This window comes from Dermacentor andersoni, chromosome 1 (genome assembly GCF_023375885.2).
Source record: "Dermacentor andersoni chromosome 1, qqDerAnde1_hic_scaffold, whole genome shotgun sequence".
Taxonomy (NCBI): Eukaryota; Metazoa; Arthropoda; class Arachnida; order Ixodida; family Ixodidae; genus Dermacentor; species Dermacentor andersoni.
The window spans coordinates 98261841-98313490 of NC_092814.1; the positions used below are offsets into that span (position 1 = coordinate 98261841).

The window sequence follows — 51650 nt, forward strand, 5'->3', positions numbered from 1 at the left end:
TACCGCGGCGGGGGGTGCAAAACTTTCAACTGCGAATAATCTAACTTGGTGTATGGAGACGGTTAAAGATGTAAATGCACCAGAAATATTTAAAGAACGAGCTTGGTGGCATATGCCGCCGCCCCGTTTCAAATAGGACGCTGATATCATTATCAAGTGTATAGGGGTGCCTCGATAGTACCGCGTCTCTGAGTTTAGGGTAGTCCTGGTGAGAAGGGCACCGCATTAATCAATTTCGACCACTTCGGTTTCTTTAAAGTGCACCCGCTAAAGCATGATGAACTAGTGTTTTTACCAAGGATCGAAACCACGACCTCGTACTCAGCAACAGAACGCCACTGACCCACAGTGGCGTTGTTTATTTAAAGCGAAGCCGTTCAAGTGTCAGCCGCTTCAGCTATTGGCAGCTACAGTGCAGCTAGTAGGAATTTTCCTGTCTTCCTGCTCTATTTTGCCGAATAAGACAACGCCCCATCAACCCAATCTCTCAAAGGACTAATGAAAATTTGCGCTTTGATAATTTTTTTTTCGATAGTGTGATATTTAAGTTGCAGTGTTTACACCTATAAATAAAACAAAAAAACTGTTGCAGAAACCATCGAAAATGATTGTCGAAGTACAAGCGAAGAGCTTATGCAGACCGCAAATCAAATAACGCACTAGCGATACTTCCGAAGTGTACACTGCTGACGTCGATAACGGTGTTTGATGATGACGGCAAAAATTATTGTCGGCATGTTTTCGTAGACGGCATGATAGCGTGACACTGACGATGGCGGCACGACGACGGCATAACGACGATGGCATGACCAACGCTACTAGGGCATGACAGCGGCTGCGCACCTGCGCTTTCTTCTTCACTCGTTTACTCCACGGAGGCTACGTACACCTCCGGCCGTTTGCTTTAAAATCATGCAGATCCCATGAACTGTGGGATTGTCTGTCCAAGCGACGCTTTGGTGATCTCGCAAGACGAAACGGCTCATCTCGACAAGGCAGGCACAGCGGACTACGGTGGGGTGCATCGATATCCTCCTCGCCCGCCGCCGGAGCGGGGAGGAGGTGCGCATTGAGGCACCCTAGACTTCGGCCACGCACGGGCCCCGAACCTTCAGGCGGCGGGGAAATAAAGTACGTACCTCGATAGTATCACGTCTCCTCTACCGAGACACCCTATGAATGATGATGCTTTCTATTGACACCCCATTTAAAACTGGGCGCCCACGAACAGTCACCTAACCTACTTGAGCTATACAGGCTTTACTACATCTATTGCCCATCTCTCCTTGATATATATATTCATTAAAACTTGTATCTCTACAATGTACAGCTACGTGAGCCTGTAACGACCCCGGCTTCGTTGATCTCTTCCCTGCATTTTTTTTTTTCTTTTGACCATAACTCAGAACGACTCCTGCTTATCTCGACCGCTTCCCAGTTCAACGCTCCCATCAGCTTTTGAATCACAGCGCTTCTGGAAGGTGGACGTTCCTTACGATCCTTGCGGGGGGAATACCTTGGCATTTCATTACAATGCGCCGAGTCGTCTCCAGGCTTTTGCCCCAGCAAACACATGCCTCATTCTGTTGCGACAATTGGCTCATGTATGTTTTTGTCCTCAGTTCTCATAGAGCAAGGCCTTGCGCTTTGTGTTACCGTGCAGATTTTCTCTCCTGATCCCTCGCTTATTGTATTTGCAATCCTCCATGGACGCTATTGTTTCCATCCTTTGCACACAATTTTCCGTCTCTGTTTCTCTCACTTTCTTTTTAATGACCTCAGGTTGTCTAGTTTCATTACCTTGTACTTGGTTGCCTACTTTCTTGACATTTTCTTCCATTCCAGTGTCCACGCTTCTGTGATACTCAGAAGGTATTTGCGATATTCCTGAGGTATTTGCACATTCTAGCTGTCCATTTCTTCATTCCTTGTTGCTGAGTCTGTCCTCAAGACTAATTTTGCTCTGTATACTTAAGTCGACTTCAGGCCCAATCCATGTCACCATGCGCTACTTCATTTGTGGTTTTACCGTGGGCCCACCGATATTTGGTTAACTTCAGAATGGCATTTGCAAACATTTGCGCTGAGATTATTATCATTGCTGCCCAAGTTCCTCGCACCACGTCGTACTTATTGTAGCCCCGAAGTTATCCATGTTTCATTATAGACGGTTTCGCTCGCGCAATAACAGCAGCGAGAGTGCGGCTCTCGCTGCTGTTAAACTTTCGTTCACGGGCCTTATCAGCCCACTACGCGGGAACACAAAGCGCCTGTTTACAGGAGGAATTCAGAGACCTGGATTGGGAAGAATTGGGGATAAGAGTTAATGGAGAATACCTTAGTAACTTGCGATTCGCTGATGATATTGCCTTGCTTAGTAACTCAGGGGACCAACTGCAATGCATGCTCACTGACCTGGAGAGGCAAAGCCGAAGGGTGGGTCTAAAAATTAATCTGCAGAAAACTAAAGTAATGTTTAACAGTCTCGGAAGAGAACAGCAGTTTACGATAGGTAGCGAGGCACTGGAAGTGGTAAGAGAATACATCTACTTAGGACAGGTAGTGACTGCGGATCCGGATCATGAGATTGAAATAATCAGAAGAATAAGAATGGGCTGGGGTGCGTTTGGCAGGCATTCTCAGATCATGAACAGCAGGTTGCCATTATCCCTCAAGAGAAAAGTGTATAATAGCTGTGTCTTACCATGCAGTACTCACGTACGGGGCAGAAACCTGGAGGCTTACGAAAAGGGTTCTACTTAAATTGAGAACGACGCAACGAGCTATGGAAAGAAGAATGATAGGTGTAACGTCAAGGGATAAGAAAAGAGCAGATTGGGTGAGGGAACAAACGCGAGTTAATGATATCTTAGTTGAAATCAAGAAAAAGAAATGGGCATGAGCAGGACATGTAATGAGGAGGGAAGATAACCGATGGTCATTAAGGGTTACGGACTGGATTCCAAGGGAAGGGAAGCGTAGCAGAGGGTGGCAGAAAGTTAGGTGGGCGGATAAGATTAAGAAGTTTGCAGGGACAACATGGCCACAATTAGTACATTACCGGGGTAGTTGGAGAAGTATGGGAGAGGCCTTTACCCTGCAGTGGACGTAACCAGGCTGATGATGATGATGATGACAGAGGAAAAGTGTTGAAAATCTGCGGGCTTAGATTTTAAAGCACTCCTGCTACTCGGTATCGCCGCCAATGCCTTTCTTACTCGCTAGATTTAGCAGGCTCACTTCAAAATTACGTAACGCACATCATCATTGTACATAACCATTGTGTATACTGTATATATTGAACATATTTTTTTATAATGTGACAATTTATGTGTAACTGAGCGTTTCCGCGGGTCTCTGTGGTTATATGTTAGTGAGTGTGGACTCGGATAATTCTTTCAAAACGTGCCATGTATACAATGCTTCGTACTTTGCATACGTTCGTCCTGGTGGAATTGTGCCGTCATTGTGACTCAGTGTTTGTATCGTATTTTGTTGAAATAAGCTTTTTCTAAAACGTCAGTGAGCAAAACCGGAAGCCATCCAGGTGAGCGGGGCGTGGCACTTGCGGAGACGCCGGACGTTTGCGCGCATGCGTGAGTAAGAGCGGGTGCGAGAGAGGAAGTGCGGGGAGTTTTGCTATTTGAATATATCACTCTGCCTAGGCACTACTGCAGTGTAGTAGAACCTAGTACACTTTAGCACTACGGAGGAGTTTCTGAGCGCGAGTTGTACGCGTTTGTCCCTAGGCGTGCCGGCAGAAGTCGTGGGGCGTGGTAGTGCAGAACTTAGTGTCGCAAGTTGGCGGCTGGACGTATATTATATTTATTCAAACGTGTTTTTTTTACTAATTGAAACATCGTGCCATTATTTCGCATTATTGGCGGCGCCTCCAGGTCACCAAAGCTAGAACCCGGACTGGTCCGTGGGTTGGGGCTGCTTCCAGCTTTGATCCCCCCGCTACCCCTTGGGTATCCCGGAGATCCTGCGCCGCCTGCTTTATGACAACCTCAGGCGCTCTCCTGAGGCCTCTGTTTGCCGGTTACATGTGCCCTCCCTAAGCAGTGCTTGTAAAAAATTCAATCTATCGTCGCGACTAAGAAAGCGACCGGCGACTTATAAAACACCAGTCAGAACCTGCTCCTTCAGACACAGCGATCACCAAATGGGGCGTCCGTGCCCACTGCTTCACCGCGCGGTCAACCAGCGGCGGAACAAACTCGACCGCACTCCGCAATGCCGGCATGTCTAGGGAACAAACGCATACAACTAAGAAACCGCCTCCGTAGTGCCTAGGCAGAATCAGATATTCAAGGAGCAAAGGCCCCCAGATTTTCTCTCTCGCACCCGCTCTTACTCGCGCCTGCGCAGAAACGTCGAGCGTCGTGAGAAACGCTACGCCCCACTGTACCTACTAGCAATTGTAAACGTGCATCCAGGGCCTACGTGTATGCATTACGCTTCTCCTTCATTCTCAGACAATATTTATGTTTGTTTGAGTAGGTATTTCCTTCGTTTATGTATACACCTAGGCGTGCATATTATATATTGCTTGTCTGTAGTTATGACTTACTGTCGAATTGATACGACGTCATTATTCATATTTTCATTAAAGATCATAATTCCTCATTGTCACACGTATTAGTAAATCTGTAAATGCCCTGCATTGTCCACTAGTAGCACGTCCGCATACATCAGCTCCGGGCCCTCTGTTGCAAATGCCTAAAGTTCACTATTTTCCAGTCGTCTTTCTATTTACTTAACATGGAGTTAACAACAATGAAGACAGAGGGCATCCTTACTTCAGCCCTCGGTGAATTTCTGCTAATTCTTTGCATATCCGGCCTTCCCAGACGATTTGTACTTGGCTCCACAATATCGGCATCTATTCCTCCGTGCACGGAGAAACGCGACAAAGTCTGCGAAAACTGCGAACTGCGACACAGAAACGCGACAACTTACCATAGCATCTAAACCATGGCCGCTGTGTGTGATGCTTCAGAGGCCATAAACTCTCGCCCGGTAGCACATGCGTCTCAAAGTGCTAGTTGACGCCCGGCGACGAACGCGCCCTATAGTGGCGCGAAAGCATGTCCCCTAAGCGGGGAAATTCCGGCTGGCGACCACGAAGGGCGAAAGAGCCAAGGAAAGCTATTCGCTTTAAAAGAAGCACCCGCGTGCATCAAAATTGCGCACTACAGCGTGCACGATCAAGAACATCCTCTTCTTTAAGGATATTGCCACGCATCTAGATCTATTTCCACGGGGATAGAAAGTGATCGATCGTAGCGAAGAACGAGTAAACGAAATAATAGTACTTTTATTCAAATGAAACTTCATCCGCGTTACTGCTCATCTCACCACCTTTTCTTTTAATGGTTGTATCATTTCAGTTATCCTTACAAGCACCGGTTTTTATGCCTGAGGGAGCGGAGCCTTTTAGAACGTCGAACAAACGTTGTTGCAAGTTAGCTTGGCGCCTCAGAGCTGTAGCTGCTAACTTTGGCTAGCCGTCCGACCGAAGCGAGCGAGGGCACTAGAAGGAACTATCATAGAGAAAGGGCAGAACCTAGAAGTAGCCTATCTTGCCTTGGAATAAAAACGTTCAGGAAACTCTGTCTCTTCGATACATATGACCGCTTGTACCAAAACACAGAAGACAAGCGCGATGGATACAGCCGTAGTGAATTATGATTACCTCCATCTCCATCTGTTATAACTTAATCGAAATAAAAATTGCGTCACGACCTCAATTCACAATAAATATTGAACTCGACAAAATAGGGAATCGCTAAACCAAATCGACAAATAAAAGCGTTGGCATTTGGTTGACGAAAAGTGGACTGAAATGACAAGCTTCCGCTACGGCCTAGCGTCGGTTACGCGGGGTAATCCAAATTTTGCGCCAGGGAAACCGAAACAGGAAGTGCAGGCCAGTTGCTCTCACCAACCGTCAGGCGCGCTAGGGTCGATTGGGCCGCTGGGGTGTATGGGAGTGTCCACTCTTCACTTTTTTTTCTTTCTCTATGGAACTATCATCATCAACGTGTGGGATTTTCGTACTTTTGTGATTGTTCTTCGTTTCCAGATGGTGGCGGCAGTGGCGATTTTCTCCGCGTTGTGCACGGTAATCCGCTATGTCAAAAGAGTACAGTTGGTTCTTAATTCTATGAGAGTACACCCTATCGTGTTCTGACGAAATGCACGCTAACATGCTTTGTTCATGAAGGCATTGCAGTATATTTTTAGACCACGGCGATCGGCAAAAACTGCGAAAATACTTGGTGTCTTGATATTTGTCGGAGTGCTTATTTTTCTAGCTCAGCTGTCTTTTCCGGGATGCGCAAACTCCGATATAGAAGCTTTCTTGGACAATATCGTAAGTACACAATGTGACATACTTTTAAACGTAAGCCAACTTATTGCTTTTTCTTTTCCAGTGCGATGCTTACAGAAAAGGCAAAATAACCGGCAACCTTTGCGCCCAGTTCTGTTCGGGAGAGATATCGAAGATCCAGTGTCAGAGTCGGCACATCGGCAAAGACATTGTCTTCACTGCACTATGGAACTTCGAGCCTATTGTTGTAAAAGCGAAGAAACGGCTGATTACAGCTTTGGAACCTGTCTACTGGAAGGATGGAAGCAGGAACAGTCACTATCCAGACAATGACACTTTCATCCGTATGGTAAACGCGCAAATCAACTATATTTTTAGGCGCAACTTCACGTGGGTCGAGTCATTTTACGGCAAACAATTTAGCATTGCTGAAATGAACAGTGTGTACGCGCTGCTCCAGCAAACAGAATACCTGTTTAATTTGGCGCTTCAGGGCCTTGGTGTGGTCCCAAAAATATTTGGAACATGTGGTCATGCGTATGCTGTGGAGTTCTTGTCATCGTTGGAAACGCGTTTGTCACCGGAGCGAAGTGATATCTCTGGTTTTGGCTTTAAGGATCGTGCCATGATAGCGCTACGTATATTGAAGACCTTGGATGTGCTGGAGAACGCGATGGGAGAAGAAATTCATCAGTGCGATATGAAGTCCAGCCATTTTGGTGTCGACGCGAAAGGTCTCGTTAAGATGCTCGACTTAGATGCTTTCGGACTGCATTCGACCGTGCAAGCAAACATTGCCAGTTCAGGACACTGTGAAGTTGACAGAGACTGTGATTTCTTCGATTGTGCTGGTCGCTGTAATGCACAGGGCCAGTGTGACCCTGCTGTGCTCAATAGCAACCTGCAGGTGAATATGTATTTAATATCATGTATTTATTTATTGAGATTTGTTAGTTGACACCGCACGAAAACATGCCTTATTGTGCAAGGCATGCATATGGCTGTTTGTGTCATGTTAACACTTAATTATAGATGGATCACTTCGCTTTGGTTAAGGACACAATGCCATAACTTGCCTGCAGCCGTACACCACATAGATTTTATTATTTAAAGGCAAAAAATTTAGTAAATTCATGCTTGGCATATTTTCAATCAATTGCATGGTCTGCCTGCATTTTTTTTGTGTATGTGTGTGTGTGGCCTCTTGCATATATGTGGTTCTTTACCATGTATTCAATTCTTCTTTGCAGCGAATTTGCAAGAACATCTTTTTGGGAAATCTCTTCGGTCGGTATACAGGCCTCCTTAGAAGCCCACCCTCAGGCATTGCTACAGAACTATATGCGTTGTTAAATGAATGTGGTGGCACTTCTAGAACACCGCTGTCAAGAAACCGTAGTAGAATGATCAAAGAAAAATTTGTGGAGCTACTACATTCTGTTTTTGCTTCATAAGGTGTGAATTGCTCAAGTTGGCTTAACACAGGATGAAGCAGTGTGGTCAACTCGGTGAACTTCATTTTATTGTGAAGGTTTACTTAGCCATACTTTATAATGATTGCAGACGGGCATGACGACTCAGAACCATTACTTGGCTATGAGAGACACCATAGTGAGCAGCTGCAGAATAATTTTGCCCTCCTGGCACTCTTTATTCTGCACCCAACACTTCGTTTACAAATGTTTTCATATTGCACACCCATCAAGATGCAGCGAAGGATCGAACCTCCAACGTTGTGCTCAGCACCTGAATGCCATGGTCACTTTGCTGCTGTGGCAAGTGCTCAGTAATGCTGAATTTGTGGAATCCATCTTTTAAAAACTCTCTCTCTTCCTTCCTTCATGTGGTATTTTCACTGTGGCCTGCTCCAGGTAAAAAAAAAAGGCCATTTTTATTTGTTGCGCTAATTGCTTTCACAACTGTAATGCATGTGCATCTTAACATATGGGTTTCATGGAAGTGTTGCTAATGGCAGGAAAGAGGCATGGCAACCAGTAAAGTGGATGCATTAATGGACAAAAATTTGATTGTTTACTAAAATGCCGTTCACCGAGTTGTTTTGTGTCCTGGTGCATGTACTTTCATATAGAATTATACTGCAATGACGTAGATCTCTTTGAATCAAAGATTTTTGTTGTTTTAACTTAACAGTGCTGAAGAACCTTGTCAACTCAGCTACCTGTAACCAAGTTGTAGCCTGTTATGTAATGTCTTGTTTTGACTTGTTTTCTGAACAACCTTTACTAGTGGATATTGCATTTGTGGTCAAATACTTCATTTTGTGAGAAAATGGGCTGTTAGAGCTTACTAGTCAGCAAGTATGTCTTAGTTTCGTTACTGCCTACTCATTTTTGGTTGAACAAATGTTGACGATGGCTTTTTCTTTTATCACTCTGTAATGAAGTCATAGCAAAAGTACAATATCATGAAAGCTTGGTCACATTCCATCGAGGTCCGTGTCAATAAAACTTTTTCACTACCGAGTAGTCTGTGCTTCGGGGATTTAGGAAATGACTCTGCACTTCCATCAGTGGTGTATGTTGATAATTTAGCAAACGTATGTGAGGGCGGAACGTTGCATAGAATGTGAAAAGCTAAAATCTGTGAAAAAAATTTCTTGAGCCCAACAGTATTACATGCAACTCTAGAGCAGAGCAGTTGCGAAGCCTGTCATAAGGTTTTTACTAAATTTAGCATCTATCCGCCAAGCAAGCTTCGTTTGACGAAATGCACTTTATTGTAAAAAAAAACTGCAAAGCACGCGGAGTTCACGCTAAAAGTTTCGGTTCTGCCTGAAGAGGCGGGGGGGGGGGGGGTGTAGAGAAAAGTGCCTGTGTATATTGAGATAAGTCAATTGTAAAGTTAAGCCGCCATCGTAGTAGCGAGTGATAATAGTTTATGCTTTAACGCAGGAGGCTATCAATCTAAAGTAGCGATTTGTACAAGATCGGATTTTTACGAAACTGCCCGTGGAAGGTGATATTCCGTACGGTTAGACATGGCGCTCTCCGTGTACTGCCCGAAAGTCTCTTTGCCGACTCTACGAAAAGTGTGCCGGGTTGTGCGGTTGTGCTGAGTATTTTATGCACTCGTTCATTTCATGGATGTTAGAGCGCACTTTATACATGTAGTGTGACACGCAGCGACGATAATTGAGGAACCTTGCGATATGTATTTTCCTGCGATGACGAGAATACTAGGAAACGTCCCAGCTGCCGTACTGCAGTGCGTGCGATTGCCCCGGCGGTTACTTCATAGTTTCCCACCACCTTTCGAGTCCATATTTAATAGGGCTGCCTGTTATCAAGATAGATTAGCACTAGTGGATGTCGAAGGGACGTATACTTATTCAAACCTTTTGGCTAGTAGTAGTACTCTGCAGGCGCACTTTGACGACGTCCTAAAAGGCTCCGCGAAAGAGCGGATATCATTTCTGTGCCCCAATACAGTGTCTTATGTTATTGCTCAGTGGGCATGCTGGCTAGGGGGTCATGTCGCCGTACCGCTTTACTGGAATCATCCACGTTCGGTTCTAGAATATTACATAAAAGATTCTCAAAGCGCGCTCCTCGTGAGCACAAAAGCATATGCCGACCGTTTGCAGCCCATAGCGAAAGAATTAGATTTACCCTTGGTGGTCCTTGACGACGAGCTGAACAAAGGAACATACACAGCATCGAAACAGGTAGGTATGGTTGAGACCTTTGTGTTGCGCTGCGACCTAAATCTATTTGCAGAAAACCGAGGAGTGGAAGCGACTAAAGCACAAGGATGCCCAAATACTGTACACAAGTGGCACTACAGGACCACCCAAGGGTGTCGTCACAACCCACAACAACCTGTTTGTTCAAGCTTCGGCCATAATCAGTGCATGGGAATTCAGCTCGTCGGACGCTGTACTCCACACATTGCCCCTGCATCACACACATGGCATAGTGAATGCTCTGGTGGCTCCCCTGTATGCTGGAAGCACTTGTGTTATGCTGCCGAAGTTTGAAGCAGCTGAAGTAAGTTGACACTTGTTAGTTCTGAAAGTTCGTACCGTCAACTAGTAACACGTATATGGTATTAAAAAAGAAGGAATTTGAGCATATGAATGACTTTGGACTTTAGGAAGACATAACAGTACTGTTTTGGCACCATTGCTATTGATCAGTGTATATCGTGCTACAAAACACGAGCCACCAAGCTCAAATTTCAGAAATCCCAAGGCTTCTTGGCATTGCAGCGGTCAGTTATGCATTTTTTTAAAATTATGTTGTTTATACTGCGACATTGTATGGGCTGAGCGTGCGCCAGTGTCAACTCGGAGAAGGACTTATTACTACAGGTTCACCAATGAACACGTGCTGCTGCTCTGGTATAAAGCTTGCCTCATGGAACATTGTCAACGTGAAACGGAACAGCACAGAGAAGGGGGACAGATGCAGTGGTGCGCACCATTGTGTGTGTCACATTCTATCTGTGCTATCCATATATATATATATATATATATATATATATATATATATATATATATATATATATATAGAGAGAGAGAGAGAGAGAGAGAGAGAGGGTATTTACAGAATGAGCTGTTCAGTACGTATTCTGCTAATGGCAGATTTGGAATAAAAACATTGCAATAGTTTTATGTTATCCCGGCCGTGTTCTCTATCTTTGGTTTGTGCAGGGATGGTTTTCGGTTTTTAAAGAATCTGCACAGGGATTCAGATAAAGTTAGCAGGTTGAAACTTTCAAAATAGTAAGTGGAGCTTCTGTAAATACTGTCAAGTCCCTTAAGATGTGTTGGTAGAATCCTGGAACCTGTAATTGAAACTTGCTAGGAACTTTTTAAGTGTGGGCAAGCACACTTGTGTGGACATAGCCTTCAATAGTGCCTAGCCTTCAATAGTGCCTCAATATGTCAAGCATACTTGGAATTTACACAGGCAGGAAAATACACATCGCAAGGCAACGCTTTGCTTAGAAAAACAAGGATTCATTGAACTTTGGTTGAGTGGCTCAGCACTGCACCATCCAGCATAGAACCACCTCAGGATTTCTAACGGTCTTTGTGTATATTTCTGCAGCTGTGAAGAATCTAGCGTTGACTAAAGATTGCGCTTAGAAACATTTGCAGGCATTTAGGGTATCACTCGGCTGACACTGATCCTCATGAATGCCTAAGAAGAGTATGCACAGATCCACATTTTTTTTTTTTTTTTTGATGGTAAAGCATTAACTTTCTGTGATGAAATTACAATAAAAGAAAACACAGCACAGCTCTGCTACTCATGATTTCTTTGAAAAGAAGACGTGATGCATGTGTGGAACCAATAGGGATTCTGCATGGAAGTTTTATGTGCTGGTGGAAGTTTCACCTCCTCTTGTTTTTTTGTTGTTGAGGCTGACAAAAGCACAACTTTGTGTGAGCTTAGACATTCATAGAGTGTATACAAGCTTTCGTGCATTTTTGCTTGGCCATGGGCTAGGCAATGCCTGGCGTGCTGAATTCATGGGGGCAAAATATGCATGCACATTTTCTTGACAGGCGTCTCATTTCTGTCAAAGCCTAAGAAACTGGTGTCAATGATCCTTTTGTGAGACTGAAACAGTTGCAGCACCTTATGGTTAGCACAGGGCTGTAGGTTGTAAATGCACACCAGTAGATGAAGCCAGCTGATTTGTAAAATCTCTGTTAAAGAAAACAAAAAGGTGTCATATGTCATATGTCACTGGTGTCATACTCAGTCTGAAGGCATCTGCAATTATTTATTCAGGTGTATACATGTTACTGTTATGGGATACCAGTGATATAGCTGAGCTGAGAACAGCAGTACTGGTAACGTGGGTGAAGGAAATCAAGCATCAGAGGCCCTGTCATCACTTTTTTGAAGCTGAATGTCAGAACTCTGCGACATTCCCTCTCTTCTTTCTACCCTTCCTGTCACGCCTTTTCTTGGGCATCCACCAGCTTGCCTCGCCTCCATCCTCCTGGTGCACCTTGCTAAAGAGGTTGAACTTGTGCTGCTGTCATTGCAGGATGTGGCATCAAAGCAAATATTCTGCACATTGCAAATTTGCATGTAGATCCAATGCTTGGCCAGCTCCATTGCAGCGCAAGCACTGATGTGCCACTGGCCACACAACAGCCAATGCAGCTCACATTTGCCTGCCCTACACGACTATGCAACTGAAGCATGGTTGCTATAGCAACGTGACCACCAGTTCTAGTGCTCCTTTTTTTAAAAAGATGTCATACTTTGACCACACTTTCTCCGAAGCAGTCGGGTTGGCCTAAGGTTTCCTCCCTCCATGACTTGGGGTGGTGCTTTGTGATGCTATCTTCAGCCAAAGTATGCCAAGCTGTTATTGCATGAGGGATCGTGTATCACTTATCCATTGACATCAAAGTGCTGGCAGTGGCACAACCTTTATAAACACATTTTTGGCAGCTTTTCGATAAAAAGATTTGTGTAACGCAAGAATGTTTGTAATGCACTGTACCATATTTGAATATAGGTCTACTTGGCCTTTTTTTCTTTCCCTGGAAATGTTACCCAAAATGAGCTATTGACCTATATTCGTGACCAAAGGATGACGACCTATATTCTTGAACAAAGTTAGCAAAAGTACCGAACTAGCAGAGCTCTTCCGTCGCGCCTGCCGTAAAGCCACTCTGGAGATTATCTGAACTGGCTTTAAGAAATGCTGCATATCCAATGCACACAAGGGGTCTGAGGATCTCGGTTGGGGTGCCGAGGACACGTGCAAGGCATCTGACTGGAACGACTTCTCTGGAAGTTCCGATGAAGGTGCATCTTGTAGCATCGACAAGCAAGATTTAGTAGCTGAGCTTACAGCATATAAGGTGTGTCATATTCAAGTTTTCCGTGCTAAAAAGATGTGGGTCGATCTATGTTCAAATTATAATTCTATAATAATACTAAATAATTCATATAATCATTCACAATGATAATTATAATAATTATAACTTTATTTCTTGTCGAGTTCAGCATAAGGGGCCGACATATATTCATGTACGACCTATCTTCAAGTAAATGTGCTAGTTCGAATACAGCACCATAAGTAGTTGCCACCAGCCTTCCATCCTTCTAGCTACATCTTTGGTGTACTGCAAATTTTTATATGTATACATCCGGCTAATTGGGGTCCCTGATGTACAAGATCTAATCCACCATTGAAACTGGCACCTTGGGCCTTAGTGATTTTTCACTAGCATGTCCAGGAGTGCAAGTAACTGCAGAAGAAAACAGCGCTGGGAGAGGCACCTAGGGGACTTGCAGATGAAGAAAAAAATTAGCAGGCGCATCTATTGCATAGTGAGGGGGGGGGGCAACTCTCGAGTGTGCAAAGTCGAGCTGGGGGGGGGGGGGGGGGGTGGCAGCGACCGACCCTGTCATTGACGGGAGGCGCCAGTCTGTATGTGCAAAATAGTTTCGCAATTTTGTTATTCCTACCATGTCGTGATTTTAAGCAAGAAAGGCACAGTAGTTGCCTGACTAGCATGGCTACCAGCACATGTAAAGGTACCGTGAATGACCAGTGCCTACAACGGAACTAAAACTTAGACAAAAATGGAACCTTCTTTATATTTTGACAATGAAAACAGAAGAAAAAAAGCTAATTTATGTGTGCAACCAAGTTTATAATAACAGGAAATATAATTTGTTGAATGTTATTCAGCAGAAAAAGCAAAAGCCTGGACATCTGGCCATCCCCCAAACGGGTGAAGTCGGGACTCGGGACATTTACTTCAAAGTTGTTCGGACTGTACCGCTAAAGTTGGGACAGTTGGCAACCCTAGGAAAGTGCCCTCATATATACCTCCTCTCCTTATATGCGTGGGTTAAGATATTGTGCTGAACTGTGCTGATTATGGAGAGTAAAATGTGCATATGGACCACAACCCATATTTTGTAAAGTTGCATTTCATGTTAAGTACTTCTTGCGTGTTGCAATTTGTAGTTAGTCCCAGCAACGCCTACATCTGAGCCATGCTTGAGCTAATGACAAGGGATGAACAGAATAAAAAATGGATCATTAGAAAATGTAGCCCTAGAGCTACTGCTGGTCCCTGTTCTAAGACTCTTGTGGCACTCCTGGCATTCCGAACATTGTGAAGGGTGATAGTGAGCTATCTTTACTGGATGGAGCTCTGAAAATCTGGTACACTGCAGGCCCAGCCTTAGTTGCAAGCCTGGGAATTTTCGACAAAGACTGAAAGGCTAGTTGCTAGTTGCCTTCCTCTGTATTTCATTACGGTGACATGTATCCTAAAAGAATGCTAAATTCTGTAATAATGTAACATTAATGTATTGTGCAATGTCTGGTGGGTCAGCAGCTGGCACGGTCTGCTGCGAAGCACAAGGTTGTAATTTCGATTCCTGTCCCGGTAGTTGCATATTCACAAGCACATACTGAAATTTCAATAACTGGTAATGAGCAGTAAATGGTCAAAGTTAATCAGCAGCCCTATGAGTGTCCTTTTAGACAATGTGTAGCTTTGAAACCTTAAAGCCTGTCAGTGAAGATCGTATATTGCATTCACTGCAATTTGGCTGTTTCAATCAGTAAAAAATGACTCAATATTGCAATTTGTGTGTGTGTGTGTGTGTGTGTGATAATGCTATACCTTGTGAGGGCTTTATATCCTAGACATTATATAAACTTTCCGGTGTAGGAGTCTAAAAATCAATAGGTGTCAGTAAATACTTCCCTGACTTCATAAAGTGACATGAAATATAGTCCTGAGGCCATATTTTGCAGTGATCCATTTCATTTTAAATTTTTTTCATATTGACTGTTGCACTGAGTGGCCAATCCTGGTAACAACAATGGTACAGCATTGTCCAAGTCAATGAAGGGGGAAAAATGAAATGGATTACATGGATTACTATAAACTGTGGCCCCATGTTATGGCATTAACTCCTCACTTGCACACTGCTGTACATTGGCTATGTTTATCTTATCTGCTGCTACTAATTTTGCATTCTTGGCCAGCAACAAAGCAACAGATAGCACAGTATGTGGCATTTGCAAAAGGATAGAAAGTTGGGCGAGTTGGTACGGTAACATCATCTTGGGTTTCAGCACGAAGGGACATGGACACAGACTAGAAGCAGACAGGATAAGTGCTAACTCTCAACTAAAATTTTATTGAAACAAAGAATATATATTTAGGTTATTGCAAAAAACAGCACCATAAGAACATGACAAGGTATAAACATATCAGTTAAACGTATCAGGAGATAGGGAAGTAAAAAAAAAAGGAAACAACAAAAAGACACTACTTCAGATTAACACACGTGTTGTGAAGATACTGAAACTGCATCCTAACAGAAATGAAGATGCATGGCTAACGCAAGTCTCTCCTAACCTTTTAATGTGAAATGCCTCGATTATTTCCCGTATGGTTTTGCATTTGTGTCTTGAAAGAATTTTTGTCTTCAAACAAAAGTTTACAACCGCAATTGAGACAATGTGACGCTAGATGTGAAGCATTAGGGTTGTTAAGTGAATGTTTGTGTTCTTTTAGTCTAATATTAATGCACCTGCCACTCTGTCCAATGTAAGTTTTTCCGCACATGAGTGGAATCTCATGAACTATACCAGTGTTACAAGGCACAAAAGGGGACACATGTCTAAACATGTCAGACACAAAAATTATTTCAAGACACAAATGCCAAACCACACGGGAAATAATCGAGGCATTCTACATTAAAAGATTAAGAGAGATTTGCGTTAGCCATGCATCTTTGCCTCTGTTAGAATGCGAATTTCAGTATCTTCACAACACGTGTGTTAATCTGAAGTAGTATTTTTTTTCCCTTTTTTTTTACTTCCCTACCTCCTGATACGTTTAACTGATGTCTTTATACCTTGTCATGTTCTTATGCTGCTGTTTTTTGCAATAACCTACATATATATTCTTCGTTTCAATAAAATTTTAGTTGAAAGTTAGCACTTATCCTGTCTGCTTCTAGTCTGTGCCCGTGTCCCTTCGCGCTGCAACCCAAGATCATGTGGCATTTGCCAAATATTGTGAGAAAGTTTTGGTTTCCTCTTATTCTCTCCATGAATAACAGGCATAAAGATCTCATTTTTGTTTATTGCATTAAACAGAACTTGAATTGCACAAACAGAATGCTGCCCCACTGGCTCAGAAACTGTAGCATTCTGCTACTAAGTACAAGTCATAGGTTTGGTTCCTTGCCACCACAGCTGTGATCGGATAGTAGTCCCAGCTAACCACAGATATCTGCGGAACATTCACTTAAAATGCTAACACTTTGTCACAGGAATATCTGTAATGTTGATGCAAAGAACATCCACTAATGGATGTGCATGTAGGGTTTCTAACAGGTATACAAGGCACAGTCATAAGTAGCTGTTATGCATTTAAGTGAAAATGAATATAAATTGTACCGATTAATGTTCTTTTCTTGTGACTTGCAAATGCAAAATCATGGGTGGAATATTAGTTGCACACTTCAGTGTAAACTGTTTCCACATATTTTATTTCTTATCGAACATCAGTGTGGACAACATCAGTGTGGACACCACAAGGATATGCATTAACATGGAGCTGAATAGCTAATAAACAGCAACATTAAAACGAGTTCTCAAGGGATATTTGTAGACTGATTGGATCAATGCCATGCATTATATGTATTTTTTTACAACTGGCAAAATTCACTAGTAGAACTTCACCCCTTCTTTTTGGACTCCAGCACCAACATGTGGTCCAGCACAGGCTATATAAATGCTTGCAAAGGGAAGCAGAGTGTTGCTTCAGAAATGCCTGCATGCATGCGACTGAATTTAACTAGCCCATGTCAGTGGAAACTGCATGAAATGTATATTTGGTGGGGTATAGATGAAAAGTAGATTGGGATGATGGTCGCTTTTTTGCTGAAACTGAGTACCCAATTTTGAATGTTTGACAAATCTGTAAAACTGCTGCCTTTTGTCTAATAGTAAACGCCTCTCGAATTTCCATTGGCCATCTAGTGAATATCCACGATTGCTTAGGGTTGAACGCAAAAATTTGTGTGCCAAGGTTTCTTTACACATACTGTACACTAGGTTGTCAAAATTAACCTGGAGCCCTCCACTATAGTAGCATTCATAACATGGGCTGCTTTGCAATGTAGAAGCTATTTAATATTATTACATAGACCTTGGATGTATGGTGTGAAATGAGTGTCTTTAAATGCTGGAGCTGCAGAGCAACATTCATTCTGCAGAAAGCAACTGTTTTACAGGTATGGAACTATCTCATTGAACCTCCAACAAGAGGGCCTCGAATCAATGTTTATATGGCAGTCCCAACAATTTATGCAAAGCTTGTACAACATTACGACAAAATGTTTTCAAGCAGTGCTCCCTTCTCCAGAAGCAAAGAATTCATCCGTGCAGCTTGCACACAAAAAATCAGGTACAGACCATTGTTTGCTATGGCATTTATTTCATGTTAATTTATTTGCAATCCTAGCGTTGAGGCTCCTCGAATAGTAATTATTGGTTAAGCCTGCACTGCTTTCTTTGTGCCCCATTTGATTTTCTGCTTTCTCTTGGCTTGATATGACTGTCTTGCAAATGTAATAGTCTTGGATTTTGTCTACCTTCATTGCTTTGGTTTAAATATGTGCTCTAGTAGAAAGTTAAAAAGTCAGCCAAGCCATTTCTTTAATAGTGTAACATTTGAAAATTTTTAACTCTACGTGACCTGCTTTGCAAAGCTCAAGTTCAGTGAGAGACTGCCACCTCTTGTGTGCCTTGCTGCAACTAACCTGAAAAATTATGCAGCAGACCACTCCCATTTCAACCATTTGACTGTTGTGTAGCAAGAAAGCACTTTGCATCACAGCATTAGGTTGATTTATCTATAGAAAACACACTGGGAAGAGGCCCTAGCAGCTCCGGCATTGCATGTGCTGTTGCAAAAAATTGTAAGGAATCGTTTCCCTTCGAGGTGCTGAGCATGGATTACCTTTATCTGTCAATTCAGCATCCTGGCCTAGAAGCATGAGGGGCGGGAATACTTGCTTATGAAAGCAAGTGTGAGAATTTCACCCATTGAACTTTTTTTATGGCCTGCAGAGTAGCTTATAAAAAATTTTGGATTTGGCATGCTATATCATCACAAAATACAGGTAGGGTCCTTTGTTTTCAGCTAAACCTGATACTTTCCCATTTTTGCACCTCAAAGAAGGTTTATAACAATTAGTTTAAACACGATTTTTCCCCAATGTTATACTCTTTTGTAAAGGGTTAAGAATAAATGAAAGTGTTGCAAATGCAACGACCATTGCATGATATGAATTGTTTTGCACTTACGCCACGACTCCCTTTCCCTTTTTTGCTCTTATATTCCATGCGCAGCATGAAATATTTGAAGGTCTGCACCTCGTTGTTCATGTTTCTTGCCTATCTGTCCCATCCTTCATGCTGTTTTAAATTTGGGAATCATATTAACATTATTAATGTATATGAATATGATATATGCTTCCTTTTCACTTAACATTCAAACAAGAACCGGCATATGTAGTGTATTCAGCACCTTCCAGCCTTAAGTGAACACAAGCTTGTTGCCGTTGTAGCAGCTTGTGTAAACGATGGTAATGTGCTAGGAAGTGAACACAGGGCTGACATTGCTTTGCATTGCAAATGGTAGTTGTGATGCTGAGAGGGTGTCTTCTCAATTAGGGTACGTAGGCCCCGGCAGGTCTAGGATGAACACAATTCTCAGAATGCAAATAGTAATGCACATAAGAGCATCACACCTTTTGCAACATGTCCGCTACTATTTGTGCTATTTATCCCATGTTAATTTGCAAAAAACAAGGTGAACAAAAGATTGCCACGCTTTGTCCATATTTGCTTTTGTTTGTGATTTCTTTAAAAAGTGCAAATAATGCCTGTCAACAATGATTTGTATAGATACGTTCATCACATGGCTTGTCAGCAGCTCTTTTTTATTATGTTCCTGTGAGTGATCGCACTTCATTAAGTGAAACGTTTATGTCCAAAAGGAGCCTGTGTTAATCATTTATGAAAAGTCCTCAGGAAACTCCCAAGCTTTGGGCTGCCAGACAACAAGAACTGTGATTTCTCCCTTGTTTTCCTCTTTAAAAAGGGCATCATATTTTTACCCCTCCGATTTAAAAAAAAAAAACCTGCAACCCGAAAATGAAGGATCCTATACGTATTTCATTGCTTAATTTCAACCTGGCAGTGCTGGGCTTGGAGATTTGTAGTGTTAATATGAAGATGGCAGTTATTTTTTCAGCTCACTAGCTTTAAATAAATGTTAGCACATACTTGAGTAAAATGCTTGTAACATTTAGATACCGTGGATTGTTATTGTTTCATCTGATAGGTTGATGGTGAGTGGGTCAGCATCACTACCACTTCCTGTGTTTGAGCGCTGGAAAGAAATAACTGGGCATACATTACTGGAACGTTATGGAATGACAGAAATTGGAATGGCACTCACAAATCCTCTTCATGGAAGACGAAAACCTGGTAGGCACTGCACAAGATCCTTGAATATTGTTCTCCTAATATCTTTTTTTCTACATGGATTCTCTAACTTACTTTTGCAGGATGTGTAGGCAAGCCATTCCCAGGTGTCAAAGTCTGTCTTGCAAAGCCAAATGCCTATGCTGCAACAGGTTATGATGTGATTTTGACTGGCGATGAGTATGGAACCAAAGTTGTCAAAGGAAGTGAAAATGACTCTGGTGACCTTCTTGTAAAAGGGCCAAACGTCTTCAAGGAATACTGGAACAAACCAAAGGCTACTAAGGAGGCCTTTACGAGTGATGGCTGGTTTAAAACGGGTATGTTTAATACGCTGTTTTTGCCATTATTTGGGAGATTTTGTCATGTATCTGTCTCTTGCAAGTGATATTATGTTATGAGAAGACCTGCAATTGATGAAACCAGTGTTTCTGGAGCCATCCTTAAACGTGGCGAACCTTAAAATTCAGTTTCTGTCGCATCACAGTAGTATGACATCATTGTATAGTAGTTGTGCTGTGATGCTGTAAAATTTAAGGACAAATTGGTATTTCACATTTTGCTGCAGGCTAAAATAAGAAACAACACTATCAGGGGCATCTTTTTATTATTGGAAGTACTATGTATGATGTATTTAACCTTTGCAGCTTCCTTGACCAAATATATCCGTATAGTATCACTCCCTATAGAAGTAATAATATGAAGTAGACTCCTGCTAGCAACGAACGGAGTTAAGCAAAATTTTCAGATATGAAGAACAATGTGTAAAGGGTTGGTTTTCCATAGAGACAGAAAAGAATATAGTCCACATAGCTGCACCAGCGATGTTCTCGCATGGTGCAGCTGATACTGCCCTGAATCCTTACAAGAATTTTTAGAGAGCATGAGGGCATTGAAGAGTTTTTGAGCAAGCTAGCTGAAGTGTCAGCTTTTGTGACAGCGCACAGAATTACACAGTGCAGACAAGAAACTCAACAGCTTAACTAAGAGTGCATAAAGCAATACTTTGTATCATGTGAATCCAATAAATGGCTCTTCTTCTGGCTTTTGGTGTTAATGCTGTCTCATTTATCGTTCTGTATCATGGATGTTTGGGTGCACCAGGAATAGTATATTTTGAGTTTTCTGGATCACTTCTGTAAAAGGCCAACTGCAACAAAACTTTGGGTTGCAGAAAAAGCCTAGTTTCAGATAGTGTAGATATAGAGCAGCCTCCATGCGAAATTGTACACTTGAAATACAAGTGGATGCATCGCAAAAGGCTTGCAAAAGGCTTGCGAAAGGTAGTATTTTTTATACCAAAACTGAAAAAAAAAAAAAAACATGCCGGCATTACCACTCACCAGAAGTGACACGTGACTTAACACGCAGCCCCTTGGCATGACCTTTGAGATTAGATGCCCCCAGCAGCGCACTGAAACGTCTCGGAGGAGACGTGCTGGGACTTACATCAAGTCCACTAACCACCAACTGCACCTGCTGTCTGCTTAGGCACTATCTAAAGGCTGCTAATAAGAAAATTAGATAATTACCAGCCCTGCAGCTTTGCCACGATTGCTTCAGTAGTAGACAGGTTTAAAATAGTGTTCAGCGCCTTATGTACATTAAGCATAATCTCTTTGCTGGATGCTATGAAGCACGTCTCTAGATATGGGACCACAAAGAGAATGGTAAAAAGCAGGGCATTGTCTGGTGCCTTGTGTCGAACATGTCCAAGCCAAGACCGTCTATTAGCAACCATCCTGTCGTTTTTATGCCAGGCTATCTTGTCAGCCCTATGGACACCAGATTCTCACCTAATTTCATAAATCGAATGTGCTAGGCACTATTAACTGGTATTTCAGGTGGGCTTAGAGGAAGCAAGAGCTTATTTCACAATTAATTGGTGATCCTTGATAGTGAGAGTGCAGCCACTGAGGAAATCGCACTGAAGCAGAAGCAGCAAATGCCATCATGTTTCACGTTTCCTTGCATACATAAACATTATGTACATTAAACTGGCCAAATGTATGTTAACCTAGCATACATGAGCCGCAGAATCCTAATAGCTTATGAAGCGAGCACAGTAAGGATGATGTTATTTCTTTGCATACCTAAGGCATTTGTTTGCTTGAAAATGCTATTCTAAAGCTTTCTAGTATGTATTACTCGTTTATAACCAATTTAGCCAAATTAATATTTTGTTGCAGCTGGCCTTTAAGGCAAACTTCTGAAAGCCAAACGTATTGTCACAGTTCCTTCAAGTTCATCTTAACAGAAGTCTACTGTAGTTACTTCCAAAGTTTTATAAATAATGCAAGTTTCTCTGAAAGTAAGATAAGCTGTTTCAAATCCAGAAGTAACATTTCAAGGGGCACTGAAGAGGAACAATAAATCAGTTCAAACTGGTAGGGTATTCTCTCGAAACTCTTAATTTCATTCATTTGGACTGAAAAAATGTGAATTAATACTGGACATAATGTAGGCCGAACTTCTCTTGAATTTGGTGCTGAAGTCTCGGTGCCTGTAGGTCAGTGTGGTGCGGATTTAAAGGTATTTTCTCATATTTCGTGTCATTTTGCTTAAGAAATGTTTTTGAAACCTGCTAGGTTGAGTCTGATTCTTTTAGAATGCAATGTAGACATTGCTTACTGATAAGCAAATCACTAGATGCGACAAGACACTGTCAAAATCCTTGATGTTGTGCCAAGCTGGTGCGGGGATTTCACGGCAGCGTTGTCCCCAGTCCTGTTTTTGCCTCCTTAACAGCTTAATGTGCCTCCTCTTGTGGTAAGACTGGTTATTTTGTTATTGCTGAAACATTATTTATTGATGCAGCTTAATATTCCTCTTAAGTGTCCTTTGAAGAACATGTCATGATTATGCAGTGAGGATGCAATACAGATAAATTTTAGACATTGTCAAACAGCTCATAATAACTTTATATTTTATATTTAGTTGAATTTCGTTATGGTATTTTGTAGTTTTGATGGGCACTTGCAAGTGCCAGTATATCCTAGTCATGTTATCCTGTCTCCAAACAGATTTGTACATCTTCTTTGTGCAAAAAAAAAAAAAAGTTTCTTCAATGTAAAAAGGCTTGACCCGCCATGGTTGCTTAGTGGCTGTGGTGTTGGGCTGCTAAGCACGAGGTCACGGGATCAAATCCCGGCCACTGCGGCCGCATTTCGATGGGGGCTAAATGCGAAAACACTCGTGTACTTAGATTTAGGTGCGCTTTAAAGAACCCCAGGTGGTCCAAATTTCCAGAGTCCCCCACTACGGCGTGCCTCATAATCAGATCGTGGTTTTGGCACGTAAAACCCCATAATTTTTTTTAAAAGAGGCTTGGTTACTTTGCAGGAACAATCAGATTAAGTGAATATGCAATCAGCCTCTGTTCTGTATTGTAATGAATGAAAAAGTGCGTCTTCACATTGTGTGGCAAAGCTAGATTATAAGACCAATTGCAGTCCATTTTAGTGATGCAGTCCATGCTGTAGAAATAAGTTTTTGTCAGAACTGCGGTGGTTGTCAGGAAGTGCACCATAGCACTAACAACCTAATTTGTATTAGTATGCTACTTTAGGGAGCTTTAATACTGCAGAATTGCAGCCAGCTATTGTTCGGGACTTATTTGTTTACTGCAACACCCAGAGGTGTGCAAATATCAATTTTCTAAACCAAATCGAGTACTTTTTAGATAGTGCAAGAAACGCTTAGAATGCCAAATAGTTTTCAAATGATGAGAAACCGTATTCACCCTTAATATAAAACAATGTTCACACAGTATATTGTCAACATTAGCGAGCTTCAGTCACTACATCGCACATTATGAGGCATTTATTAAATGTGCATATGACCCATTAGGAACAAATGAGTATACTGTTCACATACTCGCGACTCTTTGGTGAGTGCAAATGGTAGTAGTTTAGGCAGAAAAGTTTGGCTCGCTGAGCGATGCATAGCATGCTCCATTACGTAACCTCTATCTCTCTCTTTTGTCAACTGCAGGCACGGGGGGGGGGGGGTTGAAATTTATCACACTCTTGGTCCAATTTTAGGTTTCATCCCTCACAGTTGATGATTGAAATTACTCGTTTCAAAGACCAAATCGAATTTGACGATATTTGATCTGTTATTTCAAATTTTTTATTATTTGCAATTTGCTAAAAGAAAACCTAAGCACTGTCACCAGCTGCAATAAGGTTTTCCCTAAATTGCTCATCATAAATTTGGAAACAGTAAGCTGAGAAATGGCATTGTACTTGTTTTGAAGGCGATCTGAGATTTCTTGAACACTGTCTGGCTTTAGTTTTGCAATAATAATGCATGCTTTAAGCTAATAATAGGTTTTCTGGATAGTTTCTTTTTTACTTTACTTTTGGATTTCAACTGCCATGTTACCTTTGCTGTATAGTAGTAAGGAATTTTTTTAATCAGCACTTGGACATGTGCTATACCTGCGGACAACTTTCTCTGGAAGTGAAGGGAAAGCTACTAAACTGGAGTTTCTGGTCATGTTTTGCTGCACCAAGTAGTCCAGCAGCATTTGAGAGTGGTTTCGGTTTCTTAGAGCAAATATTGAATCAGCATAGCTTTATGTGCAATGGTTTTGCATTTGCCCAGGCACAGAAGAAAAAAGCAGCAAAGTAAGTCAAATGTTACACTCAGTGGTATGTTTTGTCCTATTTTGGTGTTGCAAATAAGCTGTTTTTCTTTTCTCTTCCCCACCTTAAACTAATTCAGATGAAAAAGTGAGACCTTCTTCAAAAGCACTCTCTTTTGTGCGCGCTTTGCCTCCGTAGCTTTCCCTTCGTTGCCACAGAAAGTTGTCTGCGAGTATAAGTCACAAGGGTGAAAACTCGTGCTGTAAATTTCTTATACAGGTTTGTGAACATAGTGTAAACTAACAAAGCAGTGGAGCTGTAGTGCCATCCTGTTCCACAATATATGAAGTGTACCATAAACAACTTACTCAACTGCATCCACATAACATATAATTTTTCCTGGCAAACACACATAAACCACATCACTAACAATGCTAACCGCACACTTGGTTACCTCCATCGCAATTTCTCTATGGCACCCGCTAACTTAAAGCTACTTCTGTACAGAACACTAATACGTCCTAAGCTTGAATATGCCTCTTCTATATGGGACCCTGGCTTAGATTACTTAACAAATGCAATAGAATCTATACAAAATCGTAGCGCATGTTTCATTCTTGCTAACTATTCTTGGACATCAAGCGTAACATCTATGAAGGCTACTTTAAACCTCCGTCTCTTCTCATCCCGTAGGAAGTTAGCACACTTATCACTGCTGCACAAAATTTATTACTATAATCCGGAATTAAAACGTGAGCTTTTGTCCGAACCTGCATACATATCATCTCGTACTGACCATCACCATAAATTAAGCGTTCCAGACTGTCGCACGAACCTATTTTTTAATTCAGTTATTCCTAAAACTACCAATGAATGGAATCAGCTGCCGGCCTCAATTGTTAACATAACTGATACATCTGCTTTTAGAACTACTATTGAAGAATACTTTTGTTAATCCGCACTTTCTAAATTTTTTTCTTTTATTATTATGCCCTGTTGTCTGCACATCCTCTGTATTTCGTTCCACTCCCTTGTAACACCTTCGGGCCTTGAAGGTACAATAAGTAAACTGCTATGCACATATGTTGGAACCTGGCAATAGCACAGCAGTTTTTCATTTCAGCTTCTATCTTGTCAACTTTCATCATCCTTAGTTTAGATGTAGCTTAATGTGTTATGCAAAGCCCTTCTTGTGGTTACACCCATGGGTTAGGCTGCTGCCGTTTCCTGAGCACACATGTTGAATGCTATTGGTTCTATCCGTCTCCTCTCTCTTGAATTGAGGTGATCACAGGGCATATTTGACGCATCTGTAATTTGATAAAGATGTACCAATTTAAGACAAGACTGAAATCCCTCTGGCAGAAAGTCTCTAGAATCCAACATATAGGATGTACAAGCTCATTCACTGTTATTAGACACATCTTTAACATTCAAGCATGCGTAACAGCTTGTGTTTGGAATGTAGGCATACAGATAAATTTTTTACAAATATATATGCCTTTGGCATCATAATGAAAGGTTTTCTTTTTCCCCATAAAGTCAAAGAAATGTTTTAGTTATATTAAATACTTATGTGCTTCTTATAGGAGTGGAAAACCCCATGCTTGCCATTATTGCTTGCTTTACCTTGTAAAAAATTACTTGTAAAGGTCATTGCCCTTATTAAAGCTAAGGACAGTGCTTTTCTGGCCTAATGCTCCATGGGCTTAATTTTCTTCAAATATCAAATACTCCCATGACACTTCGCAATACGGTGTAGAACAGCATTGTAGCACGAAGTATGTTATACCAATTTGCCCAATTGCACACCATATTCAACTTTCATGATCTGTGTAACTTGTAAGCAGCCTATATATTCATTTTATATTTCTGCATGAAAATGACCACTTCATGATCCTAATATTCTTGTGGCTGTGAGAGAGATTGTGAAAGCAAGTAACATATGTATAGAGCTGAACAAAATTACTGTGAAGCCATAATTACTGTGCACTTTTATGTCTGTTATCATAATCATGATTCTTGATGCTTTTAAATAACTGCAGAGCAATATTTTCAGTTAACAAAGTGCTGAAAGCACGTTCTATGCTATTCTGAAATTTAATTAATATATTGGGGCTACAAATATATAGCGCTGATGACAAACTATAGTTGTAATGTGACCAAGAGGCTTCTTGCCATGATGTATTGAAAATGGCTGAGTGGTACTCCTAGCAAAGAAGTTGTTAACCTCACATGCCCAGAAAGGTCAGAAGTGCCAGGTATAAAAGGGCAGTGGGAGCAAGGTGTGGGCAGCAATGGCTGTTTGCCCAACAGAGCAATCCTTGTCAAGAAAACCTTCAAAGGAAAGACCACCCTCACCAGGTTTGGCCATTTTTAACAAACGAGCGCATCATATCCTTCACACAGTGATGATTGTATATTGTAGCACTGCGTGCCAGTGAACACAGCTGAAATTTTTAGACCAAACTCAGCACATCCTCTGTCTTAAGGCAGCACCGCTCCCAGCCAGAGAAGTTGGGTGACACACACAAATGACGTGATGTAGGACGCAGTCCTAGCAACGTCGCTCACTGTGACATGTTACTTTGGTAAATTGTACAATGTGGAACGTGCAACGCCACCACTGGAAATGCGCTGCACAGCAAAAAAGGAAGAGACGGAAGAAAAAGAAATGAGGGCGGGGCTGGTCACATGAACCTGACGCTGCCCCTGGGCTCCGGTGTGGAAGAAGGAGGGGAAGGAATGTCACTTGCGGACACTACTCGAGGCAGAGAGTGTCTCTGTTGGCAGTCATGCCCACCTCCTGGCGGTATGGTGACAGGACATTCAATTTCTTCCATCTCCTCCAATAACAAACCGATTACAAAAAATTCGTATGGTAAAATGATCCCTAGACAGCATTTTAGAACTTATAGTGTATAGCTAAAATTTGCAATGGTGTCTGGGGAGGGGCCCTTTAAGGGGGTACCCCTCGTGCCACCCGCTTCAGACACTGCAGATATGGCGCATAATTAGTAAAATATAACTTTGTCGTACAATTCAAATTTGATGCCAGGCATTGTTTTGTATTGAATTAAAGCATCCCCTTTCTGCCCGTGACTTTGTACAGTGCTGCTGATGTATGCAAGTTGTGGTGCATTTGCTGAATGACAGACATAGATAAGTACTAGATTTATTTTTGCGTGAACATAAATAGCAGCTATTTCTTTTGGTATGCCCTATGATTTCAGTTCCTTAAGGACATTGCCTTTATTCTTTTCCTTGCTTGTTGATTTCCTAGGAGACACTGCTGAATACAGAGATGGAGCATACAGGATCCTGGGTCGCACGTCATCAGACATTATCAAAAGTGGGGGCTACAAGATTAGTGCTTTGGATGTAGAACGTCACCTTCTAGCACACCCAGGTAACATTGCTGAACTGTTTGTAAAGTGACTATTGCTGAACCAAACTTTTTGTGAATTGACTGTTGCAAGGTGTAGCAGTTTCACACTCTTGAGTACTTGTCCAAACACAGAGCTTCGTAGTGTGCACTAACAGCTGCCTTGACTTTTGCTGTGCATCTGTTGTGATGCAGCGCACTTCAAAAGGCAATATGTTACAGTGGCATTGCCAGTAATGTTGCTGGAATTTGGATATCATCATGAGTTTTCTGCATTGCCATGTTGCTGTGTATGTCGGATCTGTAAGCATATGTGTAGCCTTTTTTTTGGTGCTGTTATGTAGAAACCATGGAAAATAACAGAATAATAGTTCGAGTGCACAGGGAATATGGTACACATTTGTGGTTAGCTTTTTTTAGAAGCTTGCAACCCTTTAAAGAGGCACTAAAGCTTTTTTGCACATGGTTGGAAAAGGTTTCCGATTTGTAGACAATACTGCTGTGAATGTGCGAATCAAATGTTATTCTGCATGCACGCAGTAGGAAACTTACAATATTACATTGTTTGCTCTCTCTTGCGGCTCCCTTAAACCCCTATGATTGTTTGTTTTCCCTGCCTTATGCAATGTCAGTGATGATGCTACAGCAGACTCGTGACGGCCCATAGATGCCAGCCATTGGGCAATCATTTGTGGCCACGAATTACTCATGAGCACAAGCTTGCACATGCATGCACACCCTTCCAGGTCTTCTAGTAAATGGAGAAGCTTAACACATCCCACCTGTCCTGCACAGCTCCTTTGTCACCCTCAGATGCTTATGTCAGATGCCAGTGTCAAAGTTTTGCCACAAGGAGAAGAAAAAAAAGCAATAGGCATGGCACAGCTATTGGCATCACCTCAGCTGAGAGGAACAGAGGGGTTGAGGAGGAACAGCGAAAGTAAACATTGCACTCATCATGTCTCCGTTCATATTTGGTTCTTTTTTAAAAACTTTTTTCAGGAATAAAATCCTTGAAGATAATCATACTTATGCCAGCCTGTTCCTAAGTTAAAAAAAATTGTTTCAGTGCACTTATAATGCAGCTTGTCCAGAAAGTGTTCTGCATGTTGGCGAGTTATGGAAAGTGCAAAATGTTGGAAAAGAAAGTTCAAGCAGAAGAATGTTGTAATATATTTCTGTAGAAGGGGGGCAAAGAATACTTGTGTAATGGTTTGACCTACCAGCACAAATTACCGAAGGATTGTGGTGGGTGATCATGTGCATGAATAAGGCATGGACTTCAGTGCACGAAATGGAGGTATGTGAAAGAAGCATATAAAAGAACAGGCTTAACGCAACTATAACAACGGAAACCAAGTAAGAAAGTGTTCCTGTGAATGGCATTTACATTAACCAAAGATATAAAAGGTTGGAAAAGTTGTGCATGTTTACTTGCCTGCATGTGATGAGCCATGTCAATTATTGCAATAGTCTTGAACATAATTGCTGGTAGTACTGTTAACTGAACAGTAACAAGTCACAAGTTTGAGGATAAGGCAAAAGACTTAGATGGATCATGGGTCAAAAAAATCCATTGTCTGGCATTACGGCACCAAAATTCAAGCGAACCAACTTGGAGATATGGGCGAACCACCATGTCTCTAAGGATGTGCACACTTTGTTAGCCACAATTAATTTTTTTCCACTGTGTACTATGGCAAACATTGCAATATTTCAATACACTTGATTGTCAATGGAACTTTGTCAGACAGTGCTCGATTTGAAAAAGAGATGAAATCAAAGGTGAAGGCGGTATTGTGTGGCTATCTGTTATTGTTAAGGGGGTATGGGAGGGTAAATGGGTCATCTTGGTTTCAGCTTTATATCGCCGCAACTGTTCCATATTTTATTTTGAAATCTTGCATGTTGAATAAGAATGCTTATCGGCCTCATTTGATGCAATTTTTTTCACTGAAGCCTTTTTTTTTTTTTTTGTGCCCAAGAATCAAATTTTAGGCTGGGGTGCAACATTAAATGTACCTTTCCTCAGAAACAAAAGGTAGTATGACCGTGAAATGTTGCACAATAATTCCACGTGATAGTGGCTTTAAACTGAACCTAAAAGAAATTGGGTTCCTACAATCATCTCACAAGAAAAAAATATTGCCCTCACTTTTCACGTACTGTGAGAGAGACTTTCCCATTTTATTTTCCAGAATTGTAACTCAAACAGTTTTTCAAAGTTTTAGGTTAAGACTATTTGCAAGGGATTTCAGTATAATCTGAGAAAATTTCAGCGTAATCGGCAGCATAGCTTTTCAGAAAAATTGCATCAAAGTTTGAAAATTTTTAAATAAGTGATTTTGAGAAAAATGCCATTTCATGTTCATTTTTAAATACCACGAGGCACGGTTTTTTGGCACCATTCTTTAAATGGCTTTGAGAACTCCTGTGCACTTGCCACTGCAAGGCTTTTGCTCTGCACAGCATTACTTTTTAGTAATGAAATAAAAAAAAAGGTTTTCTGATGGAAAACAACATCAAACAAACCCTCGTATCCATTTTTAAATACCAGAAGGAGCGGTTTTTGGTGCCATATTTAGATAGCTATGGCTGCTTTTATGCATTCGCCACTGCATGGTTTTGCTCTGCACAGTGTGTATTATTTTTCATTAATGAAATTATTATTATTTTTTTTTTTTGACAATTTACCCTACCGTCCCCACGTTAGGGCTCTGTCACGCATTTTGAAGTCATCATTGGCATATCCTTTGTGAGAATGTCACACAGGTTCTTTACTTGGTTCAGTCTTTATGCTCTATTTATGTTACTACAGGTCTAATTACCACAGAAGTTCACACTCTGCATTGCCACCTTTTTTTTGTGTCTCGTGGTGTCACGTAACTCCTATCCTTCATTCAGCCTTCCACAACATTGAAAATATACTAAACTTTAGAATGTGTTCTTGGCTTCATGAGTCTTTTCATTGAGTAGATTTTGAAGTGACCTGAGGTGGCACACTGTTTAAATGCACACATCTTGTTGGAAATGTGAAGAGCAGCGTGATGATGATGGTGCAGCCGTAATGGTAAAAGTTGTTAGTATCGTTTTCTACCCCAAAATCTGTTTTTAATAAATGATGGCAAGCATCTTGTGGCCAGTTCTTATCACTGTTTCTTGGTAATCCAACAATTTAGACAGATTATTATGAATTAGGTAAAGAGCATGTCACTAAACAGATCATGCCATATTTTAAGGTTAATTCATTAGACAAAACTTTCTTATTTTCAGCTGTTGTTGGGAAGTGCCACACCACTTAATTGGGCCTGTGCCCACACAGCTATCTGCCTAATTTTGTCTGGCCGCCATGATCCATACTTTCTTTTTAGGCCAGATCCAGATTTTTTCTTTTAATGTGATAGCATTTAGCAGGATACCCCTTGAACATTGCGGTTAGTATTGGTGCAGAACTTCCAGCAGTGGGGACAGCTGTCACAAATCCAAGGAGCGGAGGAGGCGAGGCATTGGCATGACGTGCAGTGGCGTAGCAACAGGGGGGGCCGGGGGGCCGTGGGCCCCGGTTGCAAGGGGCCAGAGAGGGGGGGGGGGGGGGGTGTCACATACGTCTGAAGACACCCCTCTTTCCGCCGGCTACACCCGGGGAGGGGGGTGACAGAAGACCTAGGGCCCCGGGTGCCAGACGACCTAGCTACGCCACTGATGACGTGTTAACTGGACACTCAAGAGAAAATAAGTTGAGCTGTATTAGTGAATTGCCCTTAACAATATCAAAGCTTATCAGGCCTTCTCACTTACTGTGTGAGAAGGCCCAATAAGCCAGAAAAGACATTAAAGTGAAAGACTGATGGTGATGTCGCCTTCGAGTTTGGCACCTGCTCATTATTATGTCATGAGTATTGACGGCATCTGCTGAAGCCTATTTAATCATTAATTGGTAAAGATAGACTATGTTGCATTCTAAGGAAGCCAAAACTTAGGAAGTTTTGATAACTTTTACTGTGCCACAGAGGCCCAAATATGAGGAAATACCTTGCAGTCCACGATGTCACACCAATTTACCAGTTATGCAGCTTTCACGCGAAATTCAAGGAACAAAACTTAGGGCTTCATTTTCTCTTTTAGTAATCAACCTCTTATGCGATATTAATGAAAATAGAGCTTTTAAAGAATAGTCTATCAGTCCTGATTTAGTGTTTCTGTTTAGTGCCCCTTTAAGGAATGTCACAGGTCACATGGCAAGAAGGGCAGCAGCAGGGTGGTCACATCTCAGTGTCAACTCTTGCACAGCTGCGCTGGCAGAACACCTGGAGTTGATAGCACAATGGAGAGGAAGGACATGTAACAGATGAGAGAGGATTGCACAATACTGATTGAATTGCAGCAATTGATCAAGTGAACACTGATTGCATGTTGGGCATGTTGGTACATGTTCACGGTGTTGCATAATTTTGTGCGCATTAACAAAAATAGGAATGCTGTGCAGGGCTGCGGTTTTGTAGCAATGCATTCTTGCGATGTTAATGCCTCTTCACACTTTTTTGCATTTGTGAGTGGGCAGAGCAGTACTTCACCTGGGATAGAGTACTGCTCTGGCTACTCACGACTGTCGACAAACAAAAGAGACGACAAAATAAAATAAATAGTGGAAGCATCAGGAAAAATTGGACAGAGTCAGGACCGTATTTACTTGAATATAGGTTGAACCCGAATATAGGTTGACCCCTATCTTTTTAGAAAAACGAAAAACTCTTAATGTGACACACCTTTATTTACCACAAGCTTAGCTACTAAATGGTGCATGTCGATGCCACGAGCCGCATCCTCGTCAGAACTGCCAGAGAGATTGTCATCAGATGCTTCGTAGGCCATCCTCGGAACCCCGAATGACAACATCCCTAGTGCCGTTGGGTGCTTTGGATATGCAGTATTTTTAACCTCGGTCTGGATAATCTCCCAACTGGGTTTACAGTGGTGTGCAATGGAGAATCTCAATTAGCTTGGTAGTTTTGCAAGCTTTGCTTAAGAATATAGGTCGAGATTCTTTGATCATGACTATAGGTCAATTCCACATTTTGGGTAACATTTCCGGAAAACAAAGGTCAACCTATATGCAAATATAGGTTGACCACAATGTTCCTCTTTGGCTGCAGTGCGTTGTGGGTTCGATTCCCATCGCCGCTGGGCACCCGCTGGTTCAAATGGGCACAAGTGTACCCCGGCCTGGCGTTCAGCTTCCTTCAGGAGTGAAACACTTGGGAAAAGCGCCTGCACTCTAAATTCCTGTCTAAACACTTGTGAGCACAAAAAAAAAGTAATGTTTGGGCCGCTCCCATGGCGGCAATTTCTCGTGTGGCACCCCAAATGCACCTATTGAGGTAGGGACACCTTCGGGTTAGAGACAAACGCCCCTTTCCAAGCATTGAGGCTCCATAATGGCTGAGCACCAGGCCGGGAGCGCGCTTGTACCTATTTTACCGGTAGGTACCCGGTGGCAGCACTTGCCTCCCACAACCACGGTGGATGCTCTTCAACAGGGTTGTCTGTGGTCGCCCATGAAAGGTAGTTACCATGAAGAGAGCAAAAAATTCATGCAAATGTCGGGTGGATAGCCATCGCATGAAGGGCGTCTAAATGAGATCACTTTAGTCACTCAACTGTAGCATGGGCGAGGACCCATTATTTGCATCACTTTGGGAGAGTTGCATTAGTTGTCACTTTGGCGTTGATAGAGTGCTCCAAAATGATACAATACTTGGCTGATATTTATCATTCTACATCAAACAGCTGATATATTTTTTTTTCTATCAATTTTATGTGCATGTTATATGTCATATATGTTTACATATGAAGAAATTGTAATTTTAGATACATTTTCCACACCTGTAGTGACATGCATAGCATGCTGTAGGACTTGGAAACCTGCACAGGAAGGTTATCTTTTCTCTCAAATTTGTGGCCACCCTGTACATCAATGACAGTTTGTGCTGAACAATAACATGTTCAACAATGGTGCTTTTTTTTCACTAGTCAATAACTGGTGCTGCCCTAGGGCACCAGCACCCAAAGAATTTCTTTCGTGAATGCAGCTGTATGACAAGTTCTCTACTGTATTCTTGCAGATATCCAAGACTGTGTTGTGGTTGGCCTGCCAGACATTACCTGGGGCGAGAAGGTGGCATGTGCAGTCGCTCTGCGAGACTCGGCAACTGAACTAACTCTACAGGAGCTGCGTGAATGGAGCAAAGCTCGAATGGAAGCAGCCATGATTCCAGTGTTACTGCAGGTTGTTCAAGAAATACCACGAAATGCTATGGGCAAAGTGAACAAGAAGGATATTGTGTCTAAACTTTTTGCAAGTTCTTAGTACATTAATTTCTACATTTGTATGTTATTGTTTTATGCATTATTGAATCTGATGGCATATTTTACTGAATAGAATGTGTGTTCACCCAAGAACAAAATATCACAGGGCACATTGTGCACGTGTGTGATGAATTTCTTAATTTACAGCTTATAGCCGTGTGATGTAGTGGGTAGGGTTTGGTAATCTTGTCAAGTTCCACATCTGCACATATCAAGCTGCTGCTGTGTAGTGGCAATGCCAAGTGATGCCAGACAAGGTGTAGTTTTGGAATAAAGGTTTTCTTTGTTTACTTGTGTGTGTGGTCTTTGCAACAAACATTTCTGTTGCCAGCTTTTTGTAATAACAAAACTCACTTATCCAGAATGCAGGTGGTGCCACTTTCCAGAAACAGCTGCTTCAAAATGACTTCCTTCAGCATGCCTTGCCAGATGCGCCATCTGCCACAACTCTTACTTCTTTCTGTGCACTGCATTATGTTGCACTTACATCAAGGGATGTATTATCACATGCTTTCTTGCCTACCACAGCTGTCTTTGCACAAGGGGAACCAAGCTAACCTGTGTACATTTTGGAAGAAAATCATCTTGATCCAGCAAGTTCTGAGAAATGACACAAACTCTAGTGCTTTCTGCTTTCATGCTCAAGACAACTGCTTGCAAAGTAGGTGCGGTATCTTTATAAAAATTATGCCAATACTGAGCATTCAAGGCTGGACTGTTTGAGGCTTCGGAGCACAGTGCACTCTATATACCTCTTCTACCATGTGGCTTGCTATTAAGAAGCTTACAATAAATATGCAAATCATGTAAGATGCAAATCAATTTGTTATTGTACTTGTAGGAGTAGCTCTGGCAAAAGTTAACAGCTGTTCCACAGTGGTTAATCCCCACATGGACTCACCGTGGCTGCTTAGTAGCTATGGTGCTGCGCTGCCAAGCTTGAGGTCGCGGGATCAAATCCTGGCCACGGCAGCCCCAGTTCGATGGGCGGCGAAATGCAAACAGCCGTGTACTTAGATATTGATGCACATTAAAGAACCCCAGACGGTCAAAATTAATCTGGATTCCCCCACTACAGTGTGCCTCTTAATCAGATAGTGGTTTTGGCATGTAAAATGCCATAATTTAATGTTGTAGTTCCCACATTTGTACAATTTCTGCAGCAATATATTGATTTGTGTACTATAAATTTAAGCACGGAGTTCTCAATGTCACTACAATATACACAACCAACATCTGTAAATTCGACTGTTTCAAAAGTCCCGATGGGTCCCCACACCTCTCTGTACAAGAAAAATATCACTATATTTGAAACTTAATACATTGAATATTGTATAAATATAGTTGCATAGAAAACAGGTCAGACGTGGTAACAAATTTTTCTGAAGCTTTATGGCAACTGTGCCACCAACATGCCAAGCACACTACCTGCCACTTGGACAGAACACGGCCAGAATGGGAAAATTTCAATGTACAATGCCAAGGGGTAGGTGAAAACAATGCGCCGATACCCTGGAAAACTATAATTATGGCTGGAACCCATACAAAAGTGAGCTTCTATTTTCATGATTGAAACCAATTCTAAGCCATTGACATAATTTGTATGATTGTGACAGAGTGAGCTGAAGTAAAAGCTCAACTATGAACTGGCAAGGCGGTTGATTGCACAGGAAATCAACAGCCTTGCTTAAATAACGAGTATGGTGCTTCAAGATCGCCTGTACAGTGCCTACATTCAAATGCAAGTGCTGACCACTCTTACAAGGTATTTCCAAGTAATCAAACCATTAATTTAGAATTTGCTTTTGAATTAAAATATCAATAAAACGAATTTTGCATGTCCCAAGTTGGGCCAAGTTAATAACCATGCCACAATTGTTACTCTCCCAGTGGTGCACTTCTGAGAATGTATCAATGCAGGACAAATTGTTACATGTCAAAAAGGCATCGACACATGTTGCAAACTGTTCATTGCAGCCAAGGGCTTTAGAAGTGCCTGGCAACTTCGATAATCGACGTGGTTAGGAAGTGACATGTGCCACTTTCTAACCACATTCCACCTTCAAGGCTGCCTGCCTAATTACATGTAATGGCAGCTGTGCCAAAATCTGGGAATGGCTTGCTAATGAAGATGGTTAGTTTACATTACCTCAAACTGACTCAGTGGTGCATGCAAAAAACTACTTCAAAGCACCTTTTTGAGCTTTTGAACATGGTTTAATTAATGTCGAGGTAATGTAAGTTTACTACATTATGCACTTTTTTGATGTTACCTCATTAGTTGCCTTACTGGCTTTACATTAAAAAAAAAAAAACTTCATCCTTCAATGTTGCACTAAAAACTGGCACTCTTTCTACAGTGTGTTCGGCTACTCCACTGACGATTCCAGCAAGATCGGTCAATAAAAGTATTAGTGCAACAGCGCTTGCTTCCTTAAGCAGAGAGCGCTGCGTCACTGAACAGGTGCAGCAACAACTCTAGACAGGAAACAGCCACAGAAATACCCGGACCTTGACGGTCACACGGCTACATGTTAGTGCCAGAATCGGGCCATTTAATAGCAATGTGTCAAACATGCACTGAAATAGAGCACGATAGTCGCCTAGCTTCTGGCTTGCTGCTTCTCACGCTCCTTTTCTTTCTTTGAAGCCTCCAGCTTGGCCTCCTCCTCTTCGTGCTTCTTTATGAGCTTCTCAACTTCCGACAGAGGCAGGATGGTAACGCGCGTCTTGTTACGTTGCGTGTCTCTAGTGAGAGTAGCCATCTCGAGCTTGTCCGCAGTGAGCTTCGTCATGTCGAGTGTCTTGCTCAGGACTTTGATGGCCAGAGCCAGGGCATCCTTTAGTGTCGTCTCGTTCTCCTTGTATTCCTGCTTGAGGATGGACACGGCGGCAGCACTGTTGTTGCCGATGCAAGTCGCCTTCCAGCCGCTGTAGTTACCACTCGGGTCAGACTGGTACAGCTGGTAACCGTAATGCTTGTCCCAGCCCATGTACAGGATTGAGACACCGAACGGACGCTTACCTCCATACTGCGTGTAAGCTTGCTTCAAGTCGCAAAGCCAGCTGACAAGGCGCTCGCAAGGGATGGACTCGCCGTACTGGAGGAGGTAGCGCTGAGCGATCTGACGCAGTTCGTTAGTGAGCACGTTTGCGTCTGAAGTGATTCCGGCCACGCTGCAGGCCATGTCGTCGTGCAGCTTGTAGATCTTTTCGGCAGTGAAGACTTCGTCAAGTAGCTTGTTCGTGTTCCTTCGCTCAGCGGCCAGCAAGATGCCGTCGGACGCCAAGATGCCCAGGCACGTACCGGCGTGACCGATTGCTTCCATCGCGTATTCCACTTGGTAGAGCCTACCTTCAGGACTAAATATAGTCGTCCTAGAATCGTAGCGGCGTGCCATAGCGAACACGAAGTTCGGAACTTACTAAGACGCACGTATGATCAACAACAAAAATCACCGCGCTCGTGACTTGCAGTTCCTCGCTTTCTCGCCGCCGCAAGCTTCGCGAACAGCGCCAGTGAAGAAAGTTGTCATATACCAAGGGAAAGTGCCGTATTCAAGATTGTGTATTTAGCCTTGCAAAAATGTAAAACTAAAGAAAATTACTGCATTCAGTTCAAATTTTATGCTTTATTTAGAAATTTAATTAAAATATTGTAATTATAGTATTTTTTCGCAGTTACGAAACTAGCTGTTAGCGTCGCAGTGGGTGGATCTAAACTGGCTTTTGCGCTCTTGATTTGACTGACGTTATATCATTGAAACTTCAATCGCAGATATAATTTAATTAGAGTGAGGAAATGAGCAGCAATAACTACGAAGTGTCTATTGCCACTCTGAGCTACCTTCATAAATTAGCAAAAACATGCAGTGCAATATCTTTACCGCTTACAAGGTGTATAAGGTTAGTAAGTACGTCGCTTGCGTGTCCCTCGTTGTTTTTCAAGTACGAGTCTCGTTTGTTTTGTTTTTAACCTTTGGGCTGTACAACCTGCTTCACCACATTCCGCACTATCTAAGACCATTAATGGATCCCAATAATGGATCACCAGGTCATAGTGGATACAACTGCGTTCAGGCGACGTTCTCAGTTCAAGTAGTATGGGACACTGTATTTTACGGGAGCAACGCTGTAAGCACCTAAACGACGAAAACACGGAGACACAGAAAAAAACCTGAACTAGCAGGACTACGGTTAGCACCTACAAATCAGTCGGCTGTGTGGAAGGCTGTGCGAAGAGGCGCTCTACGCGTATGAGCCTGGTGGTATGTGATATTCATTTTAATTGGTAGCCCCAAGAAAGAAGAGCATATAAATGCCTGCGGTGCTGTCTAATTACTGCAAGCTGGACACTGCTGCTATAGCAGAGTTAGACCAAGTCAGCAAAGTTTGTTAACTGTGTGCACTGTATTATTCGCCTTGACATACTGTGTATGTGCACTGCCTAATGCCTGCATTTTCTCTCACGTTTAGCTATCGTCTTTTGGAATGCAGTGAACACCGAGGTAAGTGCTCTTTTTCTGTGTGTCCGCGCATTTTTTTTTTTTTTTTTTGAAGGTTACCATCTCTTTCATTCGAGTACAACACGACACCTTGCGTTTCACCTAGGTGTCAGTGAGAAAAGCCTTTTGACGAAGTGTGAGAGTTGTGGAATTGCTTGGGACCCATCCAGTGTTAAAATTCGGACAAAGCCCAGACCTGTATTGCGACGGAGCATTAGGAAGCTACTTGCCAAAGAACAGCACCGGCCATGGCTACTCAGCTCGAGGCAGAAGAAACTGCTGAAGCGTTTCAAGTGTGCTACAACCATGCTGGTCAGTGCTGAGATCAGTCGTATTACGTATGAATTTCCTCTCTTGTACCTTGATCCGAGTTGTTATCCGAGAGGAAGGTAAAGACTACAACACGGCACTAGTTGTCGTTTTTCCTTTTGTCCGTGTCTTGTGTTGCGCTGTTGCGAACCTTACAATGAATCCTAACCAACTGGCCCAACTTGCCGTCTTGATGCAGTTAATTAAAAAAACTTATTTACAACAGTGAAGATTTCAGCAGAGCGCCAGTAGACTATCAATAGGGGAAAAAAGGGGGGGGGGGGGCACATTCTAGAGATCACTCCAAATTTTTTTAGTAGGATCTGTTATAATTTCAGTTTTTCGCTTCTGCTGTTATCCGACCTCCCGTAATTGTGAATTTTTTTTTTAAGTCGACAACCCCAGCATATAACTTGGCGCATAAAATTCTATTCGCATCAGCTTGCGCGAGTGCTTCTCATTCAAGTGGACAGTTAGGCACATAGGCAGTCGTCCTATTGCATAGGTGAATAGCCGGCACAGCAATCTGGAAGAAAGGCAATGTGGACACAGATCAGTGCACTTCAGAGGGAACACTGGTTGCACCTCATTTGTGTAACATTGCCCACTTTGTGAGGCCTGGCAGTAACAAGATGACTACTGCATGCATGTGACACCATTTTGCTAAAGACTAAATCTTTTAAAATGTTGACCACGTATAAACAGTGCCAGAACATTAATGTTTGTGGCATGAGCAATTTTTTTACATGCATTTCAGACATGTCAGAATATGTCACCTAGAAGCAGCAGCACTAAGATGGCGTGATGAGCAATAAAAAGACAGGACAGTATGCTGATTAGCAGACATATTGTTTGTTGCTCAAAAAAGCACCACTATGTACATAAGCTAGCCCAAGCAAGATTAAAACAAAAGCAGAAGAAAAGAATATCCTCATCACGTTCAAGTGCTCCTTGTTGTGTAGGGACACGTTTTAAGGCTCACAGTGATTGTCAACTTTGCACTATTGGTGAAGCCTACAAATAGTTGCTGGTAGACATGCTTGAAATTTGCTGCCAAGTGGTCATCTACGTCTTGCTGGAAACATGGAGGAAAAGCAAGTTGGCCTGTTGCCAAGCCAGTGAGGACATGCCACCATACAGTGTTGGCTCCTCATATCGTGTTAAGTAGGCACTGCTACCAGTGTAAAGTGGCAGGAGCTTGTGCATTGCATTTGCCCAGCATCTAATTGCATTCATGCCTGTTCATCTTGAAGGTATTCCTGTGCAAGGTTTGTGGCAAAAAGCAGGAGCAGCCATGTCCAAAACTTCTGAAGAACCACCCATCAAAAGTTGGTTCAAGCCTATTTTGCAACAAAGCAATTGCTACAAAGAGGTAATTATAAATACTTGCAAGCATTATTGTTGCTACTACAGTTGAGTTCCGTTAATTCGACCTGACGGGACCAATGAAATTAACCGGATTATCCGGTGGGTCGAATTAAACAAGATGCAGAAAAAGATGCCAGAACACACTGCTGATTAATTTGGAAGTATTTTACCGTTTCTAACATGCCCCTGAATCAAACGAGCACCCACTTTCTATGTGTAGAAAGTAGAAAACTAATGTAGAAGTGTGAATAAAGCTGTTAAACAATGTAGAAATCTAACACGCGGCTGATTTTTTAGCAAGATAAATGGGCAAAGGTCCAATATGGTGTTGCACTATAGCTGCCGGCTTCCTAAGGTCAGCTTCGCCGCAATACATCCCTGTTATGCTGTAAAGCATACAATAGCTTGCGGGTTTCCGCGGAACTATGACGTCGAACCCTTGCCTTTGCTTTCAGTTGTTGACAGATTCAACTTCGCCCTGCTATCTGCTAGCCGCCTGGTTAGCTCAGATGGTAGAGCGGCTGCCCTGGAAAGGCGGTGGTCCCGGGTTCGAGTCCCGGACCAGGACGAATTTTTCTTCAACTGTGAGGCTTTTCTTTCGAGGAACCCGTATGAGTTTCCTCTGTAGCAATGGCTACGATTAGGTGGATGTCTCATTTTCTCTTAATTACTTCTCTCCACCTTGTGGGTTTCCGCAGAACTATTACGTCAAACCCTTGCCTTTGCTTTGAGTTGTTGACAGATTGGACTTCGCCCTGCTATCTGCTAGCCGCCTGGTTAGCTCAGATGGTAGAGCGGCTGCCTCGGAAAGGCGGTGGTCCTGGGTTCGAGTCCCGGACCAGCACGAATTTTTCGTGAACTGTGAGGCTTTTCTTTCGAGGAACCCGTATGAGTTTCCTTTGTAGCAATTACTACGATTAGGTGGATGTCTCATTTTTCCTTAATTACTTCTCTCCACCTTGCGGGTTTCTGCAGAACTATTACGTCAAAAGCTTGCACCACGGAGGCAATTTTCGGCCCAGTTTTCTTTAAAGGAAAAAGGTTAATGTTAGAATCGCGTAAGTACTGTAATCCTGTAATCAGACATTGTGAGCTATGGTTATTGGTTGAAAATCATTCTGAGGCATGTCACAAATAGGCATTTTCGATAGATTTTGACGTGTTCTATGCATTCACTGTCCCCTACGCTCCGCTGAGACAGACTCTACCACTAAAGGGGTCACCATAGGGATCAGGCGCGTGCATGCTGACTGGTCAAGTTTGAATCATCCGGTGAAGCCCATTTTCGGATCTAAATAAATAAACTTTGGGCCCATAGAAATACATGTACACTAGCCAGGACCTTCGGCCGGGATCAAATTAAGTGAAAAATCGAATTAACCGGAGTTGAATTAACGGAAGTCTGCTGTATGTTTAGGAACATGTTGATGTGACTTTTTCAATGTGATATCCTCTGTTGTTAAGCACATCATACTTATTTCTGTAAGAATAACCTAATAGTAAATATCCAGAGAAAACAGGGGAAAGGTGGGAGATGGAAATTCAAGACGATGAGCAAAACGAGAACGAGCTGAAAGCAAGAGCCAACATTTCGACAAGTGGACTTGTCTTCTTCAAGGCGACATATGCTTTCCTGGTCACAGTATATATAGGTGGGGTTCTAAAGAGGAGAGGGCGTAAGGCGGATGGGTGCGGGAACGAGCGAAGGTGTGTTAGCAGCGAGGGTGGCGAATTGAGAATAAAGGAGTGCTGTGCACAAGGCCAGTAACACGGCCGTCTGTCAATAGCGTGTCAACGGCCGTGTGTCAGCCGGCATGCACAGCAGCCCTCTATTACCGGTTTCGCTGGAGGTCGTGGGCTATCGTGTCTCTGAAAGAGGTAATAGAAGGAGCAGCAGAAACTGGTGCTCGTGAAAAGAAAAGAAAAAAAATATTGAGATGTAATAAATAAATAAAAACAAAATAAAGATAAAATAAAGGGGGAAAAAAGACACTATGCAATCAAACTAAGTGTTGTTGCCTATAGCTTGAAATTTAGCTAATAGATTCTAAAGCTCCCGTCGGGTGCCGGAGCCAGCCAAAGCGCATGCGTTTTTGTCATGTTGCCCCAACCACCGCACGGCGCATTTTGATGCGCATTCATTTTTCTCTGGCCGAGTGGATTTTCGCCTGGCAGAGTTTTGGACGCTTTCTGGCTAGCAGGCGAAAAAAAGAAACAATGCATGGTCGCTCACCGCCATCACTGCAGGAACTTGATGGATTGCAACGTGTTTGCTTGAGCGCAACCTCTCCGGAAAATTTTGTCTCACCGGTGTAGGATACCTAGCAGTATGCTTGTGGTTCTCTGTGAACCAAGTGTCTCACATTTTCATCAATATTCCTTCGGTAGCCACGTTAGGTGCCCAAAGTAGTCATTCGATTGTGGCCAACATGCTTCCCTTTGCGTTTTCTCATTTCCGTGCCCCCGCCCCACAAAATAAAAAAGGACATTGTTGCGGCACACCAAATTGTTGCATGGTGAAAGTTAGATTTTTTTACTTCTTTTGCAGAAAGTAATGGGCCACGGGGCGCTTCAGTTGCCGGATACTCTTATTGTAATTTTGCGATAGCAATTATATAGACATTCCGGGCGCATTCCTGCCGTTGCCGTCGGCCTCATGTTCCATATAAAGTCCAAGGGTGATAACATCGTGACTGTGCCACATGCTGTATGTGCGAGTGAAAGCGTAGGAGGTGGGGGGGCGGCGTGGGTGTGCCGACGATGGTGGCTTAGTCTTGTGTGCACAAGGGAGAAAAGCGGGGAGGAAGTGCACCACCTCCTGTTGCGCACGATACATCAGAGGGAGTGGACGGAGGAGGGGCTGTGATCTGTGAATCTGTGGTTGCGCAACATGTTTATTTGCCTTCTTTGAGGCATTATATACAGTGACTTTTTCTTAGATACGTAGATTTATTGGAGACTTATACGTATATTTAAATATCTTGTTGCGAGGTTTTGTGTATATGTTCAGTGAACTTTGTTTCCAGTGCTTCACTTTTTTTCTTTTTATAAAGCTGTATCTTCGCATTTCTACATTTCATTGTATCTTAGCATTTCTAATGTACGAGGGCGAGTCAAATGAAAGTGAGCCAACCCACCCTGTGCAATAATGGTTCGGTTCATTATGTGTGAGGCATGTGTGTAGCACACAGGCATCTCTCATTTACAAAAGTGACATGCAGGTGTGAGGATAAAGGTTCTTTAATCCTCGCATACACTGCGTTGAACATGGTTGTGTGACCTAATAGACACTCCAAAAGTTGAACAGCGTGGTGTTGTGAGGTTTTTGACAGCTGGAAGTGGGGGTTTCCCAAAAAGAAATTAGTCTCCGTATGGCTACCGTGTACGTTGAACATTGCATTTCATTGGCTACTGTGAAGCGTGGGAGCAAACAGTTCAAAGAAAAACGTGAAAGTTGCAAAGGCGATCCAAAAACGGGCCAAAGTCACCGTGCAATCATTCCTAACACAATTGCAAGGCCTGATGAGCTGAGTAGACAAGAACAGAGGATAAGCATCGATGAATTGGCAGAGCATGTGAACATCAGTCGCGGTTCGGGTCACGACATAATTCATGGACATTTCGGTTATCGGCTCTTTTGTGCGCAATGGATGCCCAAGGTTTTGAACCACCACCAGAGACGGAGAGGTTCGGTGCTGCCTTGACTCATCTAATCGGGTATCACAATGAGGGCGACTACTTTTTGTCTGCAATTGTGACTGGGGACGAATAATGGTGTCACTACTATGAGCCTGAAACACGACGGCAAAGCTTACAGCGGGAACGTTTGAATTCACCACCCCCAAAGAAAGCAAAGGCTATCATTTCTGCAGAAAAGGTGTTGTTGACTTCTTTTTTCGATCATCAGGGGCCATTATCGATCGAATTCGCCAAACCTGGAGAGACTATCAGTCATTTCTAATATTGTGAAACGCCGGATTGGTTATGTGTCACAATCAAAAACAAACGACGTGGAAAATTGAGGAATGGGGTCATCTGGCTCCACGACAATGCCCGTCCCCACGTTGCTGATGAGGTTAATACAAAACTGGCAAAGTTCAAGTGGGAAACGCTGCAACGTCTGTCAAACAGCCCAAACCTGTCGCCCTTCGACTTCCATATTTTGGGGCATATGAATAAACAGCTCAAGTTAACCAGATTCGTGTCGGACGATGACGTGAAAGAGTCAGTTACAGATTTATTGAAGCAGCAACCTGAGGAGTTTTATGAGACGGGAATCATGCGACTTGTTAGTCAGTGGGACAGATGTTCTAAATGCTCATGGATACTACTTTTAAATAAAGTACCCCATCTGTCATATATTCGCATTGGTTCACTTTCATTTGACTCGCTCTCGTATATTTTGCAGAACTCCTGCTTTTTATATGTGCTCTTTGTTGCGACTATAATTTCGGTGCAGTTACAATACACTACCGGTGACAGCTGCTCCTGCACAATACATTGTAACAAAAGCAGCGCCATTGAGATCTTTCCCTTGCCGTTGCATATGTACAAAAATGTAAACAAGGTTCTTGAATTACAAAGCTTCATCGAAATATTTTTCCTCAACTTGCTCATTTCATGGCCTTTACATTCTTCATATCAGCGGCATGCACTGCTTTGCTGGTTTCAAACTGATATGGTTCTAAAGTTCGTGTGGTATTTTTTTACTTATTAAATAGACAGAAAACATGGAAGCATTGATACCAGTTATTTTGGGCACAATTTTTGCGGCATACGAGTATATTCTTTTGTGAAGAAATACATATTTTACTTGTCTTGACAGTGCGTAGCGTTCAAGAATTGATTTGCAGCATCTTTGACAATGGCAATGCAGTTATTATTCATGTATTTTGATCCCTCAACAAATACTATAAGGAGGAGGCTGAGCTGCAACGTGAGCTCCTTCCCCCAAAGCTGTCGCCGAGCATTTGAACCAACCAGGTCATAACTTTGATGAACTTAAACTCTACATCTTACAGTCAAATTTCCGTTCTGAACGAGAAAGAAAATACAGAAAATCATACCTTATCCATAAGTTCAAGACATTGCAACCAATAGGCATAAACGTCCCAAAGAGAACTTTAGAATCTATTTGCTATGCTAAATTTCAAGCTATAGGCAACAACACTTAGTTTGGTTGCTTAGTGTTTCTTTATCATTTTTGTTTTATTTATTCCATTTCAATATTTTCTTTTCACGAGCAGCGCTTTCTGCCGCTCCTTCTATTATCTCTTTCAGAGACACAATAGCCCATGACCACCAGTGAAACAGGTAATAGAGGGCTGCTGTGCATGCCGGCTGACACACGGCTGTTGGCACGTGATTGACAGACAGCCATGTCACTGGCCTTGTGCACAGCACTCCTTTATTCTCAATTAGCCACCCTCCCCTCTAACACAGCTTCGCCCATTCCCACACCCACTTGCCTTACACCCTCTCCCCTTAGAAGAACCCCACCTATATATACTGTGGCGAGGAAAGCATATGTCGCCTTGAAGAAGACAAGTCCACTTGTCGAAACGTTGGCTCCCGCTTTCACCTTGTCCTCGTTTTGCTCATTGTCTAATAGTAAAAAGTTTAACACAAGCATTCAGCATTCTTCTGTACTAAAGGAAAGAGGTCTTACAGGGACTGGCCTTGTTTCAGAAGTTACATATGATTGGAATTACGCACATGGAAGGCTTAATTTGGTGCAAATTTACCTGTTGTTCCCTGTCAATTATAACATTATGCAGGATAGTGATGCTATGTCATGCCTTTTTTAATATTACATGATCACAAATCACTGCCGAAGGAATTAAAATTGGGCTTAGCCCTGCCAGAGTCTGCTGCTTGTACAGCCAAGTGAATCAAGGAACTGCCACTAACTGTCCCTGCCCCTCTTTCAGCACAAAGAGACCCACTTCAAGCCCTATTCACGTGTTTGTAAAGAAGAAGAAAGAAGAAAAGTGCACAGTATCAGATACTCCAAAGGAATGTGCCTCTGTCAAACGCAGCAGGAGTTTGCTGAAGCGTGTTCTTATTGAAGAGGACACACGAAAAACCAGCAGTGGAGGACTTCATAGTTTCCTTTCCTCTCTGTAGAGGAAAAAAAATGTTTCTCTCAGTTACTGTATCAGCTACTGTTAAGGAAAGGTGAAGGATGCAGCTGCATGTTTAATATTTCCTTGTAAGCTAACCATAGTAACATGCATCATGACAGCATTCTGAATTTTCTGAAGCCCTATAGCATGCCATGTGTCATCACTAAGGAACATACTCTGGTCACTTGATACATTAGTTGGAATAAAGGGAAACCACACACTGGAGTGGATGGGTCAGGCACAAGCAGACACAATGGAGAGCTGACTTAGGTGGGTTTAATAAGCAAAGTACAAATAATAAGTAAATGTATGTTGGAACAGATAGAGAATTTTCACAGGGAAAGGCATGGGAGGGGGCAAGAAGCACAAGAATAAGATATGGACTGCAGAGTAAAAATCACGTGCTAACTTTCAAGTAAGATTCATTAGGCAAAAAAGAGCATAGCTATTCCATTCGGAATATCCTGCATGACAAAAAACTTCTGTACCTGTCTTAATAAAATGGTTGGCTAACCACCTTGCTTTGGTAATATATTACCAAAACAGTTGGATAACATAAAAATTCTCACTGTTTTATTGCACATATTTAGTTTAAAATGCACACAGTACTACCATTGTTTAGGTTAACTTCTAAAGTAATGCACAGTAACTATGAAGTAAACATTTTTTTTTTGCAGAGCTCAGGGGAGGTATTCTGTAAGAGTCCACCTAGTGGACATGTCCATTTCGTCTGCTGTTGAAGTTCTGAGTGGCTGTGGCACCCGGCTGCTGTGGATGCGCAGCCCCGCCCAGCGATTCAGAACTTCAGCAGTAGACAAAATGGACATGTCCACTAGGTGGACTCTTACAGAACACCTCCACAGATCTATTCATGGCCTCGTGTGAGTGCCTGGCAGACAGCATTGTCTGTGCCACCTGCCCATAACCACCTCTCCCATGTACCAGTGCCACAGGCGAGGGTATGAGCATGCACTCCAGAAAGTCTGTGCCTATTTCCGCGTCATGTCCCTATTGCGAAGAATATGAGTAATGGTTTCTGCAAGCATTGGCTTGAACTGAAAGCGCAGTGGGCTTGAACAAACATTGATGATGCAACTAATGCCAGCTGCTGATGAGCGCTTTGTCATTGCTGTTCACCTGTTCCTCGAAATCAAGCTAGTGCATGTCCATAGAGTGCAGGTGGTTTTCAGCAAGTGGTGGGAACTACATTATTTGCCATGCAGTTGAATGTCACTATAAGCAGATTTGGTTTCTGTACATGTAAATGTTGAATAGCTTTCAATGTCAAAATTTTATAGTTGCATCATGCCCCAGAAGCATCCTCTTTGTTTATATATCTCGAAAAGTAATGGAAGACATTTCAATAGATGTTTTAAGCGTAGAGGTGCGAACTACTGTTGCTGTGTCCTGGTCAATAAGGCATGCAGTTAGACCAATTAGATTGTCTTTGTCCTGCCTATAGCACTGGGGCACCTTATTAGGGAGCAGTATAACATGATCCTTAAGACAGTGCAGGTTCCTTATGAGGGTAGGGGGCCTAGATACAAGGCATTTTAATGAGGACACGTGGTTGCATATACTTTCGTAGTTTACGAAAACATTAGAAAATCTTTACGAAAAGATTTTGTTTGATGAACAAAATCTTTAAGTGTACAGCTGTTTGAAATAGTCATCAAATTCTGATTATTACTAAACTTTTTGCAATGTACAAAGATTTGAAGCCCTTGTTCTCTTTTTGTCAAAAAAAAAGTGTTTGGGTTGGTATATTATTACACTTTGAGTATAAGCTTCTCTCACAACCTGAAGTAAATATGCAGGTTAAAGGGCCCCTGAAATGATTCGGTCAAATTTTGTAGGCCCGTAGGGTACAGCTAGAGTTAATCATTCGCACCACAAATTGTGTAAAGTGTCTCATATTAAGAGAGTTACGGACGCTTGCAAGTTACCCTCCTCCATAGCCGTGCATTTTCTCAACTCTCGCCGAGTGATTGGGGCTAAGCTCCACCTTCACTGGCTCTGCGTCATGATGGCAGGTCGTGTCGTCTACTTCCGGTTCTCTAGGAGCGAGCGCACGAAGCCTCTCCAACCTCTCCACCAGCTGCTTGGCAGGCGACCCCAAGTGAGATCTATCGAAGCAGCGTGTGTTGTGAGCACTCTCTCGCAGCGCTGAATGTGTCTGGTATTCTGGTAATCACAGGCGTGCTGGGCATTTCAACGGAACGGTGGAGGCATAAACTCAAACTGATGAAGGAACTTTAGCATAGACATACGTGAGCGGCCTGACCGGTCTACACGGTCCAGCCAGTTGGTGGTGCAGAGCTTAACCAGCCAAACAAAGAGCTAATATTGCTCTAACCAAGTGTAAAACATTTTAAACATTTACAAAAATGTGTTATTGATTGCGATCCTGCGAAATATTTACACGAGCAAAAAAGAAGAATACACTTCGTTGTTGCTACTGTGTTTGGTTGAGCACTGTGCCACCAGGTGGTTGCCCCGTGGAGACCATTCACGTTCGCGCTTCTGCTCATCCCGAGAAACAGCATGGTCAAATGGCCAGGCCCTGTCCCCTTGTGCTTCCGTTTATCCGAATACCGGACTCGTGAAACGCTATTGTGGTAGTAATCCTGCGGTGTAAAGTGACGGCCGCAAACATGCAAATCCTGGCGCCGATTGGATAGCAACAGTCCGATGAGCTGGAGTCACTGCGCTCGTCCCCTGCCTTGCAGAGGGACACGATGTCGCAGCTTGACATTGCCAATTGCTACGTTTGCAGCCCACAACGCAACAAAGGCAAATCATGGTGCTCGCGAAAAGACTGAGACTGATACTGACCGCAGAGCTCTCATCAAAACGAAGCACGTTGTAACACAGACACTTGCTGTGTGCCGGAAGTGCTTAAGTGTACTGAGAAATTGTTCTTGTGCATTCTCTTTCTGTTACTTTCTTTTTATAGAAACAAATTAACTCACATTCCAACTATTACGAACAACATTTGTTCACCATAAAGTTGGAAAAATTGTCGATGACGCGCCCTGGGGAGCCAATCGGATAGCTTGCCCTACTGACGTCAATTGGGTGAATGACGCCAAATGGGTAGGGGCGGCTGAAATTTCAGCTGAGCAGTGTGCTGCGATCGGCAGCGACGTACATTTTTAAAACCTTAGAATAAATTACACGCTTTACGCGGAGCACTTAGATGCGTCAATGAATGATCAGAAGGACCTACTCTAATGACTCAGTACGTTTGTAGAATATCGTCAAAACCGTTTCAGGGTCCCTTTAAGGTTTATTTTCCGAATGACTTGGCTTTTTGTCTCGAAAGCCTAGATGTTTTACTGCAGTGGGCTATGTTTTAAAAGGCCTGTGAAACAATTTTGCACTTGTCTAATTGCTTCCAAAGAAATTGAATTCAGAGTGTACACCATGGTTCTCCAATTTTAGGTTTTCAAAAAAGTCTTGAAAAAAAGTTTTACCTCCTGTGCTCCTAGTGACATGTACTAACCAGTGTTAGCAAGGTACTGCTATTTATTAACTATGCCATTGCCTTTGGTTTTGCTTGTAAGCATTGGCCAAAATGATGTGCACAAGGAGATGCTTGCACACAAATCAAGTGTCACATTTTTGGTTTCTGTCGCGCTGAACACAAGATGCTCTGTATTCTGCACATTGGTTGTCCCTTGTACAAGTACTGTTCTAGAGAATGCAGGAAGTGAGCACCAGTGGTTCCAGTATGCTAGACCAAGCTATCGCACACATCCCTCTGCTATGCAATCCGCATATTCTTATTATATGGCTTCTAACTCTCCTTTCAAGGGTGTGGGAGGGGGCGAGGATGTCTTGGTGCGCTCTCTCCCCTGCTCTGTTCTGGGTGGTAACAACCGTGTCATCTGCTATGGCGTGTGCCATGTTCTAGCCCACTCTGCAGTACGGTGTGCCTAGCACAATGACGTGATACGTGAGCAAAATCTTAGCAGTGCATTCAAGCAGTTCTCGACAGTCTCAGGTTACGAATGTATGCCTGTCATATTTTATTTGTAGTGATGAGCACTTGTGCGTGGACAAATCAAGGACACTTCGTACAGTCTGAGTTCAGTCTGTCTGGAGCTCTACAAGATAAGTTGTGACCACGGCACAGTTCGCCAGTGATTACCTTTGAGTTAATATTTTGCAGCGAACTTGCATTGAGTTACCCTACAGAGGGCAGATTCATGGTGCCATCTAGGGTTCAGATTGTACACCATAAGGAACAGTACTGAAAGAGGCCCAGGCCACTATTTGAATGAAACTGCTGATTGGTATGCTACTTCAAAGAACTAATGCTGCAACTCAATTGTTTATAGTGAAGCTTTCTTCGTTGCTTCAACACTTTGCGAGTGCTGCCTGCTGCCTAGCACGGTGAGCAGGCCCTGGAGATAGTGCAAACCAAGCCATCCCTGAGCAATTGGTGGTATTATACACCGAGCACGGATACGAGCTCTAGCACAAAAAAAAAATCGAATTCAGAGGAGACAGTCTCTCGGATGAAGTGTTGAGTGAATTATAAACGTCTTCGATACGCAATGAAACATGGTTTAGAATGCAGGATCATTCTGGATCATAAACAAGAAGTGGAGTAGCATTGGGTTGCAGCGATCACTGTCGAGGAACACAGTGAACATTTCACCATGAAGTGGAGCAACGTCGACGTGCATTGAAAAATGGAATGCGAGTGTACACTTGCTTGTAAATGCAAAGTCAGGTGGCATTGATACAATGATGAGACAGCAGTAGAATGGGGTCATGTTGTCCACAGGTGCAGGCAAGTACTTCAAGAAACATTTCAGAATGAGTTCAATTCATTGTGTAGTGTGTGTGATTGGCTCGGGGTTCCTTCGGTCGTCCGTGATGTTGGAGTGTCTCAGGGCTACATTGAGTAAGGCGTTTCCCAGTGAAGCAATCTCCAACTTCATTGTGGTGTCTGTACTTGCAAATGGGCACTAAACAAGAACAGCATTCCTCACATACACTAAAGATAGCCTTGCTTAAGCCAATTCTCACAGCATGTGGGATCTGCATAATTGTTGCATTCTTTAAAGCATTATGCATATAAACATTGACACAAAAATGCTCTTAAAAGGACTGACAACAAATTTT

At 42.6% G+C, this 51650-nt stretch overlaps 4 protein-coding genes and 1 non-coding gene across 6 annotated transcripts; 4 read left to right on the plus strand and 1 right to left on the minus strand.

Moving 5' to 3' along the window:
- The first annotated feature begins 6063 nt into the window (after window positions 1–6063).
- On the plus strand, window positions 6064–8820 carry aln (divergent protein kinase domain 1C). Its single transcript, XM_050193164.3, has 3 exons — window positions 6064–6379; window positions 6441–7244; window positions 7588–8820. The coding sequence occupies exons 1-3, from the start codon at window positions 6224–6226 to the stop codon at window positions 7789–7791; spliced, it is 1164 nt and encodes a 387-aa protein (XP_050049121.1). The 5' UTR covers window positions 6064–6223; the 3' UTR covers window positions 7792–8820.
- A 333-nt stretch (window positions 8821–9153) lies between these two features.
- On the plus strand, window positions 9154–34497 carry LOC126545347 (malonate--CoA ligase ACSF3, mitochondrial-like). Of its 2 annotated transcripts, none has more exons than XM_050193161.3 (7): window positions 9154–10022; window positions 10075–10344; window positions 17590–17780; window positions 19725–19870; window positions 19951–20187; window positions 27740–27865; window positions 33964–34497. In XM_050193161.3, exons 1-7 carry the CDS (start codon window positions 9507–9509, stop codon window positions 34206–34208), a joined length of 1731 nt encoding a protein of 576 aa, XP_050049118.1. In that variant the 5' UTR covers window positions 9154–9506; the 3' UTR covers window positions 34209–34497. The 2 variants fall into 2 exon arrangements, with proteins under 2 accessions (XP_050049118.1, XP_050049119.1); XM_050193162.3 differs by having other exon boundaries at window positions 17608–17780.
- A 2238-nt stretch (window positions 34498–36735) lies between these two features.
- On the minus strand, window positions 36736–37727 carry Prosalpha3 (proteasome alpha3 subunit). Its single transcript, XM_050193167.3, has one exon. It carries the CDS (start codon window positions 37606–37608, stop codon window positions 36811–36813), a length of 798 nt encoding a protein of 265 aa, XP_050049124.1. The 5' UTR covers window positions 37609–37727; the 3' UTR covers window positions 36736–36810.
- Window positions 37728–37901: 174 nt separating this feature from the next.
- LOC126545351 (UPF0711 protein C18orf21 homolog) lies at window positions 37902–47031 on the plus strand. Its single transcript, XM_050193168.3, has 5 exons — window positions 37902–38113; window positions 38684–38715; window positions 38819–39024; window positions 40275–40393; window positions 46320–47031. The coding sequence occupies exons 1-5, from the start codon at window positions 38010–38012 to the stop codon at window positions 46513–46515; spliced, it is 657 nt and encodes a 218-aa protein (XP_050049125.1). The 5' UTR covers window positions 37902–38009; the 3' UTR covers window positions 46516–47031.
- On the plus strand, window positions 40884–40958 carry TRNAS-GGA (transfer RNA serine (anticodon GGA)). The gene has a single exon. It is a non-coding gene; the product is annotated as a tRNA-Ser (tRNA).
- Window positions 47032–51650: the final 4619 nt, after the last annotated feature.

Excerpts from the sequence above, each read along its gene's own strand:
- aln (XM_050193164.3), top strand. The coding sequence starts at position 6,224 with ATGAAGGCATTGCAGTATATTTTTAGACCACGGCGATCGGCAAAAACT. Across the intron at positions 6,380-6,440 it reads AAGCTTTCTTGGACAATATC|TGCGATGCTTACAGAAAAGG; the intron begins GTAAGTACACAA and ends TTTCTTTTCCAG. Across the intron at positions 7,245-7,587 it reads TGCTCAATAGCAACCTGCAG|CGAATTTGCAAGAACATCTT; the intron begins GTGAATATGTAT and ends TCTTCTTTGCAG.
- LOC126545347 (XM_050193161.3), top strand. The coding sequence starts at position 9,507 with ATGTATTTTCCTGCGATGACGAGAATACTAGGAAACGTCCCAGCTGCC. Across the intron at positions 19,871-19,950 it reads TCATGGAAGACGAAAACCTG|GATGTGTAGGCAAGCCATTC; the intron begins GTAGGCACTGCA and ends TTACTTTTGCAG. Across the intron at positions 27,866-33,963 it reads TCACCTTCTAGCACACCCAG|ATATCCAAGACTGTGTTGTG; the intron begins GTAACATTGCTG and ends GTATTCTTGCAG.
- Prosalpha3 (XM_050193167.3), bottom strand. The coding sequence starts at position 37,608 with ATGGCACGCCGCTACGATTCTAGGACGACTATATTTAGTCCTGAAGGT.
- LOC126545351 (XM_050193168.3), top strand. The coding sequence starts at position 38,010 with ATGAGCAGCAATAACTACGAAGTGTCTATTGCCACTCTGAGCTACCTT. Across the intron at positions 39,025-40,274 it reads AGTGTGCTACAACCATGCTG|GTATTCCTGTGCAAGGTTTG; the intron begins GTCAGTGCTGAG and ends TTCATCTTGAAG. Across the intron at positions 40,394-46,319 it reads AAAGCAATTGCTACAAAGAG|CACAAAGAGACCCACTTCAA; the intron begins GTAATTATAAAT and ends CCCCTCTTTCAG.